At 30.8% G+C, this 72,089-nt stretch overlaps 1 protein-coding gene across 12 annotated transcripts; it reads right to left on the bottom strand.

The window, feature by feature from the left end:
• Positions 1-24,940: 24,940 nt before the first annotated feature.
• LOC142332346 (xylosyl- and glucuronyltransferase LARGE2s-like) lies at positions 24,941-66,004 on the bottom strand. Of its 12 annotated transcripts, none has more exons than XM_075378739.1 (10): positions 65,911-66,004; positions 65,007-65,143; positions 60,893-61,051; positions 54,426-54,645; positions 49,445-49,675; positions 47,553-47,673; positions 46,907-46,952; positions 41,033-41,157; positions 36,539-36,694; positions 24,941-25,148 (listed from the first exon to the last, which is right to left on the bottom strand). In XM_075378739.1, exons 8-10 carry the CDS (start codon positions 41,132-41,134, stop codon positions 25,032-25,034), a joined length of 375 nt encoding a protein of 124 aa, XP_075234854.1. In that variant the 5' UTR covers positions 41,135-41,157; positions 46,907-46,952; positions 47,553-47,673; positions 49,445-49,675; positions 54,426-54,645; positions 60,893-61,051; positions 65,007-65,143; positions 65,911-66,004; the 3' UTR covers positions 24,941-25,031. The 12 variants fall into 12 exon arrangements, with proteins under 12 accessions (XP_075234854.1, XP_075234856.1, XP_075234857.1 ...); XM_075378741.1 differs by having other exon boundaries at positions 49,445-49,625; XM_075378742.1 differs by having other exon boundaries at positions 49,445-49,607.
• Positions 66,005-72,089: the final 6,085 nt, after the last annotated feature.

The raw sequence follows: 72,089 nt of genomic DNA, 5'->3' as shown, positions 1-72,089 counted from the left end.
GAAGATGATGCATACAGAAGAAAATAGGATTGAAATGTCTTTTTATTTTTTATTGAATCAACTGTAGATTTAAAATAACTAATGTTTTGAATGTTATAATTATAAATAAAGATGTAGATTATGTACTTGAAATAATCGGCTGAGTTTTCTGTCTTGTTTAATTGTAACTGTGTTATTTGAGGATAATAAAGATTTATTTTACTTTTTGACTGGCTTACTCTTCTAACTTTAATTATATTCTGTGATTAACATGTTTTATATGATATACATATTAAATAAATTATTAAATATATTCAACTAAATCAGACATAAAGAAATTTTTTTTGAAATATCACGACTCCACCACCACCTAGGAGGTCCATGTTTTGCAAAAATATGTCGTTTCACGTAGCAAATATATATTCTGAATATGAGCCAAATTTGACCATAAATAAATTTTTTTTTTAATACCACAATCCCACGACATCGCAAAAATATCTCGTTTCATGTAAGAAATATATATTCTAAATATGATCCAAATCGGACCATAAATAATTTTTTTTGAAATATCACGACTCAACCACAACCTAGGAGGTCCATTTTAGCAAAAATATCTCGTTTCATGTAACTAATATATATTCTGAATATGAACCAAAGAGGACCAAAAATAAATTTTTTTTAGGATATCATGTACCCTACCACCATCTAGGAAATCCACGTTTTGCAAAAATATCTGATTTCACATAAATCATATCTGTTGGACTGACATAGGCGCCGCCTATGTCAGTCCCAACTGTGAATTTCATGAGTTTGAGGCATTTGTGAGTAGACTCAACGATGTCATTGCCAAAACGCCCAGGAAGATCATCCTGATGGGTTACTTGAATTGTAAGGCTGTTGTCGCCAGTAGTCCTTACAAAAACTGCACGGCAAGGTTCTTTCAGACCCCATGACAGTGAATTGTCTTTACTGCTTAAATGACCACACACCTACCTGTGTGGCGAGGGGACATATCTCAATTCTGGATTTAACCATAATGGACAGATGATGGGAGCGCTCCAAGTGTAACTGGACAGTCCTGCAGGACAAAACGGCAAGTAATCACTTGGCCACACTGTTAGAAATCGAAGACCCATTGTTTTGTGTGATAGCCATTCAGAAACCTTTAAGACTGACATGAAGGCAAGTTGCAACTGTTGTTGAAAATGTTGCCAGACAGAGCAGAGATGGTAGAAATTTGATGCTTTTACTCAGTATATTTGTGGACCGTGCAAATAGTGCATATGCAAAGTGATCTTCAGAGTTTATGATGCCAAAAATAGCGATTGCAGGAGGAGATGCATATGAAGAGGCTGCGCAAAAAGATATTTAGCTTCATGACACTTAATAAATTATGAAATCAAGCAGTCTAAAAAAATAAATGGAGAAAATTCTGCAGAGAGCTCAATTCAGATCCATGAGGGCGAGCCTATCAAATCGCTATGAAGCGATTTAGTAGACGGCTCCCCATCCTCATGGAGGAGATAGCGAGACTCCCACTGATTAGATTGTTTACTTGCAAAGATAACGGTGCTACTGAATACATCAAGTGTGACAGAAAGCACTTCACACAAGATGAGGTGACGGCAGCCATCTTCAAACTGAAGGACAAAAAAAGTCCCAGGAGTGACATAGTTGGGCCTTGTTACTCCCTCCTGGAGATTAGAGGCAGGCAAAATAAAGATCAAAGATCTGAACAGGGGGGCCGAACTGCCGTGCCAGATTTACTGCCAGTTGGCAGGTTGGCTGCCTTAGAGTAAAAGGACAAAATAAAAAAGAACAAATATATATACCCTGGGCTTAGCTTTACTTAATTGTATGTCTGGCCCAGGGGAGTAGGGTGAAAAAAAAAATGTAAATAAGTGAAGTTTGTATATATTAGAAGAGTTGCATACAGTGTACAGTAGCATGTGAATGAGATGTATTTTGTATGAATGTAAGGTGTGTGGATGCACATGATATTGAGGTAATGTTTTAATGGCAATTCCAACACCACATCACATGAGGGAGTGGTTTTTAGTGGGTACCACTGCAGTAGGCGGTGAACTCCACACACCCAGTATGTATGGGCTGCTGAGCATTTGGTTAGGCAAATTTCCCAATTCCAACGGGAATAAAGTGTGGGATGAATTCAACTAGTGTGGATGTATTCCGAGTATGTTGAGCACCCATGACTTTCTATGTAGAAAAACTTTAATACAAAATTAATGTTATGTTTTTATATTAAATAGTTTTCAAAATATAAATAATCCAAATCAGATGATTTTTTTGGGACACGCTTATATTATATTAATATACTTACTTGTATAATTATAAGAATGTATTCTTTTAAGAATTAAAGGTATTTCAAAGATTAAATCATTCCAGTACTGGACAGCAAAGTTTACAGGTACATTTTTTAATGTAATTCAAAATTTCAAAACAGAAAACAATCTGGAATAACAAATTATTAAAAGAATATATTTTAATGTAGTTATAGAATTCTATACCAACCAAAGATGCAGGATAATCTATAATTGGAAATTATTATGATAAGTTTAATCTATCGGATTTTCAAAGATTAAAATATATGAGTAATTATTTATTATTATAAATTAATGGTAATTCATTAAAAATAAACTGTTCTCCTTTAGCAAAGGATGAACTAATGGACAAAACAAGTGAAGAAAGCCATATTCCATTGCAAGTGATAAATTCGTTGAAAAATTAAATACGCCATTTGTGATAAACCCATTTCATGATTACTGAACTAAGTGAAAAAACCATTATTCTCAAAATACACAAAAATACATGTTTATTATTTATGTTACTGAAAAGAAATTATATTTATAAATAAGATATTAATTTAAAAAAATGAAGAATATAATTCTGTAATATATATTCAATGCTTTATACAGACTAAGATGTAGATCAGATAATCAGGATTGTACAACAATAAAAAAGTCAGTTAAATCATTATCATTTATTGACACTAAAATTATATATACAAAACATTAAATTCATGACTAGCTCCATTACTTATATAATAAAATATAATAAATAATTTGTTAAATTAAAATAATTAATTATGGTAATTAATAATTAATTCAATGAACCATAATTAATTTTAAATAATATAATCACTGAAGGAACAATTAACTTCATTAATTATGAATTGCACACTATCTAAATTTTAGGGCACAAATAATTTGTGAACAGTACAGTACATAAGCGTGCATTAAAATATACAATTCATTTTATATTATATAATATCACCACTAATTAACAATAACAATTAAACAATAACAATGTTATTATGTTATTTAACAATAACATTAACAATAACAATTAAAAAATAGTTTATTACTTTAATTTTTTCTGATAAACTTTAAAAAAGCATCTGCTACTAAAATGCAAAAATTTCTGCTCTTCTTATTTCATCTGCATTTACTTCTTTTATAATTTATTTAAAACAAAATTTTTGTATATTATCAATACAATTAAATATCTTTATGATTAAAATATATTATTTATTTATAGATAATAATATTTATTTATATATATAATTTATTCTACGCATTATGTAACGAATAGACATTAAATAGTGATATTTAAAGTTTTCTGACATACATTTTTTACTACCTTATTAACATAATATAAAAGAAAAATTACAACTTTTAAAATTAAGATTATTTACTTCTTAACAACCGACAAATGACAGTTAATCTACATTAATCACATTAATAGACACATTTCATTACCAACATGTTATTCTCTCAATTAAATTAAAAAAATCAAAATAAATTATTTTTTTATAAAATACATCTATAATACCATCAACTTTTTTAAAACAATAGTAAGATCTCTCTCAACTATTCATCTGGAAGTTTGTGGGTTTGAATCCTAGTTAGACTTAGCATATTTGCAAAACAGAATATTTCACCCTCATATTGTAACTATAGGATATAAGTTCTTTTTTTTTTATACATAAATATAAAAGTAGTTTCTTTGTAACACATTAATTTAACTGTATTCCAGTAATAAATTGTCAACCAATTGTTAATAAACATACCTACTTTTTGAAACAAGATTCAACAACTGGCAAGAATCTAGAATTATTTAATCAATCCCTTACCTTTATAATTTAATTTATATATGTCATCATAAAAAAAATATATATATATATATATAAATAATAAAAAAAAAAACTAGCCAATCCTTCCCTCCTAATGTTAAAGAAACGTAAACAAAACATGTCAAACAAGAAACGAAAAAAATGTATCAATTTTAAATACTGACTGAAAATAAATCCTCTACGAATCATGAGACCTTGCTGTTGGTGAGGGGGCTTGAGTGCTCAGGGATACATAGTAGCTGGACCGAAGGTGCAACCATATCGGAGAGGTATCTGTTGAGAGCCAGACTAAGGAATGATTCCTGAAAGAGGGCAGCAGCTCTTTCAGTAGTTGTTAGGGGCGTGAGTCAGAATGACTTAAACGGCCATATCAACATCACTCAGTCCTCTGAGTACTGCGCAGCTGAAAGCAATGGAAAACCACAGCCGCTTTTTTTTCCAAGAAAATGTGGCTCTCTGCATTTTCATATAGCAATGGAGGCGCCTTCCTTGGTAAAATATTCCGGAGGTAAATTAGTCCCCCGTTCGGATCTCCGGGTGGGGACTACTAAGGAAGGGGTCACCAGAAAATTAAAAAATAACATTCTACGAGTCGGAGCGTGAAATGTGAGAAGTTTAAAAAAGGTTGGTAGGCTAGAAAATTTAAAAAGGGAAATGGATAGGATAAATGTGGATGTAGTAGGAATTAGTGAGGTTCGGTGGGAAGAGGAAGGCGACTTTTGGTCAGGTGATATTAGAATAATTAACTCAGCTTTAAATAATGGGCAGGCAGGAGTAGGTTTCATAATGAACGAGAAGATAGGGAAGAGAGTAGAGGATTTCAAAACGCATAGCGATAATATCATTGTAATAAGGATAAAATCAAAACCTAAACCGACAACGATTGTTAACGTCTATATGCCTACAAGCGCCCATGATGATGATGAGGTAGAGTGTGTATACGAAGAGATTGATGAAGCAATTAAACACGTAAAAGGAGATGAAAATTTAATAGTAGTTGGAGATTGGAAAAGGCAAGGAAGGAAATATAGTGGGTGAATACGGGCTGGGCAAAAGGAATGAAAGAGGGGACAGACTTATAGAGCTTTGCACGAAGTATAATTTAGTAATTGCCAACACCCAATTTAAAAATCACAATAGAAGAATATACACTTGGAAAAAGCCAGGCGATACTGCAAGGTATCAGATAGATTATATCATGGTTAAGCAAAGATTTAGAAATCAACTCGTTGACTGCAAAATTTACCCTAGAGCAGACATTGATAGCGACCATAATTTGGTGATAATGAAATGTAGATTGGGGTTTAAAAACCCGAAGAAAAGGTGTCAGATGAATCGGTGGAATTTAGAGAAGCTTGAGGAAGAGGAGGTAAAGAAGATTTTTGAGGAGGACATCGCAAGAGGTCTGAGTAAAAAAGATAAGGTAAAAAAAGTAGAAGAAGAATGGGAGAATGTTAAAAAGGAAATTCTTAAATCAGCAGAAGCAAACTTAGGCGGAATAAAGAGAACTGGTAGAAAACCTTGGGTTTCAGACGATATATTGCAGCTTATGGATGAACGTAGAAAATATAAGAATACTAGTGATGAAGAAAGTAAAAGGAACTATCGGCAATTAAGAAATGCTATAAACAGGAAGTGCAAACTGGCGAAAGAAGAGTGGATTAAAGAAAAGTGTTCAGAAGTGGAAAGAGAAATGAACATTGGTAAAATAGACGGAGCATACAGGAAAGTTAAGGAAAATTTAGGGGTACATAAATTAAAATCTAATAATGTGTTAAACAAAGATGGTACACCAATATGTAATACGAAAGGTAAAGTCGATAGATGGGTGGAATATATTGAAGAGTTATACGGAGGAAATGAATTAGAAAATAGTGTTATAGAGGAAGAAGAGGAAGTTGACGAGGATGAAATGGGAGAAACAATACTGAGATCTGAATTTAAGAGAGCATTAAAAGATTTAAATGGCAGAAAGGCTCCTGGAATAGACGGAATACCTGTAGAATTACTGCGCAGTGCAGGTGAGGAAGCGATTGATAGATTATACAAACTGGAGTGTAATATTTATGAAAAAGAGGAATTTCCGTCAGACTTCAAAAAAAGTGTTATAGTCATGATACCAAAGAAAGCAGGGGCAGATAAATGTGAAGAATACAGAGCAATTAGTTTAACTAGTCATGCATCAAAAATCTTAACTAGAATTCTATACAAAAGAATTGAGAGGAGAGTAGAAGAAGTGTTAGGAGAAGACCGATTTGGTTTCAGGAAAAGTATAGGGACAAGGGAAGCAATTTTAGGCCTCAGATTAATAGTAGAAGGAAGATTAAAGAAAACAAACCAACATACTTGGCGTTTATAGACCTAGAAAAGGCATTCGATAACGTAGACTGGAATAAAATGTTCAGCATTTTAAAAAAATTAGGGTTCAAATACAGAGATAGAAGAACAATTGCTAACATGTACAGGAACCAAACAACAACAGTAACAATTGAAGAACATAAGAAAGAAGCCGTAATAAGAAAGGGAGTCCGACAAGGATGTTCCCTATCTCCGTTACTTTTTAATCTTTACATGGAACTGGCAGTTAATGATGTTAAAGAACAATTTAGATTCAGAGTAACAGTACAAGGTGAAAAGATAAAGATGCTACGATTTGCTGATGATATAGTAATTCTAGCCGAGAGTAAGAAGGATTTAGAAGAAACAATGAACGGCATGGATGAAGTCCTACGCAAGAACTATCGCATGAAAATAAAGAAGAACAAATCAAAAGTAATGAAATGTAGTAGAAATAACAAAGATGGACCACTGAATGTGAAAATAGGAGGAGAAAAGATTATGGAGGTAGAAGAATTTTGTTATTTGGGAAGTAGAATTACTAAAGATGGACGAAGCAGGAGCGATATAAAATGCTGAATAGCACAAGCGAAAGGAGCCTTCAGTAAGAAATATAATTTGTTTACCTCAAAAATTAATTTAAATGTCAGGAAAAGATTTTTGAGAGTGTATGTTTGGAGTGTCCCTTTTTATGAAAGTGAAACTTGGACGATCGGAGTATCTGAGAAGAAAAGATTAGAAGCTTTTGAAATGTGGTGCTATAGGAGAATGTTAAAAATCAGATGGGTGGATAAAGTGACAAATGAAGAGGTATTGCGGCAAATAGATGAAGAAAGAAGCATTTGGAAAAATATAGTTAAAAGAAGAGACAGACTTATAGGCCACATACTAAGGCATCCTGGAATAGTCGCTTTAATATTGGAAGGACAGGTAGAAGGAAAAAATTGTGTAGGCAGGCCACGTTTGGAATATTTAAAGCAAATTGTTAGGGATGTAGGATGTAGAGGGTATACTGAAATGAAACGACTAGCACTAGATAGGGAATCTTGGAGAGCTGCATCAAACCAGTCAAATGACTGAGACAAAAAAAAAATATTTAAATAATATGAATTTTCAGTGCAACTATATTTTTTATATTTAAAATTTATCTTATAGTGCCATCATCCGTATATTTTACTACTATATTCAAATCTGAATAAAAGATTTATTTATTATTTATAACCAGGAAAGTAAAAATTGTCGCACTAAAAAGTAAAAATAATACTTTATATATTTCTTTAAATTTTATTTTATTACTTATTTCTGAATTAATACATGTACATTATTGCATGTACAATGTTGTTTATTAGATTTGAAAATGTACCGTGTCCTCCTGGAATTCAAAATATAGAAATAAATTAAAAACTTTATTAGTTCAAATAGATAAATCCTTTAAAAAAACAAATTATAAATTGAATTATCATTTTAATTTATTTAAAAAATTTTTAGAACAATTGTGAATTACATTTTTTTTTTTAAATTTTAAGTATTTTGTTGTACACTAAGTGTTAAATTATATTAAAATTAATAACATTTGTATATCTCAATTAAATCAGATACTTTTAGAGAACTTTTATCCATCACTTCAGTAGAATGTTGAATTCTGAGTTACACTGATGTTGAGTAGCAGCAAGATGAGTGTATCTTGTTGGCAACAATTATTGGTGTAGATAGTTGAAGACTATTTGCTTTGTATTAGTATTGTGTTAATATGTGTTTATATAATATTAGGTAATTATATACAGTTACGGACTCATCTCCGATTTTGATGAAATTTGTAATATACTTTATTCACTATAAAAAATTATTCATCAGAAATGCCTTTCATCTGAATTAGGTACCTGATAAGTTACACAGTACCTTCATCAAAAATTTTGTAATTAAGAATTGCATAAGTGTAATATATATTATTTTTCAACTAAATAATTTGGTTTCAATAAAATTAAATTAAGAATGAGATTAGATTTATTTAAAACTAAATTAAATTAGGTTAAGCTTAAGGTATTGCTTTTAAATATGCCGCGTACAATTATTTAAAATTGTAAGTGAAATTTAATTAGTTTTAGATAAGGCTATGTTAGATTGGTTTATAAGTAATATTTATAAATTTGAAAGAAACTTGCCATCATTTATCTGAGTAAGTCACAATTCAAGACTTGCTCACTATTTACTGACACATATATGTAGTGTAAAATAATGAAATTTGGGTGCAGATACTGTGGAACTCATGAGGAACATTACTCAAGTGAAAGGTGTTTCCAACAAATAATTTCAGTTGTATTGAATAACTTACGTACTAAATAAGATATATTCCAGATTTCATCAAAATTTGTTTAGAAACAATAGTTGGTCACCCTGTTGCAGTTTTATAATAATTCAATTTTTAGTTTATGAAAAAGGTCAAGCAAGGTTTGACCTTGGTCAAGGTCGTGGTTTTTGTGTGGCTAAACATTTCATTACCTCTTCTAACAAAAAAAACATAATTATAGCATTGAAAAATTCAACTGAAGTTTTTATGCGAATATGTTAGCCTGTTTTTGCTAGAATATTGTCAGACTAGTTAGACTGATTTGGATGAAATTTGGCATGAATGATATCTGTGTATAGAACATTATTCTATCAAATGTTGGTCATAACAATCGATCAAGGGGCTTGAGGAGATTTGAATCTTATCAGTGGTTCTGTACCTTAAAATTTTACTCAAACAGTAAGTAAATTTTTTCACTTAATTTAATAACTTTTTTGGTAAGTAAAGTACTTTCTAATGATGTTCATTCTTCCTCAAATCTCCATACATATTGGTGTAAAAAATTCCTTTTTTTTATCATTTGTGGTCTCAGTCACAATCTTGTACTAATTAGATGATTCCATTATATTAGTATGTCCCTCTGATTATGTACTTAAATAATTTCATTCAGGGAAGGAGGATATATATACCTAATGTTTTCCTTATTTTAATCAATTGTTATTGTTCTGTTTGATATTTTCTGCCTGATTAACCAATTTTTATGAAATTTTGTACGATCCAAAGATGGGGTCAATTGATCAAGAAGGTGGAGGTGATATGATCACATGGTTCCCAACTCAACATTTTAATTTTTTATCTCTTAGTAAGTTTATATACTTTTAGTTCATTTTAGGGAATATCAGACCCTAAATTAAAAGGGTGAAGGAAAAACTTTTTTTCACTTTTAAAGAATCTTAACTGAGTTTATAATTTTATTTTTTTAACAAGATTGAAATAGGTCTTGGAAAATGCTGCCAGTGTGAAAAAAAATCTATTTACAAGATATCAAATATATATATAAAACCAAGAGTTTAATAAAGTTAAGAAAAGTGTAAAAATATGCTACTCATTTTCAAATAAGGGTCTCCGTCTATTTCTTTTAATCCTACAAGAATATATATTACTTTTAACACTAAAATTTTCTAACTAGTTTTCTTGAATTTACATGTGAAAATACTTTTAAAAGCAGAATTATATTAGCCAATTTCAAAGTTGAGAGTTCTAAGGTTCAAATCCTAATAAAGGCAGTTATTTTTATACAGATTTGAATACCAGATCATGGATACCGGTGTTCTTTGGTGGTTGGGTTTCAATTAATCATACATCTCAGGAATGATCGATCTGCGACTGTACAAGACTACACTTCATTTACACATTCATACATATCATCCTCTGAAGTAATTCCTTACAGTGGTTCCAGAGGCTAAACAGAAAAAGAAAGGAGGCTATAAATTATTCATAATAAGCAATCGATAATGGAAAAACTTAAATACCAGTAAATCTTTTTAGAAGCTACTTCATATATTTATTTTTCTACATCGCCAAACTCAAGAAATAAGAAATTCATAAAAACAGTAATTGGGCAAACAAACATATATCCTAGCTTTGATCTGATTTTCAGCCTCATCAGACAAAATTTTAAGGTGCTTTTTTTTTAGCTTTGTTGAATAACACTTCCGAATCAGGCACTCATTAAAGTAAATAATTACTCAAATAAATAAATAAATTTTAAACTGCAAAACAATGAGGTTGCACGGAATCCATACTTAAAATATAAATTTCTAAAACTTTATTTTCAAGATTGAAATCCAGTTATATCTCTAGTATTAATATAAACAGTATGGGAACATGTTTTTAAAAAGGGGAATGTCAAATTAAAAATTAAAAAAAAAATGTTTTAAAATAGTTTTTTAAATTTATAATACTTTTATCTGTTTTTAAATTAGTGGCTGTTAAAATGTTACACGAGGTAGCTTTAGAGCAAGTAGTTCAAATAAGATCCACATTGATTTACTAAAAATTTTTTTTTTGACAAAAAAAATTACTTCGATATAAAATGTCATTTGATCAAGAGTCACCAATTGAACCCAAAATCTTTTATTAAGTTTTGATTTCTTTTTTCTTAATTATACTTTAAATACTGCATATTTTTAGGATAAAAATATTTGACTAACTAGGTAAAATCAAAAACAAATTTTTACTCAACATTTTGATCTTTTTTGCAAATTTTATTCTAAATGTTAAATAATTAAATCATTAACATTTAAGAACTTTACAGGGTATTTGAAATAAAAATCTGTCAAGGAAAAGCCAGGAGCATTACACAATACTGCAGGTTTTTTTTTGTTGCAGCAGTAACAACCTTCATATAATGTACAAATGTATATCAAAGTTTTCCCAGGACTTTCATAGCCTAGTCTACTCATGAAAATAATAGAAAAGTTCATATAAACATATGTCCTAAAATGCTTTGTATGCGAGTTACTGTAAGTGAAAAATTTCGCTCAAATTTCAGCTACCTGGGTGAAATGAGGTTGTACTGAAATTTTTAGGACTTAAATAAGGAGCATTGAGAAAATAGTCACAAACCGTAAGAAAATAGTTATTAAGGTTATTATAAAATCTTAAGGTTTTTGACCTGGAAACCCCAATAAAATAGGTCCCAGAACCAATTCTTCAGCAGTTTTTGAAAAGTCTTGGGTTAAAACCAATAAATTGGTGGGGAAAACCCTGTTTTTTATGTTTGACATACAATAACTTTTTTTAATGAACATAAAACTTTAAAAAATCTTATAGAGAATTTAACTTTGAACAAAATGATGTTAACGTAAGTTGAATAATACTAAGAAAAGTTAGAAAAATTCGGATTCAATTCAGAAACAGTAGACCAGACCAAGGTACCAGTTTATAATAAATGTTCAAAAATGAACCCACCATTTTCAACACATTTCTTGGCACACTTATGTACTGATTTTGTTGCTCTTTATTAGTTCTTCAGAACTGTCCTTCAGTTGCTCAGCAGCGTCCAAAATGACAATTAATTCCTTATGAGAATGTATTTTTGTTTTGCATACAATATTTTTCATTCATCCCTTGATGGAAAAATCTAAAGGAGTTAGATCAGGTGATCTTGGTGGCCAGGAAAATGAACTTCCACCACCAATCCATTTCTGGAAAATGATGATTTAAGAGAGTGGAATCGGGACAAGAGGAATGGGGAGTCATGCCATCGTACTGGAAGTATACTTTGCGTTTGGTGCTAGAGGAACATCTTCAGGCAACAGCAGCAATTCTTCTTGAAAGAAAGTGCAAGTAGACCTCAGCATTTAAGCGGCTAGGCAATACGAATGGTCCAAACAGCTGATTGTGAAGAAGGCCGCCGTACATTGACGCTAAGTCTGTGGTGAACAATGATTGCCTTCCACTGTTTTATGAGAGTTTACTTCTGCCCAAGTATGCCCATTGCATAAGTTTTTGACACCATTTTGAGTGAAATTAGCCTTGTCGGTAAACAAAACATACTTGTAGAGTTGTTGATTTGCATTCCACCAGTTGTAGAACTCGAAGCAAAGCAGACTGTCCCCTGGGTGTATATGTTGAACTGGATGTTAATGATGAGGATAAAACATGTTTTGTTTTAGTGTCCTACAAACAATCGAATGTGAAATGCTGATCAACTTAGAAAGATGTCGTGCTGGACTGGTACAAATACTAAGTAGTGAACCTTTCTCCAGAAGATAGCAAAAAGACATGCCGATTTGGTTTTTTGGAATCTGGAATCCTGCTATTCGGAAAACTTATTTCATATTCTACTGCTGCAGCTGTAGCATTACCATTACAGACAGCCAAAATGAATACCACATCAGTGTATTTCTCTGTTGTAAATAAGTACAGTTTTTTCAAGTTAAAAACCATAAGAAATCACTAATTATGTCCCTTAATTAACGTCCTAAAAATTTCAATAAGATCTCATTTCACCTGGGTAGCTGAAATCCGAGTGAAATTTTGCACAAGCCGTAACTTGCAAACAATCCGTTTTAGGACATATGTTTGTATGAATTTTTTCCATTATTTTCACATGCAGAATAGGTTACAAAATTCCCGGGAGAGCTTAATGATACATCCTATTTATTTATAGTGTTTGCATAAAAAACATTAAAAAGTTTTGTAAATATAAAGTTTTTGGTGCTTAAAAGAGTTTTTGAAAGGAATTCAGGACTAGGTAAAGTTTGAATATCATTCTCATTCATCCTCTGAAGTATTATCTAAACGGTAGTTACCGGAGGCTAAACAGGAAAAAGAAAAGAAAAGAAAGGTAAAGTTCGAAGGTTATTTAGAGGTTAGATTCCACTTTATGGAAAAATGTTTCTGACAAGACTTATGTATCATTGTCTCTAGAATCCAAATTCGAGGTGCAAATGTGTCCCATTTAAAAAAATTAACTTCTAATCTAGTTAGCCCTCCTCTGGTCAAAATCATAATTTTTTTAACCGTTTAAAAACGGTTAAAACACACTTAAAAATAGTTAAAAGAAATAAAGTGAAAATGGTGGTAGCTTCTATGTAGGAAGATGCCAGCTGCTTTAGAATTTAAGATGTAAAATTTTATGAGACATATGATAACTTAGTCAAGCGTGTTTCATTTAAATATACCTATTAAAGATAAGCCAGTGATAGAAGGGTTACATTTAAAATGGGCATCATGTCTTTATTTTGTCAATTTAAATAAATTGATATATTGATATTAATACGATTGTTAGTTGCATTTCATACTTTATTGTATATATTTTTACATGTACTTTTTTTATCATGATCCTGTAGTGAAATATAATTTTTATTATAAATTCTTACATAAAAATCCAACAGAATATTAAAGTGCAGGAAAGTTTAAAACCTTAAAAGTTATTATTTGAAAAAAGTTTGTTAAATCTATCTATAAAGGTATAGTTGTTAGTATTTTAATATTATATCCAACTTAATATATGTAATAAGATGATGTGCTATGATACAGACAACAGAAAGTACAAACATAAAATTCCATCATTGCGTGATCAAAATTAATCTTCATTTATTTTAGTATTTTGAATGCAGTATTTGTGAACATTACCCCTCATGTTATAACCTCCATTTTTGAGTTAACTTTGCCACAGAGTGGTCTTGTAAATGATTTCAGGTAACTGTTCAATTATTTATTCTGCTTTTGCAATGGTAACTTGCAGAAAAGTAATGGTAACTACAAGATTTTTCAATCAACATGTATACTGTTCTTATGTTCTTATTAAAATTTTAGTATGATCTCTAATTATACAAAACCAAAATTGATTCAGACTGAAACTTGAACCAATCTTGAATATTAAATGTAATCATTTAGAATCCTAGATCTTCTGTACAGCATGCTACAGGTTTAAATCTGTCAACAAGTTTATTTCCAGTATAACTAAAGGAATTAAATTTCCATTTGTATAAAATCGGGTAACACAGTCATGAAAATTAGACATAAACCAGTCTTGAAAACTGTATGACATTAAATCTGATGCAAAATGACCTAGAGATGTTGGTCAATCTGTATTAATGGTATAAAGTACATTTTCATCTCTAAACAGGTAGAATTGACATTGCTTAACTGTTGAAAATTCACATGAATTCATCAGTAGCTTTTGTCTAACCTGTGCAAACTGTTTGATGTTGATGAATGATTCTGTTGTTGATGATTGGCCCTTAAACATTTGAAGATTACGATGAAATAATGCGCTAGTGATTCCTGGTAGTTAAAACAACTGCATTAGATTAATAATATGTTAGTGGCATATTAATAATAATAATCCGTATTCATATCTCAGTTGCGTGTGTGAACATAAATGGTGTGCATAATTTGTTTAAAGAACTCTTATTCTTTAAATAACTCAAATTATTCTAAAATTTTTTCCTAGAAATGTTTTCTTAAAATATGTTGATACACTACAGAACAAGCTGCATTCTTCAAATAGCAGTTATCCAAGAGATTAAAACACAGGAAATTCTACACCAGATAACATTGAGCTTCTGAAATTATTTGCAGCACCATATGAAACTTGTAGAAGACCATTTGTATTGGACAATTTTTAGATAAGAACTGTAATTTTTGTTGTATATTTTTCTACTATATTTGTGAATTGTTAATAATAAAGTTTCATTAGTAAAGAATGTTACCTCTTGTTTTCATTTTTAAAGCTAGCAAATATTTTATGCCCATATTTTCTTTTATTGATAGAGATCGTGTGGCAAATTGTAAGAGACCATATATATACAATACGGTGCTGCAGCTTGTAACCATAACTTTTTAGTAGAACGATCAGTTGTTGGACTATTACGTCTTGCTATCAGACTAATGAGATGTGAAAATATGAGTTATCTGGTAAGTTATTAAGCAGTACTATAATATTAGGAAAATTATTATCCTTAAAAGGTACAGCGGTGTTGTAGATGTTTTAGTCCTCAATATATTTTATATAAACAATTGATGTACATTTGAATACTCTCTTTAAATTAAATCATTCCATGAGAAACTGTTACGTAACACTTCATTCACTACAATTCCTCTACATTCATTCCTCCTTCCTCTACAATTCAATCTAGTGACAATGTTATTTTAAACTGTGTGAAGTATATTATCTTTCTGATCATTTCTTCTTTGTTTTCTCTTTTTAAGATTTGAGGTGCAGATGACTGTATACTTAACAGTAATTAATTATAACAATACATTTCAACATTCGACAAATGAGTCGGCTTTAACTGCTGTTGTAGCAATCAAGTTTTGGATAGAATTATATTCTATTTTAATTGAATATATTTTGCTTAAATGATTTCATCGTATAAGTAGATGGTTATTGAGCTAGCTAACTATAATAATAATATTATTATAATGTAAGTATTTTCAAACCCAAAAACATTCATTATAAAATAAATTTATTTTCCTATGAATTACAAAATGTTTCCCTCTTAAAATTAACTCCACACCTTGTTGTCTTCAAGTTGGTTACCCCGTAAAATAAATGTAAGTTTATTGTTACGCATTTAACTTCCCTCCTCTATATTTTTAAATTGCAGTGGTTCAGAAAGACAGAAAAATTATCTGATAAGAAAATAACAATGAACCTAATATTAACATAGGTTTCAAGTGAGCTGTTAAAAGATTGTGAGCTGTATAAACTGAGTTGTAGAAGTGAGCTGTATAAAGATTTTGATACACTTTAATTAATACTTTTTTTAATACATAGAAATTTATTAAATTCAAATACATTAAGATATAACAAACAACTGAGATCTTTCAAAAATCAAAAAAAAATGTTCTAATTATGTAACGCATTTAATAAAAGAAGGACAAACTCTAATGAAGACGGAAGAATCAACAAAATAATTTATAAATGTGTTAAAGGGGAAGAATTACGATTTTAGAAAATCTATAAATTTGTAAATTTAAAAGTAATAAAACAATCATAAATGAACATATCAATAATCAAGCAGACGTCCTTTTCAAGAACCTCAATTTATTCAAAGCAGGAAATAGATAAATAAAATTAAAAGATAAGAATAACCATTAATAACGAATAAGAAGAAGGCCAGATAAGGCATGACATCAAATAAACGTTAACTAACGACGTTGACTAAACGCTATATAAAGATTAAAGAAATATGAAGTATCAGTATAAGTTTTCACAGTGGTGTGATTCTGAGACGCGTCAACAATAGATAAAGGAATGAAGATAAGAAAAGTAAGCAGTTGTAAACGTAGAAAAAATTAATATCATTTATCAGTTGTAATTGTTAACATAAAACAAAATCTTATAAGGAAAACTTTTTATAAGATTTTATAAGGAAAACTTCTCTTTTATTTATAAGAAAGATTTTATTGTAAAAATGACAATGGAAGTCCAATTTTCTTGTAAATTGAATATTGTGTCGAGTTACATGAAACTGTTCTGCTGTTAGTGGTTTGATAGATGACGATATAATACAAATCTTTGTATTATCTCAAGGATAAGTTAATTTAGTGTATAGATACTAGCCGGCGTGCCAAGCCAGAATCTGAACCCCTGGGGTCTAGGCAAAGCCCAGAGTCGCATCAGGGGGCACCACGGGCCCTACCTCAGGGATACAGAGCTTGTGTTGCTCGCCATTCCCGTGTTGCCATGCACACCGTCGCCCTAGACACTTGAGTGTACTCTAATTGCTATAAAAAAAGTTGATAATTTTTTCTTTCTTTTGGCACAAACTGCACAGCTGTAACTAACAGTTTTTTTGTAATAAATTTTTTTAATCACGGAAAGACTTTATGGATACCAGAGAAATCAAGAATCACTAGACTCATCATTAAATCAACACTTGAAACAATCACATGCAGGATCGCTTGCAATACTCGTAGGAGTTCATCTAAGGTATTGCCAGTAAAGGAAGGTAGGTCATTAAATCGGCTTGTCATAAATGTATCACATGCTTTAGAATCAAACCAAAAAGCTACAGAATCAGTCATGGGTAACTTACTGTTACCTATGGCCTGTTCTGGAGCTCAGGGATTTGTACGATATGTTTTTCTTGGAAAAAATTCAAGAAACTACTACTATCTCTGCAACTAGTCATGAAAGCATAAAATGGAATTTCATTCCACCTAGATCATCCCATTTTGGTGGCCTTTGGGAGGCTGGGATAATCATTCAAGAACCATATTGTCTGTACTGCTGGCAAAGCTTCCTTAATATATAAGAAATTAAATATAACATTTTATGTAGGGTAGAAGCTTGGTTTAAATTCCCAACCTCTCATCCCAATCTCATCCGATCCTATCATCTCATCCGATCAGTCTTTTCACTCTTGGGGAATTTTTAATTGGTCAACAGCTGTTCCTGATGCTGCCTGGTATCAACCTAATAGCCTTATGAGATGGCTTAAGATGACTTAAGCGGATTACTCAACATTTCTGGGATAGATGGCAAAAAGATAAGTTGCTTCCACTTCACCTTGGATTGAAGTTCAGTGATGCAATCATAACATTCAAGTTGATATTCTTGTACTACATTAAGAAGATAATACATGCATGATGATAATTTAACACCATTGAAGTGGAAATAAGGGCATATTACTGAAACAATGTCAGAGTGGTTATAAAATAAAAACTCAAAACCAAATCCTTAGATCTGTAAACAAAGTTTGCCCACCCCCAATCACTGACAATAATGAATAGAGAGAGATATTCATGTATATTTATGTTATTTTATCTTTCATTTAACAAGAAGATAGGGAGGAGAGTGGAGTATTTCAAGACGCATAGCGATAGAGTCATTGTAATAAGGATAAAATCAAAACCGAAACCGACAACAATTGTTAACGTCTATATGCCTACAAGCGCCCATGATGATGATGAGGTAGAGTGTGTATACGAAGAGATTGATGAAGCAATTAAACACGTAAAAGGAGATGAAAATTTAATAATAGTTGGAGATTGGAATGCAAGCATTGGAAAAGGCAAGGAAGGAAATATAGTGGGTGAATACGGGCTGGGCAAAAGGAATGAAAGAGGGGACCGACTTATAGAGTTTTGCAAAAAGTATTATTTAGTAATTGCCAACACCCAATTTAAAAATCATAATAGAAGAATATACACTTGGAAAAAGCCAGGCGATACTGCAAGGTATCAGATAGATTATATCATGGTTAAGCAAAGATTTAGAAATCAACTCGTTGACTGCAAAATTTACCCTAGAGCAGACATTGATAGCGACCATAATTTGGTGATAATGAAATGTAGATTGGGGTTTAAAAACCTGAAGAAAAGGTGTTAGATGAATCGGTGGAATTTAGAGAAGCTTGAGGAAGAGGAGGTAACGAAGATTTTTGAGGAGGACATCGCAAGAGGTCTGAGTAAAAAAGATAAGGTAGAAAATGTAGAAGAAGAATGGGAGAATGTTAAAAAGGAAATTCTTAAATCAGCAGAAGCAAACTTAGGCGGAATAAAGAGAACTGGTAGAAAACCTTGGGTTTCAGACGATATATTGCAGCTTATGGATGAACGTAGAAAATATAAGAATGCTAGTGATGAAGAAAGTAAAAGGAACTATCGGCAATTAAGAAATGCTATAAACAGTAAGTGCAAACTGGCGAAAGAAGAGTGGATTAAAGAAAAGTGTTCAGAAGTGGAAAGAGAAATGAACATTGGTAAAATAGACGGAGCATACAGGAAAGTTAAGGAAAATGTTGGGGTACATAAATTAAAATCTAATAATGTGTTAAACAAAGATGGTACACCAATATGTAATACGAAAGGTAAAGTCGATAGATGGGTGGAATATATTGAAGAGTTATACGGAGGAAATGAATTAGAAAATAGTGTTATAGAGGAAGAAGAGGAAGTTGACGAGGATGAAATGGGAGAAACAATACTGAGATCTGAATTTAAGAGAGCATTAAAAGATTTAAATGGCAGAAAGGCTCCTGGAATAGACGGAATACCTGTAGAATTACTGCGCAGTGCAGGTGAGGAAGCGATGATAGATTATACAAACTGGTGTGTAATATTTATGAAAAAGGGGAATTTCCATCAGACTTCAAAAAAAGTGTTATAGTCATACCAAAGAAAGCAGGGGCAGATAAATGTGAAGAATACAGAACAATTAGTTTAACTAGTCATGCATGAAAAATCTTAACTAGAATTCTATACAGAAGAATTGAGAGGAAAGTGGAAGAAGTGTTAGGAGAAGACCAATTTGGTTTCAGGAAAAGTATAGGGACAAGGGAAGCAATTTTAGGCTTCAGATTAATAGTAGGAGGAAGATTAAAGAAAAAAAAACCAACATACTTGGCGTTTATAGACCTAGAAAAGGCATTCGATAACGTAGACTGGAATAAAATGTTCAGCATTTAAAAAAAATTAGGGTTCAAATACAGAGATAAAAGAACAGTTGCTAACATGTACAGGAACCAAACAGCAACAGTAACAATTAAAGAACATAAGAAAGAAGCCGTAATAAGAAAGGGAGTCTGACAAGGATGTTCCCTATCTCCGTTACTTTTTAATCTTTACATGGAACTAGCAGTTAATGATGCATATCATTAGCACAAGCTAAACGAATATTTCTTCAGTAAGAAATATAATTTGTTTACATCAAAAATTAATTTAAATGTCAGGAAAAGATTTTTGAAAGTGTATGTTTGGAGTGTCGCTTTATATGGAAGTGAAACTTGGACGATCGGAGTATCTGAGAAGAAAAGATTAGAAGCTTTTGAAATGTGGTGCTATAGGAGAGTGTTAAAAATCAGATGGGTGGATAAAGTGACAAATGAAGAGGTATTGCGGCAAATAGATGAAGAAAGAAGCGTTTGGAAAAATATAGTTAAAAGAAGAGACAGACTTATAGGCCACATACTAAGGCATCCTGGAATAGTCGCTTTAATATTGGAAGGACAGGTAGAAGGAAAAAATTGTGTAGGCAGGCCACGTTTGGAATATGTAAAACAAATTGTTAGGGATGTAGGATGTAGAGGGTATACTGAAATGAAACGACTAGCACTAGATAGGGAATCTTGGAGAGCTGCATTAAACCAGTCAAATGACTGAAGACAAAAAAAAACCTATATTTTTAATTTAAGTCTCCATATAAATGTTATGATAAAGCAGAGATCTCTGTAAAAGTATTTAATAATGAGGGGAAAAGTAAAGCAGCCAGTGAAAAAAATTAAATTTTTTAAACCATTAGGATAATGATAATTGACAACTACAGCAGTTTATTTGTATGGGAAATTTTTTGTATTCTGATAGGTATTAAGTTATGTATCTTTTATGCAATTTTTTGTTCTTTCATAAAGTATATTAATTAAAAATTTTTCTTTGTTAGGAATTTTGTGTATGGATTCGCCAATGGTTTATAAAAACCATTGATTTTCTGTTAAATGAATGACAGTCTTTTTTCATTTTTTTATATACTCTTTTGCTAATGACAAAAATATTTTACTAGCAATAAAATTAAACCTATACCTGTTTGGTTACACTACTTTTTTTTTTATTGGTTCTGAACTTGTATATCTTAATACATATTTGTACCTACGAACTTTATTTAACTCTTCATTTAATAATCGTACTAATTTTAAAATATTAGTATAACTTATTTCATAAACATTTTATTTTAAAAGAGGAACAAGATAATTTTTTTTAATATCCTTAAAGATTTTTTATTGAAGGTGCATAATAACAAGTAATTATTATTTCACAACATGCTTAATATTATTTTATCATGGAAGGTAATATTGAAATTTATTTGTTCTCATTGTTTTTACTTACAGCTTACAAAGCTGTAAGTAAAAACAAATTCTATAAAACAACTACTGCTTTCTATGAATGAATTTGGAGAGATTGTAGTTCTCAAAAACATACATCATCCATTACTAAATAACTAAAATGCTAATTCACAATACTGTTAATAATTTTGGATTGCTGGTTCAGTAAAATAATAATAAAAAAAATGTAAACAAAGAAGTACATGTTATCCTTAACAGGAAGATTTTATTTTTTTGCTTAATATTACAGTGTGAAAAATGTGACCGCTTTAATTTATGATTTTATTTTGGAGATGAATATACAAAGGAAATAACAGGAATTATTTGTCGCCAATAGTGTTTACATGTAAAGGACTAATTAAAAAATCAGAATATAGGTTGTTGCATATTCATTAAAAATTGATTCTAAATACCTCATCCCTTGAAAAAAAAACTGTAGCAAAAACAATAGAATCAGTGTTAATTATTGTAAGTGCTAATTGTGTAAGTTTATGGAATGGAGTTTTTATAATCTCATATAGAAACATTTTAATGTTGCAAGTTAAATGCTATTTAATTTGATTTCCATACCCTCAGTTTATCAGTTGTACAATCATCACCAACTTTATCATTGAGCTTCTACTATATCTTTCAATAGATTGATTCGAAGATAATATGCCTTACATAAATGGATTGATTGATGGTTATATTAATAATTTTTGGTTTTCTCAACATACTTGATTCTTGACTACCAAATCTATCATCATTATCAACTTTTATTTTCATCTAAGAAGCTCCTCTACGTCATGGTAATTTCCGGGCTTTTGAACCATTTTGAAGATGAGACACATCATTTTAACAAAACCATTCTTATTACTGCTAGGAACAAAAAATTCAATTATTATATGTTATATTTAGAGCTCAGAATTTATTATTAAAATGCAAATTTTATCTATGTAAACATGGATAAAATTTTCATTTTTACATTTTAATTCCCAAAGATGAGAAGTTATCTTTGTAGGTATTAGGCTTTTCAATTTTTTGGTAAACGCTAGATTTTTCCTGCTAAATTTAATATTCTATATAGAGTATTCTCTGGTTATGAAATTTAATACAGGAAGAAAAGTTGTAATTTTTATCTTTGGTAAGAAGAAACTTGGTATGATACTCTTAACAAAATCGTTCATGCCTATGTTTCTATTTCTTGTGGTTGCTTTTTGTGTGGTTACAGGAAGTAATGTTCTTAATTGCCTTAAGCAATGCTTCCTTTAAAATTCTTTGCTCCTTTTTTCTAAAGACTGCCAGGGGAAAATTTCATTTGCTACTCTTTTGCACACTTTTTTCATAAACTAAAAATATTTTAAATTATCTCCTTTGTCAGACCATATAGTTCTTTACTTTCACCACGTTCCTTAATATTTTGTTATTAAAAAATATATATATACATATATAGTGTGTGTGTGTGTGTGTGTGTGTGTGTGTGTGTGTATTAGTTGTGAACATATAAAGTGCTTACTAGGTAATGGGAAAACAACAGATTTTGAATCAGGTATACTAATTATAAAAATCTGATTTACAATTATATCACTATAAAAATTCCTCTAGAACTCACTTTATCAGTCTCAATATTGCTGAAGTACTCATAAAAATAATGTGTTTGTTTTTAATATCACAAAATGCTTCTTGAGTTTCATAATACAATGAAAACGAGAAGCGCCAAGCACTACTCACTCATCTGTTTCTCTGTTCCTTTAGTGATGATCTAATACAAATTAAGGATTGTGTGGTATTTAATTCTTCTTATATCTATATTTCACCTTGTAATTGATAATTTATTTTTTAAACCAGAATGAATGTGCAAATATTTTATTGTTGTTCCAGAGCCTTTGTCACCAAAACATCATGTTGTACATCATGGATTCAGAGAAGAATGTGAAGAATCTTCAGATGAAGATATTTGTCAGCAACAGGAGGCAGTGGAAAGAAGCATAGCTGAACTTCAACAGGAGGTTTGCTGTTTCTAATTAATTCTTGGCTGTTACCATAATGTTGAAATGTATTTTTTCCTCTTGAAAATTTGTTATTAATTGTAAAGCTATGCTAATTAGTAGATGCTTGTAAACTTAAATTAAAAGATGCTTAGCGGTTTACTCAAAGGAAACAGATTAATCTTAAAGTTAAGTTATTAGTAGAAGTGATAGATGTTTTACTGTATATACTGACTCATTAGCATTTAACAAATTAACAAATTGAGAAATTTTACACTTAATACGCAGAATATTAAGTGCAATTAAGACCTTGAGAATAGAGTGAGTGAGAGAGAGAGAGAGAGAGAGAGAGAGAGAGAGAGAGTGAAAGTGTCTGTAGATGGGTTTTGATCCCCTCTCATGAAGTTAGTGGGGGATTAAGTGATTTTGTTATAAAGTAAAATATTCTATTTGTTTGAATTTAGTATGATTATTCTTATTATTCCAATATATAAATCAAGTTAATACATTTATCTATTTCTTTCTGTAATTGCTGTACTAAAAATGCATAACAAATTAAGTCAGTAGAAATTGTCAGATGTTATGATTTGTACATTCAATAAAATGATTTTTTAAGAACAACCTAATTTTATTATCTATTATTCTACACAATATTGAATTATGTGTCTTACCCTTGGACCTGTTTACATTATACGGCATTTAAAAGAAAGCTTTGTTTTTTTAGTATCTACAGTAATTGCAATCATTAATTGCATGTTTATAAATTTGGAAATCTAATAATAACATTGTCACATAATTATATAATTTCTTTGCCATAAAAAACACCAACATTTTACGTACTTATGTACCTATTGTAATCATACTGTAGGTTGAGCACATCTCTACCAGTGATATTTATTCGACACCGATTGATTAAATTAAATATCAATAAACATGAAAGATAAAAAGCAAAACTATCTTTATTACTATGTATTCATTGTATAATTTCACTGAGCCAGATGTTAAAGCACCTGCTGCTGATGCTAATTAATTACCATTGTTAATCAACTTTAAGAAGTTAAACAACTTACAAAGATGTGTAATTTACCTCTGCCTTTTCAGTACTCATTTTTCTTTCTAGAAACAAAAAATTAAATTTGGTTTAAAACTTAATATTAGGGAAAAGACTTGAAAAATGTAATTTAATTATGAAAAATTCACACATGTAATGATTCACAAGAGAAAAACAGAAACTGCTACTTAAATCTGAAATAAAGCATTAAGGAACATCAAAAAATGCTTTATAACTTTTTGTCATTAGGATAATATGTACAAGAAATTATGACAATTAGAGGTGTGAAATATTAATATTGTTCTTTTCAGGCCTGGACAGGTCTTACCTGTTGTAAGAGTTACGAACAGTAAATTGATAGAAATGGTAACTCTAAAAATGAGTTTTACCATATTAGGTAATATTATTGAAAATAAATTTAAATCTTATGGTAACGTTTAACAAAAATATCTTTTTATTTATTACAGATATCTTGTCAGCAGGTAGTAATATCACAGGCTAGTAAGGCGTTGAATTTATCTAGTTCAACAATTGAATTTTCTGGTTCTGCTGAAGTCGAGAGAGAATGTCTGCTGTTAGTTGCAAGTATGATTATTTTTTTATTAATTTATCAATACTCTTTCAGTCAATAAGATTAATATCTTATCTTATGTGATTAATTTGGTTAAAGCCATTAATATGTATTTTTCTTGTCTAATTTTTTTTCTAAAATAAAAATTAAAATGTTAGTATTATTTTTAAAAAAACAAACATAATTTTTGTAAATGTTATAATAATACCAGAAAATTCTACAAAAATTAATTTAAGTTAATAAATAAAAACAGATTTTTAGAAAACACTTTATTAAAAATGTTATGAGATTACATTTATTTGGATAATTTATTTTATCTGATGTATTTTCATTATGTAATTAATTTTACTTATAATGAGCTTGAAGAGAATAAGGAACCGACTCCTTGTTTATCAAATTGTCTTCAGTTTCCAGCAAGGTAATTTTTTCACTTAACAGCTCATCATTCTTACTAATAACCAACTGCAAAATAATAAAAATAAAAGGTGATTTAACAAAAAAATTAATTTAAAGACACATCAAATTATCAGTTACCATATTTGTTCACAGATTACAACTTAAATGACCCAACTGAACATTAACAAACAATAATATGGTTTTGGTCCTTATAATATGTGAAATGCAATATTTGACTTGTATTTTTTAGTATTTATTCTATGCAACACATTTACTTTAACTTAATTGTCCATTGTAAAATTTTAAAGTTACATTTTTAATTTAACCTTAGAGGTATTAATTTTTAGGCCTTGATCTAAAACTTAATAATATTGGGGTGAATAATTAAACTTGAAAAATAATTCATGTACTTCTGTTTAATTCACTTATTTAATTCATACATAATGATTGACTGTTCACAAAAGAAAAACAGAAATAGCTGTTTTATCTGAAAAAAAAATTAACTTGCACTCACTTTACCACAAACTATTGTATGACTATTAACAATATATTCATAATAAATATATTCATTATTTTTTAATACGACGGTGAATCAAATATAAAGCAGAATTTTTGTTTTATAATTGGATAATAAAAATATACGCACAATATTATTTTTCTACATAATTTCCTCTTTTGAAAACACATTTTTCCCAGCACAAAGGTAACATTTGAGTCCACTATCATAAAATGAAGGAGAGCATTATGTCAACTAATTGCTCACAAACACTTCAACAGCACCATTCTCTTCAAATTTCTGTCCTCCAAGTGCTACTTTTAGTGGTCCAAACAAATGATAATCGCTGGACGATAAGTCCAGACTGTATGGAGAATGCTCCAATGTAGTCCATATAAATAAAGATGCAATTTTTTCTTGACCTCTGTAGCGTTTCTTCCCACTATACAATGAGCTGCAGAACACTTTACATAATACACATATACTACACCAAGAACACTACATAAATTACAACATATACACTTACACAATTACACAACAACAACCTATACTTATATTTCTTACATCTACACTCGGTGGTATTGCGACATATTACGAAACGCAACCGTAACCCAAGGTGGGAACAAATCGTGCCGATGGGTGAATGGCTCTATGTAGTGAGTCTCGAACGATGTCCTCTGGGCACCAGGGCGAACCTAGTTGTATTTAGCTCTAGCGTACTGGAACGCATGCGCTCTGCTGGAGTGGTCCATTTTTCGCCGGTACTCGTGGGACCAAAATTTCAGTTCCAATAACAAACACAATGATGGTTGGTGGTCCATCTGAAAAAACCACCAAATCTAGTCTTGTGAAGAGACCTCGGTCAGCTTTGTCTGATGAGGATAAAAGTCCTACCAAAGAGAACCGCAAATTATTAGAATTGAATTCTAAAAATTAGATTATTATTATTATTATTATTATTAGATTTGTTGTTCTAAGAAATAGTCAGGAAGGTGGCTCCCTTCAAAAGGTTTCACCTTTCTTAATAAACAAAACCATAACAGGTGCAAGTGGCTCCCCGAAGAATATCAGGAAATTACGTGACGGATCGATTGTGATTGAAACATTCAATGATGAACAGAATCGATCTATCTTACATCTCCGTAATATGGGTGGTATAAATATAAGTGCAGAAAGCCACAAAACATTAAATACGAGCCTGGGTGTAATTTTTTGTCGAGACCTCTTAGATATAGATATCTCTGAAATAGTTGATGAGCTTTGCCACCAAGATGTTGTTGAAGTGAAACGTATAATGAAACGACAGAACGGAACAGAAGAACTGACACCGTCTCTTATACTAACATTCAATCTCCCTGTTCCACCAGAGAAGATTAAAGTGGGTTACCTCTCGGTTCGGGTACGACCATTCATACCCAACCCACGGCAATGTTTCAGATGTCAAGGTTTTGGTCACACTACAACATCTTGCATGAAAACTGAGATCTGTGCTCGATGTGCTAAAGGTCACAATGACACTAACTGCGAAGAAAGTGAAAAATGTGCAAACTGGAGTGGTCCACATACTCCCGAGATTGCCCAACTCCCGAGCCCGGTTGGGCTCCCGAGATTGCCCAACTTTTAAAGAAGAAAAGGCAATTCTCAAAATCTGTACGGAGCAAAAACTATCTTTCCCGGCTGCACGCAGAGAATATAAAAAGATAAACAATTCTTCACGGAACCTGGTTAAACCAGATGTATCTTTTGCCACCGTTACATCTAAACAAATTCCTACAAATGTTAATAATCAGCAGTGCAGATCCTGCAATGAGCTTAAAAAACTTGTTCAGATGCTTTCTGAACAAGTAGCTTCACTTACAGCCACTATCTCAGAGCTGACAAAAATGAATAAAAAGTCCTCCATCGCAGTTAGTGAATCCAACAGTGTGATACATACAAAAGTCCCTGTTCCCAAAGTCGTACCGGCACGAGTAGCGACTATCACAGCTGGCAGTAAGCCACCTAATAAGGTCCCCGTAAAGGGAACCCACATAACCACCCCCTCTGGGTTGTAAACTGCAGCATCCCATTCAAATAAATCTCCTCCACTATCACCTCATATACTTGAGGATATGGTTGAAGAACCACCCGACCCTAGGGCATCAGAGTTCTTTAAAATAAAAACCAGATCACGTACAGCTAATTTTTATATAATTTCCAAAATTTAATTATTTAATTTTTTTTATTTATTTTTTTTACGCTTATGAACATTATTCTGTGGAATGTTAGAGGTATTCGGTCCCGCATTGAAGATATTAGAGTACTGGCGCATGCACATGATCCACTAATCATGTGTTTTCAAGAAACTCACCTTCTACAACATGACCCAATTACACTCAGAGGATAATTCTGTGAGAGATACGATTGCCTAATAGACAGTAGGGAGAGTGATGGATTGGCTATCTTCATGAAGAATGGGGTGTCGGCTACAAGAATTCAACTAACCACTGTCATTCCTGCTATTGCAGTAAAGCTCTCTATCCCCTTCAAATTGCATATCTGTATCTCTCACTGAACACTGTGTTCAGTGCTCTAGATGTCTCAAGTCTCCTCACGCAAATACCATCTCCATTGTTAATAGTAGGAGATTTCAATGCCCATCATATTTCCTGGGGCTCAATCTTCTGCTCCACTTGAGGAAATACGATAAACAGAGTGAGACAAGACTTGGACCTTTGTCTACTGAATAATGGATCACACACATTCATGTCCTTATCATCTGGTACTGTATCTAACATTGATCTCTCCATATGCTCACCGAATTTACTCCCTCATTTTAATTGGTCTGTTTGTGATGACTTTCACGGTAGTGATCACAGACCAATTATTATTGGTTTCGATGTAGACTGCGAGATTAAAAGAAGGCCACGAGATGGATTGTTGAAATGGCGGATTGGAATGGATACCATAAAGCATTCCAATCGCAGTATGACGATGATGCGAACATCCTTGACCAATATTCCTCTTTTACGTCCATGATACTTGAGAATGCCAACAGATGTATTCCACAAACATCGGGTAATCCTAGACGTCCTTTCGTTCCATGGTGGAACGATGATTGCAAATATGCTATTAGGAATCGACGGCAGGCACTACGCAAATTTAATCATAGGCCTACAGCTGAACATCTAAATTTATACCGTAGGGCTAGAGCAGTGTGCCGTCGGGTATTCTTGAATTCTAAGAGGAATTCATGGACGAAATACGTGAGCACTATCTCACGCACTACTCCCACGTCTACTGTGTGGAAAAAAATTCGTGCAATTTTCGGATCACCGAAACAATCTATTCTCGAACTTATTGATGAAGGAGAACTCCTTTCATCACCTTCAGCAGTGGCAAATAGTCTAGCAAAATCTTTCCGCTCGGTGTCTCTCACCTCATCATATAATAACGATTTTCAAAGGTACAAGATACAGATAGAAGTATTATCGTTAAACATTGGTGATTTGGTTGGTGAATTAAACACCCCATTCGTATTTAAGGAATTGTTACATGCACTTAAAAACTCACAGGACACTTCCCCTGGACCGGACAACATTCGCCTTTCCATGCTTTCACACCTTCCTAATTCGGCACTACAACAACTTTTGAATATTTTCAACGGTTTATTCTCCAAACAAGTCTTCCCACCCGGCTGGTCAGAAGCATTTATTATACCAGTACTAAAACCTGATAAAGACCAAACCAATCCCTCAAGCTACCGCCCTATTTCATTAACAAGCATTTTGTGTAAAATAATGGAGAGAATGGTAAACTGCAGGCTTACATGGTACTTGGAGAAACATGGCTTTCTATCTCCAGAATAGTTTGGTTTCCGACAAGGACGATCTTCCATTGACCATCTAGTGTCACTACAAACAGCCATACAAAACGCTTTCCTCAATCGCCAGCATCTCGTTGCTATCTTCTTCGATATAAAAAAGGCATATGACACGGCCTGGCGATGTGGTATTCTTAACACTCTCAAAGAATGGGGAATCAAGGGCAATATGCTTGCTTTTATCCGGGGATTCTTAAATCACCGAACGGCTCATGTTCGTGTTGACGATTCGCTCTCAGGTAGTGTCATCTTGGAGAATGGAGTGCCTCAAGGTAGTGTATTAAGTGCCACCTTATTTTCTGCAGCCATAAACAGTATTACCCAAATGTGTGCAGGCTCCTATCTCATGTTCTCTATTTGCTGATGATTTTGCTATTTACATTGCAAGCCGTTCAACACCCACAGCAGAGAGACTACTGCAGAACATTATATCTCACCTTGAAGCTTGATCCAGGATTACTGGTTTCACTTTTTCATCCGAAAAAACAAAATGTGTAGTCTTTTCTCGGTTACGAAACCCTTCTATGCCACAAGTTTTCCTGAATGGAGAGATTATTACTATCTCTACTTACGTCAAGTTTTTAGGTTTATATTTTGATAGCCGTCTTACTTGGGTCAAACATATAAAAGAATTAAAAACAAAATGTTCCAAACTTCTAGATATGATGCGAGTCCTTACTAACACCAACTGGGGAGCCGATAGGTCATGTATGATACGTTTTTACTATTCCTTTGTTCGCTCCCATTTAGATTATGGTTGTGTCACCTACTCTTCAGCTCGTCAAACCGTGCTTAAAATGCTGGATAGTGTACATCGTGCTTTCCTTCGGCTTGCCACAGGCGCGTTTAGATCAAGTCCTGTCGCAAGGTTACTTGTAGACTGTGATGAACCATCACTTTGGGAAAGACGAGACCAGCTTTTATTATCTTATTTTGCTCGTCTCAGAGGACAGCCAAATCACCCGGTTCTTGACTCAAGTGTTTAGAAATCCTAATCTAGGAAAGGATGAGGACCATCCACGTCGTACTGCACCTGTAGGTGACCGTACCCGGCATCTGCTGCAGCATATAAATGTTGACACACCGTCATTCTTTCCTACGTATCCTTGCTCATATCCTCCGTGGAGAATAAACCTTATAAATTTTACTTTTGACCTTATGACATACAATAAACAATCAACACTACCTATTATCTTCCAGCAAATCTTTCAGTGTATTCTCTCCAAGATGAAACCAGATGCGGTTGTATACACTGATGGATCGAAACAAAATGATACCGTAGGTTGTGCATTTGTTGTCAATGAAAGAACTTATATGTTTGGTCTACCCGGTATTACGAGTGTGTTTACCGCTGAACTATACGCTATAAATAAGGCTCTAAACATCATTAACCCTAAATATAGAAAAATTCTTATTTGCAGTGACTCGTGTAGTGCTCTTTCCAAGCCTTAAAAAACTTTTATTCCAAACATCCTATCGTCATTGAAATTTACAACTCAATCTCTGAGTTGAATAATCGTAACACAGAAGTATGTTTTTGCTTTGTCCCTAGCCATGCCCTACATGGCTAGGGACAAAGGTAATGAACATGCATGTTCCAGGTAATGAACATGCAGATTCCGCTGCCAAAGATGCATGCAATCAACCTCCTTTAACCACCCGAGTTGCTACTTCTGATTTTACTAATTATGTAAAACAATCTTTAAGATCAAGGTGGCAAGGTGACTGGATGGCTACTGTAGATAATAAACTATGGAAGATTAAAGATTCTGTGTTGCCATGTGACTCCTCATATTCAAAATTTCGGCGTGAAGAAGTAGTCCTCTGTCGGTTGCGGATAGGACACACGAGTACCTGATGACAAGAGGATAAGCACCCCTATCCGCATGATGCAACTGCCGCATGACTGTGCGCCACATACTCGTGGACTGCATATGTTATGCGGCGTTGCGTTGTAAATTTATTATTTTAGTGCTTTTGTTACCCGAGAATGGGCCTTTACACCCATCTCGGACTTTGTTAAATTGTTTCTGCTTTTCTTTTTTGTTTTTTTTTATTATTAGTTTGATTGTTTTAAGTTTTACTTTTACCTACTAGTTTTAATTATTTTTATTTATTTTTTTTTTTTTCATTAAAAAAAATCTGGGCGATGATAACGTGAAGACGTTTTTCACCCTCAAAAAAAAAAAATTAATACTAGTATTGGCTCATATACGAAAAGATGCAGTAGAAAAATCACTAACTTCAGGCAGAAATCACCGACATTTTAAACAAACAGTAATATAATCCATTTTTAGAAAGTAAATATTAATACAATAATAAAAGCGTGTTTAAATACTAAAAGAAAGAGTTTCGACACTTATTTCGAGTTCCAAAACTCTCCTCGATACCCTATCCTGTATCTTTCAATTGAACTCTCGATAATCCGAACTTTTCGTTATCTGAACAGACACGAATTTTTATTAGTTCGGATCATCTACGGGCTTTTGTATACTGCACAGTCAAAAAATTACTGGGAAGCCTGTTGCTCAAGTTGAATTTTTTTCAATTTGAGTTTTCAAATTGAGATGTTCCACTTTCACTAATGTTACATTTCTCTGTGCTTTGAACTACATGACTGCCATGAATCCACGATGAAGAGACATAATTCTTCTGTAGTAACGAGAAGTGTTTTTAAAGTACGATCTGTCTTAAATTTACCACTTATATATGTGATGTAAACAGACGGTGCTTGCATACCTCAATTACTTTAAACAATAGCCAGATATTAGCAACAATTTATTATTTTTGTTATTAGTTTTATATATATATATAATGAGTACTACAATTCAGATCCTGCCAAGTATTAAGTATGAGGTATAATATGATTTTTGACGGCAAAAAACAATTCTGCAGCAGAAATTCACAGGCAAATTTATGGCATATAAGGATAATGGATGGCATATCAGTCTTTTTTGCTTGATATGAAAATAATGGAGATTATTTTTTTGAGCCAAATGGTGACAAGTAACAAGATTTGGGTCTCTCACACAACTACAAAATTCAAACAGCGTTTTATGAAATGATGACAAAAATCTCCATAAAAACAGAAATTCAAAACAACCACTTCAAGACAAAAATCATGTAGGAATCAACTTCTGGGATAAGATAGGGGTTTTGTTGGTTGGTTTTTTTGCCAAGAGAAGAGACTATAAATGCTTCATTTTGTATTGATACTAAAAATACTCCAGCTTGAATGTAAAACAGAAGGAGACATGCTCAATATTGCTTCATGACAATGCTCATCCACATGTTGCCAAGGAAACTCAAGTCTGAATGAACAATTTGGTTGGAATCAATTGGAACCACCCAGCTTATCCTGACTCGACACTGAGTGATTGTCACTTGTTTCTCTATCTCAAGTGATCCCTTGCTGGTCAAAGTTGCTGATAAGAAAAATGCTCTACAATAGAGGTTATTTTCACTGGCACCACCATTCTTTGAAAACGCAATGAAAAAACTGATTACAAGATATAAAATGTGCCTTAATAATGGTGAAGATTATGCAGAAAACTGGAAAAGGTATGTTTTCCATGTAATAATAAAACTATCCTCTTTGAAGTTTTTAGTATTTTTTAATAACAAAACTTTCCAGATATCAGACGTAACTAAATAATTTTAAATAAAATGTATGTACTTATTATTTTAAGTAGCTGTAGGTGTGAAACCCATTTAAAGTTATCAATGATGAAGATACTAAAATTGTATCTAAAATATTGTACTAAAATTGTATTGTAACGTGTAAAAAAATTCAAAACCTGACCAAAATTTAAACCCAAAATCTTCCATGAAATATTTCAAGAAACTTTTATCAATTTTTATCAAGAAACTTTAAAAATAAATAAAAACCCAAAAAGGGGCAAGTTTTGTCCTTTTTGTGTGATGTGTGTGGTTAATTGAAACCCAACCACCAAAGAACACTATCTAGAGTCTAGAGTCTCATATCTAGAATCTAGTATTCAAATCTGTATAAAAGTAACTGTAGAGTTACTTTTATAGAGTAAGGTTCAAATTAACTACCCTAAAAAGTAAAAAGTGATGTTTTCAGTTCTGTAAATTTTGACTTTTTTAAATCAACACTTCATTAAGGGAAAATAGTTTTGCTTGATGTTCTTAGGAAACTAATTTATAAACAGTTGGCAAAAAAGTGACTTTCATCCACCCCTCTCTCTCTCATACACACACACACACACACACACACACACACACACACACACACACACACACACACACACACACACACACACACACACACACACACACACACACACACACACACACACACACACACACACACACACACACACACACACACACACACACACACACACACACACACACACACACACACACACACACACATCATACATGTATATTTAATTAAAAACATAGATACCACTAAGATTCTAAGGTTTAATTTAGATCATAAATTATGATAGCAAGCAAAGTTTATATAATAATAAACATTAAAAATGTTGCAATTATTATAGAAAAGAAAAAAATCAAGATTTGAAATCATAGAATTCCACTATAAAAGCTCCTAGTTGAAGATGACTTTGCAAGATGCATGGAAAAGAGTAACAAATAGTATATTTATAAGAAAATGAGGTTTAGAAAGTAAAAATGATAACAGCCCAATAACTGACAAAAAGGTTATCAAACACTGTGTGCAATATAATGATTTTGAATCATAAGCAATCAGAAAGCTGAAGAGAAGTAGAATGATACTTATGAAATTTTATGTGAAAAATAATGGACAAATCAACAAAGTAATGAAAGATTAATGAGAGGAATAGGGGAAGATCAGAATTAGGTTAAGGTGATAAGATGAAGTGGTTAAGGTAATAAGGGGAAAACATGGTGCTTCACATTCTACAAAAAATGTTCTGTGAAAACTCGTAGAAGAAAAATTGGAAGGAAGGAGAGGAAGAAGAAGGATTTTGGATGCTTACAAATAGTAAGAAGAAAAGAGACTCAAGATTGCAAACAATGAAATATATGAAGTTGAAACTTGTCAAAAGAGAGATTTACCACTAAAAATATGAAAAAAGGTAATAGCTCCATTATAGATGAAATTACTAAAATAATATGATATAAAAATAATAAAAATTTAATTTTGGAGGTTTCTTATTGCAGATGAGGATAAATCATTCAATGAACAAAGAAATAACTCATTAGATACTATACTAAAAGATTGATTAAAACATGAAATAAAAGTGAAATGAAAATTTTAAATATTCTAAAACAAAAGAATAATCAGAAAAATCAAAATAATAATATAACTGAGGAAAAATTTTACCATAAAAAATTATTGCAATATTACACAATCTAGAGATAAAAGGTAACTCCTATGAAGTTAATGATTAATGTGAGAAAATTCACTCTAAAAATCATAAGTACAGTTTCCAGCCACTAGTCAGGTTTAATTATAAAAAAGCTTCTATCTTTTCCTGTACAGCTAACATCACTGTTCCACAATCTCTTTTCTTCAGTCTTTTTCCTTCTTTTGTATAAACGCTTCCATTTCCTTCAACCAGTTTTCTTCCTGACACTTCAATCACTATAACAGAAATAGGTCTATATTTTCTGGTTTTGATTACCATCTCATACCATCTACATAATTCTCATAACATATTCCAATTTCTGTCCATATATTCAGAAATTTTTGTTCTATATTATCCATATCAGCAGTTTATCTTCAAAAAAAAAAAATGCTCTCATTATTCTCATTTCAATCTTTTCTATCAACTTCTTCAGTGCATGTCATGTCAATTTCCTTCAAAGTACTCCTCCCCTACTCACACACTTTACCCAGCAGTGTTTCCAGTTCACGAAGCAGTCCTAAATAGCTTCATTTGAAACAGCCTTTAAGGTCCTTTGACGTGCTTTCTTGGGGGTAAAGATCCTTTGCCAATCCATTGTGATGATTGAACTTTCGTCTCTATGTCGTAGCCATAAACCCAACTTTCGTCTCCCGTTATGATCCTTTGCATGAATGTTTCATCGTCATTGACTTGTTCAAGAAGTTGCCGACAAATGTCCACTCGATGTTCTTTCTGTTGTGTGGTCTTCAAACAAGGAACAAACTTTGCTGCAACTCTATGCATGTTAAATTTTTCAGTCGGAATGTCATGGCATGATCCAGTTAAGATGCTAATCTCTTGTGCAAGTTTTCTGACAGTCAATCGGCGATTTGCACACACCAGATCATTGATTTTCTGAACGTAGGTGTCATGTTGAAGTCAAAGGCCTTCCTGGTCAAGAGTCATCTTCAGTTGACTGATGACCACTTTAAATTGTGAAAACCATACCTAACATTGCGTACGACGCAGAGCATTATCTCCATAAACCTGTTTCAAAAGTTGAAATGTTTCTGTGAAAGTTTTCCCCAGTTTCATGCAAAACTTTATGTTGTACTGTCACTTCTGAAAATTACACAAAATCGCTACAAACACTTAGAAACTAAATAACAATAACATAAAAACTACATGAGATAACAATCCAAGAACAAGTGGTTACAGAGGAAGTTAGGCGGAACACAATGCTGCCAACTGTACGTCACTAAATTTCTCTGTCAGCACCAAATTAAAAATGTTCAGTTATTTTCCGAACAGACCTCGTAAATTGTCCATCATAACAATAAATAGCATAGGTGAGGGTTCTAGCCAAGCTGCCTTTTTTCTATCTTTACAAAACCAACAATTCTCTTAATTCTCTTTTACCTTTTCTAAAATCTCACTCTCTAATCCCTTTCTTTTTAATGCCTTCCATGCTTTTCTTTTGTCCAAGCTATCATGTCATATGCCTTTTCAGTATCCAGAAAGCCATCAGCAAATCCTTCCCGTATTCATAGCCCCTTTCTAATTCTATCATTATTAATATAAGGTCACCCAGTCACTCTATCAGAAACCAATATTGTTTCTTCTGAGTCTTCCTTCCACTCCTACCAGAATCCATCTCTCCATCATCATTTCAAACAATTTTATATACTAATTGAATGGTCAATTATTAAATAATAATTTTTAAAAAAATAAATAAATTTTATAAATGAAAACTTACCTTCTTTGTAGTTTCAAGATCCAGTAACTGGATTGATTTTTTCAGATATGTATAAAGATCAAACATAGGCAAAAAGTCAATATCAGTTAAGAACATGTATGGTGTATTTACCTGTTGCAATGAAACATTTCTTAAAAAATTAATTGGATAAAAACTCTGAAAAAAATACAGGAGAATAAATAATTAAGAATTTGCTTAAATATTTTGTTACTGCAATTTATTTTAAGAAGCAATATACTATATCATAATCTTGACAAAACACATGCGTGCGTATGTTGTTTTAGAATATTTGTGTTATGGAGAAAAAGGTTTTCCATAGAGTACCCCCCAAAAAAAAAATGTTCTGAATCATCCAAAATCATAGGTTTTATAAATTAATCAACCATTTTCAAGATAATTCTAATTTTTTGTGATCTCAAGATTACAAAGTACTTCTCATGATCATGTCTAAAAACTACTGGGAAGGTTTTACACCAAGAATGAAATCTGAAAAATCAAGATCATTACTCATGTTTGGAACTGATGTTAAAAATATACTGTTTCCTATTGGCAGGCAAACAACAAGTTCACTAAATATAACCCAATTTTTCAATGACTCTTTCTGTATTATTTCACACATTCATGATATGAATTTAATCCATTAAACTAAATAACCTTATTCACAAATGTAAACAAAAAAGAGAGATCATACAAATTTGTATAATCTTTCCTTGCAGAATCCCAGTAGGTTTGTACAACCAACACATTCTACATGTGGCCATTGAGAACTTAGTATATTTTCAGTTGCAAAACTATGGTATTATATTTTACTGATACTTCAAGCAATAATAACAAATTTCTGAAGTAATCAAGTCAGAAAATATTTTTATTCTTAAACAAATAATAAAATTAAAATAGCATTAGAAATGTAATGATTTCTTAACAGAATGTACTATTAGAAAATTGTTTAATAAAACTACGATTTTAATTTGTATAAGATGGAAATCCTGGATATGAGTAATACAAATATAAAAATGGAATATAAAAATTAAAAATGGAAATATGGAATAATTACTAATTTGTGGAAAAAATATTGACAGAAGTTTAGTAAAAAGAGTGATGATTGTAAATGCACATTTCAAATAAATCAATCAAAAAATAATTACAAAAATAGAAATGGTACAATTTGAAGACTGAGAAAAGAATAACAAAAAAAGAAGAATAACACAAATCTATTATGTATCTTAAAATAATTGTAATGCACTTCAAAAGAAATTAGTGCAGAAAATTGAAAAGTAAACATACTTTTTTAATGCAATGTTAAAATTATGTGAAAAAAATTATTTACAATTTATAAAAATGCAATAAAATCTTTAAAAATAAAAAAATTCACAAAAAATTTAACTACAGAAACTAAAAATGAATGGAGTAGAATGAACTACATATACTTAACAAAAGTAAAGAGCAATGAACATGAATCTGCTCTACTTCATCATTCAAAACAATTGAAATGGATACCTCCCTGTCATGTGGGTTTTAGATGTGGCATAAATGAGTTAATTATTCCAATCCACATTCATGTTTTTAATGTTTCAAACAAATTTACACAATTTTTCTGAATAAATAACAAGTATAATATTTTTTTTTTTTGTCGTCATTTGACTGGTTTGATGCAGCTCTCCAAGATTCCCTATCTAGTGCTAGTCGTTTCATTTCAGTATACCCTCTACATCCTACATCACTAACAATTTGTTTTACATATTCCAAACGTGGCCTGCCTACACAATTTTTCCCTTCTACCTGTCCTTCCAATATTAAAGCGACTATTCCAGGATGCCTTAGTATGTGGCCTATAAGTCTGTCTCTTCTTTTAACTATATTTTTCCAAATGCTTCTTTCTTCATCTATTTGCCGCAATACCTCTTCATTTGTCACTTTATCCACCCATCCGATTTTTAACATTCTCCTATAGCACCACATTTCAAAAGCTTCTAACCTTTTCTTCTCAGATACTCCGATCGTCCAAGTTTCACTTCCATATAAAGCGACACTCCAAACATATACTTTCAAAAATCTTTTCCTGACATTTAAATTAATTTTTGATGTAAACAAATTATATTTCTTACTGAAGGCTCGTTTCGCTTGTGCTATTCGGCATTTTATATCGCTCCTGCTTCGTCCATCTTTAGTAATTCTACTTCCCAAATAACAAAATTCTTCTACCTCCATAATCTTTTCTCCTCCTATTTTCACATTCAGTGGTCCATCTTTGTTATTTCTACTACATTTCATTACTTTTGATTTGTTCTTCTTTATTTTCATGCGATAGTTCTTGCGTAGGACTTCATCCATGCCGTTCATTGTTTCTTCTAAATCCTTTTTACTCTCGGCTAGAATTACTATATCATCAGCAAATCGTAGCATCTTTATCTTTTCACCTTGTACTGTTACTCTGAATCTAAATTGTTCTTTAACATCATTAACTGCCAGTTCCATGTAAAGATTAAAAAGTAACGGAGATAGGGAACATCCTTGTCGGACTCCCTTTCTTATTACGGCTTCTTTCTTATGTTCTTCAATTGTTACTGTTGTTGTTTGGTTCCTGTACATGTTAGCAATTGTTCTTCTATCTCTGTATTTGAACCCTAATTTTTTTAAAATGCTGAACATTTTATTCCAGTCTACGTTATCGAATGCCTTTTCTAGGTCTATAAACGCCAAGTATGTTGGTTTGTTTTTCTTTAATCTTCCTTCTACTATTAATCTGAGGCCTAAAATTGCTTCCCTTGTCCCTATACTTTTCCTGAAACCAAATTGGTCTTCTCCTAACACTTCTTCCACTCTCCTCTCAATTCTTCTGTATAGAATTCTAGTTAAGATTTTTCATGCATGACTAATTAAACTAATTGTTCTGTATTCTTCACATTTATCTGCCCCTGCTTTCTTTGGTATCATGACTATAACACTTTTTTTGAAGTCTGATGGAAATTCCCCTTTTTCATAAATATTACACACCAGTTTGTATAATCTATCAATCGCTTCCTCACCTGCACTGCGCAATAATTCTACAGGTATTCCGTCTATTCCAGGAGCCTTTCTGCCATTTAAATCTTTTAATGCTCTCTTAAATTCAGATCTCAGTATTGTTTCTCCCATTTCATCCTCCTCAATTCCCTCTTCTTCCTCTATAACACCATTTTCTAATTCATTTCCTCCGTATAACTCTTCAATATATGCCACTCATCTATCGACTTTACCTTTCGTATTATATATTGGTGTACCATCTTTATTTAATACATTCAACTTTCCTGTATGCTCCGTCTATTTTACCAATGTTCATTTTACTTTCTTCATCACTAGCATTCTTATATTTTCTACGTTCATTCATCAGCTGCAATATATCGTCTGAAACCCAAGGTTTTCTACCAGTTCTCTTTATTCCGCCTAAGTTTGCTTCTGCTGATTTAAGAATTTCCTTTTTAACATTCTCCCATTCTTCTTCTACATTTTCTACCTTATCTTTTTTACTCAGACCTCTTGCGATGTCCTCCTCAAAAATCTTCGTTACCTCCTCTTCCTCAAGCTTCTCTAAATTCCACCAATTCATCTAACACAATTTTTTTAAACCCCAATCTACATTTCATTATCACCAAATTATGGTCGCTATCAATGTCTGCTCTAGAGTAAGTTTTGCAGTCAACGAGTTGATTTCTAAATCTTTGCTTAACCATGATATAATCTATCTGATACCTTGCAGTATCGCCTGGCTTTTTCCAAGTGTATATTCTTCTATTATGATTTTTAAATTGGGTGTTGGCAATTACTAAATTATACTTCGTGCAAAACTCTTATAAGTCGGTCCTCTCTTTCATTCCTTTTGCCCAGCCCGTATTCACCCACTATATTTCCTTCCTTGCCTCTTCCAATGCTTGCATTCCAATCTCCAACTATTATTAAATTTTCATTTCCTTTTACGTGTTTAATTGCTTCATCAATCTCTTCGTATACACACTCTACCTCATCATAATCATGGGCGCTTGTAGGCATATAGACTTACAATCGTAGTCGGTTTAGGTTTTGATTTTATCCTTATTACAATGATTCTATCGCTATGCATTTTGAAATACTCTACTCTCTTCCCTATCTTCTTGTTCATTATGAAAGCTACTCCTGCCTGCCCATTATTTAAAGCTGAGTTAATTATTCTAAAATCACCTGAGCAAAAGTCGCCTTCCTCTTCCCACCGAACCTCACTAATTCCTACTACATCCACATTTATCCTATCCATTTCCCTTTTTAGATTTTCTAGCCTACCAACCTTTTTTAAACTTCTAACATTCCACGCTCCGACTCGTAGAATGTTATTTTTTAATTTTCTGGTGACCCCTTCCTTAGTAGTATAAGTTAGTAGTATAATATTACAAATACAAAAATTTGAATAAGTAATATGGCATCAATTTATAGTTAGAGTTAATAAATAAATACTAATTAAATTACGATAGACGAAAAACTTACACCTTCTTTATAAAGTACATGGTAACCAATATTACTCCAACCTTTTAATGCTTCAGAATTTAATGCATAACTAAGAAACTGTTGTGCTTCAGCATCAGACATATATAAAGTTAAACTGATAGGACCTGCAAAAAATTTAAAAAAAAGTTAATTTACTAATATCAAACCGAAAAAAAATCACATCAAAATTGTTGTATTATTCCTTGTGTAGGAGAGACTCTACAACATTTCAGAAACATCCCTTCTAAATAACATTAAACAAGTTGTTAAATCATGCCAACAAAATGTAAAACAAACTAACCTAACCTAACCTGAGAAAACAATAAACTGTAATCAGTTAGCCATCAGTAATCAGTGTAACATAGTGTAGCAGCCATCAGTGTAATCAGTTAAGCCATCCCTCCAATGTTTTACGCTAATGCCCAAAACAGAAGAGGGATGGCTGAAATATTGTGCACAGTTGTTCATAATTCATAAATAAAATGAGAGGCAAATGAAACAAATATGGTATAAAATTTATATTTTATTTGTTACAAAAACTTACATTTATTTTTCCAGTCACACTTTCATCAGTCGCTTAACTCAAAATCAAGAACAATTTAATTATGGGAATCATAAATTTTAGAATTGTCTTGCTTTGTGTTACACTTGAAAATTTAATGATTTTTGACACGAAATTGATAAATCTTTGTAAAATTAAGTTTTTAAGAACTGTCAGTATACAAATCGGATTGAACATTACTAAGTTCCCGATCAACTTCACTTATTTGAAATACACTGCTCATTTTGTGTTTTATAGCAATTCACTAATAAATATTGCCAGAAAAAAAAACACTAAGATGAAATAAATATAATATTACGACCCAAATGTCACAAACAACTAAAACCAATGATAAACACATAATATTCTCGTCTCGGCTAAGTACTATGTAACAGACCAATAAATTCAGTACTATAAAAAAAACTAAATAAATAAAATAAAGCATTCTTTTTCACTTTGAATTAAGTATGAGATCACAGCCAGCTCAAAACAATAACAAACTAACGATATTTACATATTATGCAACAAACACGATTAAAACTTCTCTAAAAATAAAAACACAAACAGTCATTAGGTTCAAAATAATAATTTTTTTTACCATCTGAATATTAATTGCAATATCACATGCGACTAAATAATAACAAACGTAGCCTGTATTAAGCAGACTGTCATGTCTACCATGACAACCAAATATGTGATCAATGCAACTTCATTTTAACATTGATGAAATTTCATCAAATTATCTTTCTCGCATGAAATGAGATTGACAAAAAATCACCAGTTAGTCTGTTAGAAGTTAGCAGATGTGCTTAAGGTTCATACACTACAATTCACATCCGACTAACAGTCCATGTTACAGTATAATTAGTATAAACATGAATAATGATCAATCGTTTATTATTTTCTTTGTCATTTATATTTTTGCTTACCTAATTTTAAAAGTACAAAATGATTATATTTAATGGCTGGTTTATAATTTACAAAATATATAACCTAATAAAAAAAATTAACATTCTATTTACCAAATCACATGGAATTTGGTATAATATGAATATAATCAATCTAGCACAAAGCAAAGAATATTTTATGCTCTCTTCATTTAATAACTGTCACGGAAAACTAAAAGAAAATAAAATATCTAAAACACACTGACAACTTTTATAACCTACAATGTCAGCTTGACTATACACAATCTTTATGTTTTTCTAAATTTTATTTATTTTTTTATTTTTTGGCAACATGCCTCTATTTCTTTGTTCCTAAGACATGTGGTTAATTGAACCCCAACCACCAAAGTACACTGGTATCCACTGTCTAGTATGAATATTCAAATCCTAGTAAAAGTAACAAACTGTTACTGGAATTTGAAAAAAGATGACCCCAAAATTTGATTATGGGTAATACCACCAGACATTTTAGACAGTTGGGGATGAATTGCACTGACTGCTGTAGATTTTCTGAGACCCATACTAAACAATTATGGTGCTTCACAACTCCACAAACATGAGATATTGCTTCATAAGAAAATAGAATGCGCTGCAGGTAATTTTTATCAGCAGAAATGAAGTCTAACATGTCATTAGAAACAGAACTCTTTGTGGGTTATCATTGGATTTAATTTCATGGAGTAGCTGTAGCAAGAAGTTTCAATCACAAAAAACATTGTGATCCGTGCTTTTAAGAATATTTAGTTGACAACTAACATTACAAACTAATACTACATTTTGGACTTTGATAGAAAGAAAGTCAAATTTTTTCTGTGTTTTGGCACTTGTTTTAGGCCTACCTACTGAGTGTCCTTTCTAATCACTTCCCACTCCAAAAATTGTTCGTACATTTTATGTATGCTTTTATCACTTGGATAATTTCTACACTAGATTGGCATGTAACTTCTTTGAAACAGTTACTAATGTTGTTTCTGCAAACTAATACACACTGTGCTTTCAATTTGGTGAATCCATGGTACTAAAACCCAACCTCATAACAGCTTGATGTGAGCAACAATCTAATGCAGCTGCTACCTGATGGAGAATGTATATACTAAAATGTTATTGTTCTCACTTCAAAATTACACATAAAACACTATTTAGTGCTGCAAAATAAAAGCTATATTTGTTAAATATAAATATATTTATTCTTGAAACCCTGGAGTTTTTTTTCAGACACCCAGTGTAAAATGTAGCTACTTAATCCTGTTTACTGATGAATTTTTTCCCATCATAAACTACTTTTAAAATGAATATCATGGAAGAGATATTCATGGGGCAATATTAATATATAGTCTGTCATTATCACTTCAGGCATAAAAACATTTTAGTTATATATATCTGTTACTAAAAAAATAAAAACAGTAACCTATATTCATTACACAAGCCATTTATCTGGCAAGGTCCATTCCATGTAATACCATAGATAAGCCTTTAACATAATCATGCTATGTTTCCTTTTAAGCACACTATATTTGAAAAGCATTACATCTTAACAGTTCATAATTAATGGTCATTTTTTTATACTTTTATTCTTGAATCTGACAATAACTAACAGAGTTTTAATTATATCTATAAACGACCATATTTTACAAAGTATCAGACTTGAATAACACACCAGTATGTCTTAATAATTCTGACATACTCATTAATAAATTTAATTTGTTTTGATAAGTGATCATTACTTTTATTTATTATTATTTCCAACAATACAACCAGGTTAATGAATTAGGTACACAGTACAACCCCGCTTAACCGGACCCCATTCAACCAGACTTCTGGATTATCCGGACCAATATCAGAAAAGGCATTTTTTAATTTTTTAAATAAAATATGTACTGTAATACAGTATTAAGTAAATTATTATTTTTTTTAATAAATTAAATAAAGAAACACAGTAGTAGGCCAAATGTATAATGTATCCATTTTTTTATTGGCAGTTAGTTTGTATCACAGTTTTTACATACTGCAGTACTTATTATATTACATACAGTACATAAATATTCGGTACCACAAACATTTACTTTTTCTGAGAATAGAGTTGTTGTGCAATATTTTTGTATAGTAGTTATAATGACTCATGCGCTAAAAATGTTTGTTTACAGTCATAACCATCCTGCCATCACTTTATCACTCATTCTAAGAATAGGGTGACGTAATGTTAACGACCGGATGTATAGGCCTATACAATCTGTTGTGCTTTATTTTAGTTAACTTTTATTCATAAAAGCAGTAGAGTACCAGTAATCATTGAATGTTGTAATCATAAAGTGTAGTTTGCTATAGTAGTGATCGTAACTGAAATGTTGTGTTCTACGCAGTGTAATTTTGTGGAGTGGCAACTAAAAGAAAGAGGGTAGTTATTTCTATGGAAGAAAAACTAAATACGCTAGTTTGATAAATAAGGGGGAATCTGTAAAAAAAAAAATTTCTGTTGAACTAGGTGTAGGAAACCAAACTGTTTCAAACTAGAAAAAACACAAAAAAGAGATTGAAGATTTCTGTTCAGAAATGGTGGCTAAAGATAGTTTAGGTAACAGGGCGACTATCAGAATGGCAGGAAATAATCAGCTAGATGAAGCTTTATTTATGTGGTTTATCCAAGAGAGGGAACATGGGATTCTTATGTCAGGTGTCATTTTACAATCTAATGCTTTAATTTTAAATGTCAAATTAGGTGGTGATCCGTCATTCATAACAAGTTCAGGTTGGTTAGATAGGTGGAAGGCTCACCATGGAATACAGTAGCTCAGTGTATCAGGGGAGAGTTTAACAGAGGATCATGCTGCTAGCGAAAATTATATAATGACATTTTCAAATTTATAAAAGAAGAGAATTCATCACCTCAGATTTTCAATGCTAATGAGATGGGATTATTTTTTTAAATGCAACCTAAAAAAAATCTAGTTTCAAAATTGGATTCTGCTGCTAAGGAGCATAAAGTTTGTAAGCAAAAGGTGACAATTCTTTTATGCAGTAACTAATGCGTCAGGCAAGCTGAAGTTACAACCTCTTGTCATAGAAAAATCGCCTAAACCTTGAGCATTGAAGAATACTGGTAATTTGAATGCGCTTCCATCTATATACAGGTCACAAAAATCAGCATGGATGTCTTGCGAAATATTTAAAGAATGGTTTTCTTCATTCTTTGTTCCTAAAGTGAGAAGAAGAAGAGCTACCACAAAAATCTGTTGTATTTATCAACAATACTAAATGTCATCCAGATGTAGATAACTTGAGAGATGGTGACATCTTTGTAAGATTTTTACCCACACAAACGACAGCACTCATCCACCCTTAGACCAAGGTATAATAGAACCCTTCAAACGACATTACGGCATTACAGAAAAAAATTACTTATAAAACTTATTGAAAGAAATAGTGAGAAAGCTGGAGTAAATTTTTTAGAGTTACTTAAACAAATTAATATTCAAATAGTAATTTATGAGTGTGCTTCAGCATGGAACGAAATTAACGCTTCTACTTTGAAAAAGTGTTGGAACAAAATCTGGCAAGAAATGAAATCTAAATCCAACACAGAGATGACTGCTCAAATAAACAACAGTTCCTTAAAGCAACTTATTCATAATTTAAAAGATTTATGTACTGTCGAAGATGAAGACATATTGAATGGATAGACTACGAAAATAATGTAGATCACCAACATCTAAGCGATGATGATATCATGTTAGCATGTTCTTCAAATCCACATCCCGATACTGAAAACACAGAAGTCAGTTCAGATGATGAATTTCTCAAGGAAGAAACGCAAGTGATCTCTCACGGAGAAACTATAGAAATGCTTGGAAAGCTGGTGTATTTTAAAAATCAAAATGAAACTTCTGCCCATCAACTGCTTACCCTAAAGTATTTACAAGATCGAACAGCAAAAAACCGAGCATCATTAAAGCAAAAAAACATAAAGGATTTTTTTAAAAGTAAATAAACACTGACGTAGCTGTAATTAAAGTTTGAATTTGTATTTCACAAATTCCACCCCAATCACTATAAATTATTTTTTAATATGTACAAAGTTGATTTTAAGTTTCAACATCTAACATTACTACTGCAGTGATTTCAGTAAGCTGTAATGTATGTATATTATACATTTCCGGATTATCTGGACTTTTGTTCATCCAGACAATGTCCAGTCCCATCTAGTCCTGTTAAACAGGGTTATACTCTATTTACACTGACTGGAACTTGTTCCTAAAATATCAGACACAAATTATGTGAAGCGCAAGACAAGTTTAAAAATGAGGTATTTAAAAAAATTCTTTGTATCTATAGTTTAAGCAAAATGTAAAGTTTTAAAATGAAAAAAAGAGTTGAGGATTTTTCTCTTACCTTACTTAATTCACGTTCCTTTAAAGTAGTTCTAGTATTATTACATCTGTAACACAAATAAATATTTAAATGAATAAAGGTGGAGTTGAGTAAAATTTTAACCGAAATACAAACTAAACTTAAAGAAGAGTTACTTATAATTTTCTAAAAGGATTACTTACTGTGATAGAAGAACACCAGGAAAAGAAATCTCCAATGCAAAATAAGTAAAAAGACATAAGATAGTTTATCTTCACTGCTTTTCAACTACAAATTCTAACAATTAAATAATGAGACAGATATCAAGGAATAGAATAATGAGACAATATATTATTATACAGTTGTTAGAATTGTGATAGTCAATGAGAATTATTTGTTCCAATTTTTCTTTCTGCTAAACAGAATGCTAGATTCCTTATAAAATTCTGTGCATTTAAAAAGATGCCATTTTTCTAAAATTAATCACATAGTAAAACATCAAAATAAAAATATTAATAAGTTTTTTTAAGAACAGATAATGAATTCTTATTTTAATTTTTAATTCATATTATGAAACTTATATTTTCTTCACAGCATAGAAAGAAAAAAATAATCTAAATTATACTTCACTATTCTTAATCAATAAAAATAAATAAATAAAGTTAATAATATATATAACAATACTTACCCAAAAAGCTCTCTTCGTAATAAATTTCTGTCATATTCTAAAAATGTAAGATATAAATTTCTAAAGAATTCAACATGTTTGTTTTTAACTTTCAATTTTTTGGTGAGTTCCAATGTGTAACCTAAAAATAAGAAAAAAAATTATAATTAATTGATAATCAATAAAAGAAATAAATTTTGAACAGAAAAATTATGAACTATTATAATAACGGGCATTTCAAAAAGGATGCAACCACTTTGTTAGACGATGTGAATTTATTACAAAAATATTAACTTTAATAAAATACTTACACAACAATATTCAAATTACCTTTAATAACTTTACAATAGATGTTCAAAATGATTTATACTAATTTATTCAAATGTTATAAAAACATTAAGCGTTTTATGACAAAGAAAATGACACCTTATTTATTCAACCCCATTCATAAATAACAAAATTAAGAAAAATTCTTAAAGTGTGTCACTCTAGATTAAAATATCAGTTTTCATTTCTTCCTGAACAAAATTAAATAAATCAACATGATCTCAATTTAGTCTCAATTTTATTAACGTTATAAGCTAGCAAATACAAATACTTATTAAACTAATGTTTTTATAAAAATATGTATTTAGTTTTAAGACAACACTTTTTATAAAAGACCATATGTTATAAGGTGTTACTATCATTAGTTTACTAACAATGACAATTAATAAAACCTACACAATTAATTTCACTATACTGAAAAAAATTCACCGATTCCTGTTCAAACTAATGCTTTAAACTAATCTTCATTAAAATGAAATTTATTACATTTAAATCTGTCCCAGTCTAGTGGTTATGATGCATGAAAAGTATCTGAGGTCTAAAAATTACCAATTAAAGTTGCTGTTTCTGAGCAGGAAATAACTAAATTTCAATGGGCATGGTATGGTGATATGTAACAGAACATTTGATTCAGGAAAAATAACAAATGTAGTCTATAATAAACGCAGCAAATAATATTGGAGTTAATACGTACCATAATCAGACAGATTATGGATATTATTACCTTTAATGTTTGATTTAATTACTTTTAATGTTTGATATTATTACCTTTATTTGATATTATTACCTTTTTAATATCAAATATAATTAAATTATATAAAAAAAGAAGAAAAACAATAAATTCATTTCTGAGAGAAACATTCAATTCAAAACAAAGTTAATAAAATATTACTGAAAGATGTATATGAAGTTAAAAGTATATGTATGTACAAATACATACAGACAGAAGATCAGAAGTTGCAGAACTTTAGTCAAACAATTAGTAAAATCGCAAAGGATGAACAAAGTAAAGGAGATATCAAAAGCAAACTAGTACAACTATAGAAATTTTTTATGTATAATAGAAACGTTCTTTTTTTTTTAAGAATTAATAATTCTTAAAAATATTTTATGTTGCAGTGAAAACAAAACAAAACACATGTAAGCGAGGAAAAATAAAAATTTGAAGCTTTTGAAATGTATCTGAGAGGAATATTGAAAATTATCTACACTGATAGAATATGAAATTATTACATTTTAAAATGAACTAGAAATAAGAATAGTTTATGGTAAAACTTTTAAAAATAATTACAAAGTTAGTGAACCATATATTATAAGTTCCATAATTAGTTAATATAGTTTTGGAAAGAAATTCATACAGTTAAAACTGTAAATTATTAAGACTAATATTGAAAAATATAGAATAGATAACTGAAAATGTAGAATGTCAGATGTATACTGATGGTAAGAGATTGAGACATGAGAGAAATTTATGGATATGAGCATCAAACCAGTTCAAAATAAATAAAAAAATATGAAATATATGTATATGCTATAGAAAGGGATTTTCATCCTATATATATATAAAATGAAAATTTGCACATTACCGTAAGATCAGTTACTTCAGTATAACATAATTCACTGTGTCACTTAATTGTACATTTCATTGGCAAGGTAAATCAATAACTAAATAAGGATGCTGTTTAATAATTGCATTGAATATATCTTGATCGGCAAGACTAGTTGTATAATGGGTCATTAAATCTTTTTCTGCAATAAGACACCAACCTAATTCACATAATTTATTTAAATCAAGTAAAATTACACCAGTATTGTACCTAAAACAAACATAAAATTTCAGTAAAAGATAATTTAACAAAAAAGAAGAGATTTATCAAAAGATGAAGTAAGTTCAGATATTACAGGGACAGTTCAGTTCAGATCTTTTAAAGGTGGTAGAATGTTGCTAAATAGAAGAGAACAATAACAAACAGAATCATATAAATTTATTTTGGGGAAAAAATTAACTGAGAGCAAATGAAATCTGTATATGTGTTGATTTTTTCCAAAGAAAGGTTTTCACTAAAAAAAACTACAGTATAAATTAATTCATTTAAAAAATAAAATATGTCTAATTTTAAATAAACTACAAAATATATTTTTCCTAAAGAGAACATAAATATTTTTTTATCTTTACATGAGGTATTAAAATATTACAGAGCAAATAACAACCAATTACATAAAATTGTGGATATATTCAGTGTTTCTTAAGTTTTCAAAAATAGTGATTTATATACAAATTTTATAAGGTAATGAAGTTAGGATTTACTTTAATAAAACTGATTTCTGGATTACTTTTGTTTCTTTTTTTTAACTAATACAAGAAATACTACAGAATAAGTTTTTTTTTTCCAGTCCAGCAAAAATTGACATAATGAAGAACAAGCAATACATAATCTTAATATAATATCTTCCTGTTAGAATTTAATGAAGCTCCTTCTAAGTCCTGGTAGCAATCACTTGCATCCTGGGCAGAATAAATCTTATATATTCATCTCAGATACCTCCGTTTAAGTTTCTCAGTTTCATATCACATGAACTGAAAAATACTTATAAACAACGGTGACCGAAATATCATTCTCAATAATAAATTATTTTACTGGCTATCTGTCAAATGAAAACCTGAATATTTCAACCTAATTAAATAAATAGCTTTAAAAATTGCACTTCCATAAAATAATAACAAGATTTATATTTTCTTTTTCTTTATTTCCCCTAAGCAAGAAAAAAATATCAAAAACAATAATGAGGATCATTGAGAAAGAAAAGAACATTTTTAAGTAACTCTTAACATGGGTGACCTCCCACCAAAAACTCCAGCTGTTAGCTCCCATAACTTAGCTCAATTTCAGCTGAGTTTTGTGATTATAAATAAATTATTAATGTTGTTTTTCTAATTTATAAAAGTAGGAAAAATTAAAAACCAACAAAATATGAAATCTGAGTTTGTAAATGCAAGAAAAAAATTAGCCTTTAAAGTCTATAATCAAATAAGATTAGTCTATTATCAAATAGGCACAGAGTCAAGTTTTTAAATAAATAGCCTGAGATAAAAAACTGCATTATGTGCAATAAAGAATGATCAACTGTTTATGATAAAGATTCTGCCAACCACCTGTTTAACTGATAAACTACAGCAAAAAAAAAATATATATATTCTGACTATTGATGCATTCCATAGTTCATTTCCTCACATTTCAATACCTTTTCTACATTATGTAGGTGCACAGCTTGAATTCAAACAAAATCTGTGTTAAATAGGTTCATGAATTACTGTTTTAGGAAAAGGGAATGGAAGTAGCACTAATAAATCTTGATTAATATAAGCAAGAAAGTGAGAAATATTTTGCTAGATGATTACTATTAATGAAACCTCCATTATACAATTAATTCCAGTAAACACAAATCAATTTAGTCCCATTATTTAGGAACGTCTACAAAATCAAGTAAACTATAATCATTCGGAAGCATCTTCTAAGACTGCCATTTGGAAGTGATTATGAAATCAAAATGTTGTCACAAAGTGTGTCTAGCAGTTTTTATTTTATATAATGAAGGAAGAAGAAAAACTAGAAATATGATATATTTAATTTAAATGGTGACCATCTAGGAAATTTAAAAAAAAAATTGTTTAAATGCCAAAGAAATATTTTTCAAATCATATTTTAAATTTGTTATAATTAAAAATTAGTTACTTTCTGAATGACTTGCATGTATTACTTTCCTGGCATCATAGCTACAGAACTATGCTGTAAGGAAAGAACTACACTGTAAGAAGGAGTCTCTGGGTCAGAGACTCCAAAAAAAAGTGAGGGATGATGTTCATACAGATGTATGTTGACATGTTTGAAGCTTAATAAAGTTTAACTGCATAAACCATTTTGATGAAATTTTGTAGACTCATGTATATGGGACAATTTATTGGTAAAATTTTGCAACTCCAGAAGGTGGGAGGGAGGTTTGGGGGGTCAATTTTTTCAAAATTTGGCAAACATTACCCCTACTTTATATTAAGTGCAGTACACATGTGCACTCTTACTTTTTTTTTTTTTTTTTTTAACCTCCGGGGCCGCAGTTAAGCATTACTGTACAGAGGATGAGAGATGAATGATTTGTAGCGTGTGTGAAAAATGCCATGCCTGACCGGGATTCGAACCCGGGACCTCCGGGTGAAAGGCCGAGACGCTACCACTCGCGCCACGGAGGCCGGTAAGGTAACTCTTACCTTACCATTTTTAAAAAGATTTTTCCCCAAAATTTCCCCTCCCTCAAAAAAACAAAAAAAGTTAATTTTTTTTTATTCTATATTTTTTAACTAAAATTTTTGTTACATGTCCCTAGGCATAATAGTAATGCAAGGGACCCAAAAACGAATACTTTGGGGCAAAATTGGGAATGGGGGAGTTGATCAAAAGTTAAAAAATAGTTTTTTTTATTTATTTAAATTGTTAATTTTATTAAATAAACTCTTAATAATATTACTACAATAAAATTTCCTCATAATTCACTCTCCCACTCACAAAAAAGAAATCTTAGATTTCTTATAAAATCTTAGATTTTTTTATTAGTTGTATATTTTCCAGCGGAATTTTTTTAGTTTCTTCCATTTAACATAGTAAACGTAAAAAAATCAAAAGGTTTTCTAGGAAGGTGATTTTGGTAATGGGAGAGCAGAAAATAAAACATACTGATTTTTTAAGTTATTTTAATTTTTTTTGGTTTATTTAAACACAATATAAAATAATTCTATAATGAAACTTCATCATAAATTACTCCAATCCCCAAAAAATAAATCTTAAGTAATTTTTTATGTATCATTATCTTTCCACTGTATAAAAATAAATAACCAATACTAGGAAAGTATTACAACTTTGTTGTCAGATTTTTTCTTCCAATATTAACACGAATACTTAAGCAATTATAAAGAATAAACATGATTTATATAAACAATTAAAAAAATATAAAGTTAATTTACTTTAGCAGTCTAACACTTCTCTTGAGACTATTAAAATTGTTATTAATATAAGAGGGGCATTGAAAATCCAAACAACCTTACTTTTTAGTAAATTAAAAATTCTAACTTTCTATGCAATTATAGAATATGCAATGTTGATGAATAAAAAAAATTTCTATTAAAAAAAACTGGATTGCTTATTTCCAAAAATTACTATAATCATTTGCATCAAACCAGATTTTCTTATTACATAAAATAATACTTTTTCTTACATTTAAGGAATAAAGCTTCAGTTTCTATTTTCAATAAATTACCAAACAATCTAAAATATATTCTGCCAATTTTCTTAAAACTGAACTAAACGATCTCATTTTACAGAAGCAATATTATCTATTAAAGCCCCTTAAAATAATATCTACGAACTAGTTAAATCTTTTTGCATACTTCATTTAATGTGTACTTATATAATAAAACATTTACATTAATTATTTAGTAATTAAACCTTTAAATCTGCTAATTTAATATCCACTGATTTTACTTATTTATTATATTTACAGACAAAAATATACTTAAATCAATATTATTTCATGAAACAGTAATTTTTATATTGGGTGGACCAGAATCGCTATCCACTGTAAACATTAAGATACTCTTGTTTGTGATCTCATCAATTTTAAATTACCACCTTTTGTTTTCATCAGATAGTTATTGACACAAACACCAGAGTGCACTGCTATTCAATCAAATATATATTGTATACAGCTGTTATTATGCTCATTGGACATTGTTGATTCTAACCTGTTGTTAAGATTAGAATAAAAACTTAAAATCTTGTTAAGGTGATGGCAGTTAAAACCATTAGTTTTCTTACTGACCACTAGGGTGTTCTGCTTCTATGTTCAGTTTGCTTTCTCCACTCATTACAGCAACATGCGACGTCAATTTATTCGTATATAGCAATTCTTTAACATGTTCAATTATTATAATCGTGTTGTGTTTTATATTCAAATCAAATTGAATCTTGTCTATAAGTGAACATTTGTAATTTATCTACATATTTCAACAGCTATCATCAGACAACATAATATATTTGTTCAAGTTAATAAACATGGTTACAGTTTGCTTACAATTCAACAATTATTTACTACATCAAACACCATTAACAATTGCAATCCTCGAATGATTCAAGGATGGTTGTCAACCACTTATGAAGAAATTTACTAATGAAAAAAGAATTTTGCTTTTGTCATTCAGCTACTTGTCATTCATCTCATCCTCTGAAGTTAAAAATCATAGAATATCTCAAAAGCATATTTTTACTACACCGCTATTAAAAAAATGTTTTCTAAACAGAACATTACAATATTATGTATGAAAAGTTATTAAAATGATACCATGATAAATGAGTTTATATGTAGAAATATGTTGAGGAAAAAATATCAATGCAGAACACAGAGGGACAACCCATTAAACAGTGTTAAATGACAGTTGCCCTAAAAATATTTAATATAGCAAACAAATCTTGTATAAAATAGATAAAGAAACAAAAAATAAATAATACAGTAAAACTTTACCTTAACACACATTCAACTCTTCTCACAGCTAAAAATAATATGTCTAAACTAGCTATTACGGTTAATACTGAAAGTGAATGAAAATTCTATGGAAAGATGTATCACAATATCAATCATGTACCCATATGATACTTCTATCACAATATCAATCATGTACCCATATGATACTTCCATAATGATTAGGCTCTCATGCATTCTTTAATATTAGCCAGCTTATTATCTAAAACGGTTAAATAAAAAAATTAGCAAATAAAAAAATAATTTTTTTTAACAATATAAAATCAGAAACTTAGCAAATACCTGGTGCTTAAAAAAAAAAATCTATTATAATCTCTGATAGAAATGCATCTTTTATATTTTGCTCCTTAACTAAAACTTACTGAAGTTCGATCAAAGCACAACAAACTTTTAAAAAAAATGAAAAAACTGTGTTAAAGACACTTTTAAAGAAAACAAAAGCTTTTAAGTTTAAAGGAAATTAGAATCTAAAAAGAAGTCTACAAGAATCTTTCCTCTTGAATAAAACCCAGCACAAACAAACAAAAAGTTTACTTAAAAAATATCAAGAAACTAAACCAAAGAAAAAATTACAACTTGAAATATGTGGTAGAACTTATAATACAGTTATAACAAGATAATATATAAACTAATCATATAAACTAAGGTATCTTAAGTAAAAAGAAGCACTTGGAGGACATAAGAGCATATGTAAGAGCATAGAAATGATCGAACCATTACATTATGGGTGGGATAGTTAGAAAGAGGGGTAGAATGGTGGGCCCCATCTCAAAAACTGTTTTTTACTTTTGAACTTTCATTATTAAAAATGTTAAATTTTATGTAAATGAAAAATTAATTTAATTGAATGCAATTTTATCAAAAATCTTCAAAATCAATTTTTCTACTTATACTGTATTTAATAACACAGAAAATTTCAGTAAACTAAACAATTTTTAGATACAAGAAAAACTTTTAATTAAATCAACATCACTATTGCTTAAAAATAACATCATTCAAATCTGTATTATTTTGCTGCTCTTCAAGTCAAAATTTATGCAGGGCGATCAAAAATTTGTTTCTGTTTCCATAAAAAAGGCACTTTACATAGCAGAGCTGCCCATGATTTGCAATTATAATGCAGAGGAAGTTGAGGAGGATGAAATGGGAGAAACAATACTGAGATCTGAATTTAAGAGAGCATTAAAAGATTTAAATGGCAGAAAGGCTCCTGGAATAGACGGAATACCTGTAGAATTACTGCGCAGTGCAGGCGAGGAAGCGATTGATAGATTATACAAACTGGTGTGTAATATTTATGAAAATGGGGAATTTCCATCAGACTTCAAAAAAAGTGTTATAGTTATGATACCAAAGAAAGCAGGGGCAGATAAATGTGAAGAATACAGAACAATTAGTTTAACTAGTCATGCATCAAAAAATCTTAACTAGAATTTTATACAGAAGAATTGAGAGGAGAGTGGAAGAAGTGTTAGGAGAAGACCAATTTGGTTTCAGGAAAAGTATAGTAGTTTACTAGCCTTAACAATAGCTCTGTTATTGATTTTTTTTTGCTATTTATTGCATAAAGCTTTGTGTATACCAGTATTTGTGTATTATGTTATTTAGTTAATTTATAAACAGTTGGCTTTCTAATAAATAATTAAATTATTTTATATGACTAAACCATTATATCTTCATTTAAAGCAAACATTGAACTGTAGATATTGTAAGGATTTGTATATGTGTTGTGTGCTGTGGATGTAGATGCGTGTTTTATGTTCGTGATTTTGCTTAGTGAGGATACTCATGTGAAGTAGCTGCTTTTATATTGGTCTAGAAATGATGTCTGGAGTGGATACCTTGTGTATAAAATGTTTGTTTAATTCAGTTTTGTATATTTCACTTCAACATTTTAATATCTTATAGTTAAGATATAAATTAATATGAATAAATTAACATTTGTTCTTAGTATTCAATTTTTATTAATGTCAAATGCAGTGCGCTAAAATCCTTAAAAATAAAACGTACTTATTAATTCATAAATTGATGTAAATGAATAAATCAGGTTATAAATATATAAAGTAAGTAAATATATTAAATATATAAATAATTAAAGTATTATAATATAAAGTAAATAATTTATGTACATTAATAATAATTTATACCTTTAAATAATAAAATTAATGAAATAGCTTGGTAAACAACCTCAAACAGTGACATAAACATAACCTCTGCTAACAACACAAGTGAGCAGTGTTATATTGAAAAAACTTGAGATGTGATGCGATCCTTGCTTTACAAAAAATGCAATGATAAAGAAAAGGACTAACATATATATATTAGGTAATTTAATATTTTTGTAGAAAATTACATAAAATTGGGAGAAAGTGGCCTATTATATTAACAGACAACATAATAATTTCCATTACTTTTGGTTTAATTTACTCTTTATTATTTTAGTTTCATTAATTTTTGATAAAATGCTACATTATTTTGTAATGGTTTGTAAATTTTTTTTGTGTAACTGCATTGTTTTTGTATGTTAAAATAGGAAGCCGAAGTACCAAAATGTGAAGTCATCCATGTTGCGATTGTTTGTGCAGGATATAATTCTAGTAGATCTGTTGTTACATTTATTAAGTCTATATTATTTTATAGAAAGAATCCACTTCATTTTCATTTAATCGCTGATTCTGTTGCTCAAGTGATATTGCAGACATTAGTGGAGTGTACCGCAAGGTTGGACAATATTTTGTGTAAATTATAGTTAGTATATATTCATTATTATTTGTTTGTATCCCTGCAATTTCTTTTAACGATGGACCTTGAAATCATCCCAAAATATGACTTGTAACTGTTTAAGTCTGATGTGATGGTATCGTAACTAGTGCCTTAAATGGTCTTTTTTGAACTTTTTTATTAAAATATTTGTAACTTACTATTTTTATTGATTAGTTCACGGATTGCTCTTTTTTATAAATTATTAATGACTGCTTTTAAATTTTGTTGGCAGAGTGGTATTATTTCATCTTTCGGAAGGTTTGATTCCGAGGTTTGGCATTCTTCTCATGTTACAGAATTTATTTCTTAACGTAAATGAAAGTAAATGGTATTTAAGTAAATAAGGTAAGTTATATTTGGTGAAGGCTTGTAATTACTGAAGAGGGAATAAATATTTTTGAAGTTATTTTTCCAGAATACCATTTTAGAGCTAATTATCCAGCTCTTTTATTAGTAGCATTATTGACGAAGAACTTTGTAATGAGGTCCAAAATAATCTTGAAGAATGATGTTCATGCAATTTGAGAGCAAGCCATTAGTAGTCTTTAAATTTTTTTAAAGTACAATTTAATTGTATATTTATTAATTTAAATTCATTAAATATTGTTTTTTAAAGTGATAGGCTTTCTGAAATTATTAATTATTTTCTAGTAATATTTTTTATAGATATACATAAAAGAATTTTGTCATGTTTTACTTTTTTTTGTTAATTTCTGTAATTAATTATGAGGGTTGTTCAAAAGGTTCTCAGCCGCATAAGAAACCATAAAATTTTTCAGAACTTTTTATTTATTTTCAACTTGAAATTTAATATACTTAGACTAACAACTTTCTAACTTTTTATAATATCCTCAGTATAATGTGAATTGTTCAACTCCACAAAAAAACCTGTTCTCAGGTTTGACCTTATCATTTGAAATGAATCTTCATCTGGTGAGCCAGGTTTCAGCAGAGGAAGTAATTTAAAAACATCACAGTTATTTCTTTTAAGTAATGAGTAGGACATTTGTCTGAGATACTTTTGAATCAGATTTGAATCGTTGTACTAGTACAATTAATTTTATTTAAAATTGAATATCTATATTGCAATGTATTCTAGTATGCATAAAAGTTGCCACTTTGGATTTGTACTATGTAAATTGTAATATTGATATTGAGGTAATAGCCTAATCTTAAAATCATTGGAAATCTAAATTTATTGTGATATTTAAACCTGTTTGTTTCAGTTGAGATGAGCTTTTATTTAGCTGATAATGTTGTACCAGATGTTTCATGGATACCTAAAAACATTATTCTGGTGTATATGGTTTAATGAAATTAACGTTATCAAAGGTATTACTGCAGTCGTTACCAAAAGTTATTGTATTAGATACAGATGTTACATTTGCAACTGACATAGCCGAGTTATGGAAATTATTCTCTAAATTACAACACAAACAGGTAAATAGGTAAATATTTTTACTGGTTATCTCTTATTATAAGTTATTTATTATTCCTGTATGGTATTGTCACTGCTTTTCATTCAGAAGGTTCTAGGTTTGAATTCCAATTGGGATTGGTATTTTTCATACTCAACAAAACTTATCTATCTTAAAGTGACTATAATTGGACTTAAGCTTGTTGTTGCTTTGAAAATAAATAAATAAGTTGTGATTATAGGTCTTTGAAATCAAACTCTTAAACGTTAATAGTTTTGGTTAAAAATTATAGAAATTTTTCCTTTGGTAGGAATTTTTTTTCTTTATTTGCAAGTTTTTAATTATAAAATGCAGTCTGTAAGGAAATTAAAAGAACTATATTATGAAAATGATGTGTACGTTTATGTGTGGTAATGATTTTTATAGAATAGAGGCAAAAGCAAAAATAAATACACAGTACTAAGCTAAATCTCATACAGTTATATAAAAAAATGGGGAATTCAAAGTTAAAAATGTTGAAAAGGCCATTCTTTTGATATCAAAACAGGACATTTACTGATGTTTATGTTGAGTTCAATATGTGAAGTTTGAAGTATTTATTTTTTTTGTGTAATTCTCAAAAATTATAAAGCAATCTGATGGAGAAGTATGAAATAATTAATAAATTAAACATGAAAATAATTATGTAATGAAGTGAAGTATGAAATAATTCCAATAAATTAAAATAATATGATAAGAAATATCAACTTTTGATAAAACCAGATTTTTCTGCATTCTTGGCCTTTATCCAGCTCATGAGTTGACAGATGAATCATATGTTATCATTTTAACACTTGCACTACTAGTTAACTAAATAGTAAACTACGAGGGCGTTAACGTCAATCCAGAACTTTTGTTCGACTAGAGTATAGATTGAAATTCCTGCGCATTCTGTTGGTTGTACACATAAGGTACAAGTGTCAGCTATTACCGTATGGCGCGCTACCATGAAACAACAACAACAGTCAATTTTAAAGAACATGGCGTTCAATGTAGTGAATAGATATGTGGAACAGGCGTTGAATGAAATTTCTCATGAAAGAAAACATAAAACCTGGTGAGATTTATCCGCAACTCTCTGCACAGTACAGTGATGAGGCTCTTAGTCGCAGTAAAACACGTGAGTGGTGCAAATGTTTTAAACAAGGTCATACACCACTGAGCGATAATCCAGATCGAGGTGGTTCGAAGCCTAGTAGTCATTCCCATGAACATTCAGCGAATGAAAGAACTGATCCTTGATAATCGACAGGTAACTTGTCAGCAAATTGCAGAAGCAATAAAAACATCTGTGGGAACTGTAAACAAAATCATTCACGATCATCTGAAGTTTAGTGCACACTGGGTACCAAGACAGCTTACTACCTTCAACCGGCAAAGAAGACTGCAAATCTGCAAAGAATTAAAGCAATGTTTTGACAAAGAAGGCCAGTTTTTTCTCGCTCTGAGATGAACTGACCTGTGATGAAGTGCGGGTCTATCATTTCAACCCGGAATCAAACATGCATCAGAGCAAAGGAAGCATGCATCCAAAAAATTTTCAATAATTGCCTCTGCAGGCAAAGTTATGGCCTTAGTTTTTTTGGGATAAAAATGGCATCATTCACGTCAATTTCCTACCTCGTGGAGCTAATATTAATATTGAATACTACTGCAAAGTTCTTCAAGATGTGCACAATGCTCTCATCAAAAAACAACCTGGTGCGATCACTAAAGGCATTCTGTTTCTGCAGGAGAATGCACGTCTGCATACAGCCCACCACATAACATGATCTTGGCTAGGAGTTATTGGCACACCCCCACCGTACAGTTCAGACCTCGCTCCCAGCAATTTTCACCTGTTTGGGTCCTTGAAATTTTTCCTAGGAGACTAGCATTTCAACAGTAACAATGAGGTGTGAAGCAGTCAGTCCTATCTTGATTGCGACCTAACAACAAATCTTTCTACCTGCGGGTACCCAGGTACTAGTGAAATGCTGGGATAACTGTATAAATGTAGCAGGGGATTACATCGAGAAATAAAAGTATTCTTTTACTATCATAAGTGTGTTCTATATTTATTAAAAATTATAATCACGAATTATCAAGGAAAGGAAGTAAGTGATACAGAATGTCTGCATTTGAGCTCTCTGGAATGAGAGAATATAATATCACTGTTTTTTATTATAATTATAATTAATACAAAATTATCTGATTTAATTTATGCATACAAAATATAATTTTACTTACTTTATGTACACAAAATACTTATATCTTTATGATCACACATGATCATAAAAAATTGAAGGATTAAAAAAAATTATTTTTTCCTTTTCATTGTTGCTGGATTTACTTTCCAATTGGAAGAGCGGTAACACAATTGATTAACTTCTATAGTTTTCTGTAACACTTTAATCCACCATATAAACATTCAAAACTGATATATCTACAGAATGTTTCAAAAACAACAAAAAACAAATTTTTATAATGTACACTTTAATTTTTCACAACTCAAATCTTAAATTTGTTTTTATTTCACAATAAATTATATAAGTCTTTTCTTTAATCTCAATCAAATTGTTCCCAATTTCATCTAATTTTCAACCACACTTGAAATTTTATCTACTGTTGCTTCAAAAATCATGTTCAGAATTAGTTTTCAGTTTGCCATTATATGAGTATTGTCTTGAAACACTAAACTCATTAGCAAAAATCCGGTTGGTATGAAGTCCAGAAATATTCGACTGACATAAATCTTTTTAAATCAAAGATTGAACAAAAAATTCTTGCAATACAGTATGACAGATATTGTCAGCTTCCTGAAAACACTACTCTTTCATTTTTCTCCTTCAGTTTAATAAATGATTGGATTAAGTAACCATCACCATTTACAGTTTTATTAAAAATAAATAAATTACCTATTTCACACAGCAGCAGAGAATTTCACAATAAGTACCAGTGATGATGAGGTGAAGGAAGCTGTCGCCACTTTGATCTGAGAAAGACCACCAGAATTTTTCAGTGACAGAATGCAAAAACGTGTCACACACTGGGAAAAGTGTATCAGTGTAAATGGGGATTATATTTAAAAATAAATACTGCATTTTGTAACTAAAGTATTGTACTTTTATTCATTTTTTATCTCATTCCAATATCTCTTTTCATTCCCATGCTATGCATATATGTATAAAATTTATCAACCAAACCTCGCATAGCCAGTCTTGTAAAATTTATGTAATGAACGTGATACTGGTGATATATTGGAAATTGCAGATATGGAAATTTGAGATAAAACTAAGACTTTTACACAATTGAAGGCTTTATAATGAAATTAGGGTCAAATTAAAAAAAACTCACTCTCTTTCTTGGGAAAAATTATATAGCTAATGCATGAAGAATAAATAATTAAATGAAATGTTTAATTTTAACACTAGACACATGTTAAGTTGAAAATTATGGTGCTATTAAACAGAATATTTATAGTTTTAACTAATTATTTCTGCAGGAACTTAATGCAGGATACACTATGATATGTTAACTATAAAAAGTCTTTCAAATAAAAAAATATTTTTTTTAATAGTAAAAGAATTCTGAATTGTACAAGCTGCATCAAGATTTAGTAGATGTAACATACAAATAGTATAAAAGTAGATGTAACATCATCTAGTATGCAAATTGTATACTTATTTACTCAAATTTACTACTCACAATAAGAAGTAAATTTTATAAAAATAAATATAAAATATGTTCAAAAAGTAATATATCAACCAACATGAATATTGCTCAAGCTTTCTTGGGCAAGTTTTGGGGAGAAATATGAATTCCAGTCCTGAGTCAAATAACACATTTTTGGTTTCAGTATTTTCAATCTAGTTAATTATTTACTATACCCACTCTGTCTTTAAGCACTTTGATTTTGAAAAAACGGTTTACAAACAATAAAGAACAAGTCACGAGAACTATCAGGTAACCTGCTTATCAAAGGTTGGAAGGTCGATACTCAAAAATCATGTTGCAGTTATGGCTTTTTTATGTTCACATGATCAGGCTTTCTTGTGCTGTAAATGTGAGTTTACATTATCACAGTTTACTGTTTTATCAGAAGATAGTGAATCCTTATATAGGTTTTTGTATGACCACAGTGTTTTATCAAAATCTAAGAAATGTCTGGATTGCAGAAGTCAAATGACATTAAAAGAAGAAAGGGAATTGTTTGTGTCACAAAAGAATTATTACTGTTGATTCTTGTCAGAAAAGTTATAAAAGTGTGATAAAACAATCTCACAAAATAAAAATATTTGTTTTTCCATCAAAATTTAACTAAAACAAAGGTTTGTCGATTTGAAGTGTTTTGGATTACAGTAATACCACCAAGTCAAGATTTCTTGTGTAACAAGATTCATATAGCTAATCCAACATGTGTTGACACCAACACAAGTTTGTGTGCATGTTGTTTTAAAGGAATATTCAGTGATTGTGGCTGGATCTTTGAAGATAATGTATGTCGCAATAAAAACTGTTTCTTTGTTTCAACTTGCAGAAGTGAAACTTTATTATTAATAATCAAACAGTATATTTTTCCCTGGACTATTAACATTAGTGGCTGTTGGAGGTCGACAATTGTTTGCAATCTGAAATTTACAACTACCTAACAGCAGAGGAGCAGAATATGTCCGAACACGTGAACGTGGTTCAGGGGAAATTTCACGGAAATTTTTACCAGTCATTAAAAATAGAAACCACAATGTAAATATCAACTGATGTATTCACATCAATTTTACAATTATTAACTAGAATAATTGATCTTTTAACAAGTTTTGAGAAGAAACAGTCATCCTACTAACTATTAGGCATAATGAGAACAAAGGTAGCAATGTCATTCCTGGTGAGCAATGACTCATAAACTCAAATCGCGACAGGCAGGGATGATACATTTCTGAAAAGATGCATTGTGGTCACCAGTGTTTGCAAGCGTGAGTGTCTCGTCTCCTCTCTACTGCACTATTCATTTAGTTGCTTTTGGGTAGGCAATAGTGCTTCTTTGTTTTCATTAGTTGGCCACCTGCAAGCGTATTGTTTTCTTTTAATAGTAAAGTAGTTACGTAACTTTTAATAGTGTTAATTGATATACACAATATACAGTATAGTAAGTATAAAATATCATAATTGTACATTAATTAACTATATTGACATTTAAAAGTAAGAAAGATGTAAATTGTGCACTTTGTGACTGACACAGTAGATGCGATAAACTTAGAAATCATTTAGTAAATAACACCCAAATGAAAAATCAAGAACTAAAGATCAAGCTAGTATTTCTATATTTTTTGAATAAATTGAATGTCTGCAACCCATGTATTTTTATTACTTCTCTTTTTATAACTGATCACATACAATAAATTGGTCGGTAAAATGTAACAAAGTTTTGGAGAAATTTCTGACCAAAAAAATTGTGTTTGGGGAAAATTTCAGGGGTCTGAACATTTTCTGCTCCCCTGCTTAACAGTTAACCACTTTGTTAATTCAGACACCGGGGCTCAAATGCAAGTGATAGAAAGAATATGGCATGAAGTTCATGTAAATGTATCTAACCAAAAGCACCATTTATTTATTTGGCGATCTGATCAAATTCATGTTCCATAGACTCAATCTGAACTACAGATTGCAAATCCATGTCCTGTTTAAAACAATTGGCAGCTCAGTTCTGACCAACAGTAGCAGACAAACAAAAGCCTCCAACAGACAGATAATTCAGAATCTTCTGAGAATACTTTTAAGATTAATTATATTTTTGAGTTTCTGACTTAAAACAAACATTCTTTTGTTCTTCATACTAAGTTTAAATTAATATACCTTAATAACAAAGAGTTTAGAGGCAGGAGGGAAACTGTAAACATTTACCTCAATCTAATGATAACATATTAAAATAAATTAATAATTGGTAGTTTGCATTCAAGAAGACATATGCTTACATTTCACAAACCAATGCCTCTCTTTGAAATTATACTAGTGGAAAACCATAACTCATCCACCAAACATTCCTGTCCTTTCTTTCCCCCTCTGAGTTTCACTATTTGGTTTGTTAAAATAAGAACATCTCAGAGGAATATGTTCGCTGGCAATATAGTGAAAGAAACATTACAATATTATTAAAGTAAAAAAAACTTCTACACAGAGGAATCATTAAAATGATTTATGCCCAGGGAAGTAAAAAAAGCACGCAGATTTTTATTTTTACCTGAACTGTAATAAATATATCAATATATATACCAAAAAATTTATCTGATACATTATAAATGTTATAAATTTAAAATAGACTTTTTGAGAAAGATATTACTTTTACACAAATATATTTATTACTTACCATGTTGCTCAAAAAAATGTGTAATAGTATAAAACAACAGAGCCAACAATGACTCCAAATATAAAGCTGGTCAGCCGATGCCGAAGGAGTAAAATAGAAATACCATGACGATTTCTTCGTCGAGATATTTTGAAAATCTAAAACAAAGCAGAAAAAGGAAAAATTTGCATACCTTCTGTCAAGTAATACTAATTTTACTTGTTAGAAAGTTGTAAAACTATTCACCCTGTCGCCAAGTACAGGTGAAAGGTTACAGGATTATTACTTGCTTAATCCTGTAAGCAATCCAATTCCACTTAAAGTAACTTTTTAGATAAACCCTTTTAAAAATTGTAATAGTTTTACTACCATATATTCCAATAATATTGTTGATGGAGATATCCTCCTTTTGTTCCTTGCATCATTATATATCCTGCTTAAAATTGAATCCCACACTTCCAGAATCACTCATTTGAAAATTTTCGAATGAAAAACCATTACTTCAAATTCAAGAAATTATTGTGTGCATAATAGGAACTTTAGCAAAGGTAACTACATAATAATTTTAACAAATCGTAATACAAACAATTATACGGGCTTCACACTCCATAAATCTCAAAGCCAAACACAAGTTACAGTTTACAGATCAGTTTATTAGCGATTCCTTCGCATAATTTAATTTACACTTTGTTAGTCGATCTAACAACGAAATGATGTAATTCTTAAAAAAATATAAAAACATTACTACAACGCAAGACGCAATTTAAGTTTACGTACCCAATAAAACTCTCTAATGATAAATTATCGAATAATTTATAAAAAAAAAAAAATAATAATAAAATAAAATTGTAAGCAATTTTTTAAAGTATATTAGGTAAAGTAATTTTTACCTTAAAATTGTTAACAAAATATCTTTACAACTAACCTTTTAAAACCTTACATTCTCAGACAGATCCAATAGTTTTCAATACGCATAAATACTGTGCTAAAATCAAAACAAGCCAATGCTCACACGATCTCATGAAATTTTGTGGATGAAAAAGTCCCTTAAAACCCTAGCTATAAGGATATATAGCTTAGGATATATATAGATCTATCATCCCAAAATAACTGGGATGTATTTTGATAGATTACTACATAAAAATAAAATAACTGTTAAGAAAGGACTTAACAACTTCTATAAATGTTTAAAATCTCAAAATCGGTAATTTTAAACATTTATAGACTTTGTTAAGTAAAGGTGTAAAATCGTATGTGTTCTCTTTATTAACGTAATTACCGAATAATTAAATGTTGTAATTAGTTAAGCAAACTTTACTTTTATTGCGCCCTCCAGCCATAAATAAAGTTTATTTATTAATTTTTTTTGTATTTTGTCAAATTGAATTTCTCATTTTTAATATTAAATTTCTTTGTACCCTTGCTTACTATGTACAACTTTTTAGAATTCTAAGCTTGCAAAAGTTTTGTATTTCAATCATATCTTCATAAACTGTTAATTAAATAGAGTATATTAACAAATGCTTTTGAATAGAACTTCAATTGGACTTCAGTCCAATAATAACTTCAGTTATTATTGCTGGTTTCATATTTCTTGTAATTCCGAATCATAGATACAGAGATAAATTCAAGTACTAGATAAACAATGTTTAGGGGTAGCTCCAAGATGATATTTTCTGACTAGAAGTGGTGACTAAACCAAAACACTAGCCTGGGTTTAATAGAAATCTTATTAACACAATTTGTAAAGAATTGCACATAGTTTACACCTAAGTCAAATACTACCTCCTCACAACATATAATTTCATGAGAGATATACTGACACATAATTACCACAATTTTTTAAGAAAAGATTATAACTTTACTCTTGTCTAGACTTAATGGCTTATGATTTGTAATAAACCATCTATGTATCTTACCAGTATCTTTCTGCAGCACAACAAAATAATGGTCACAGTTTACTTTTATAAGAAGTTTCAGACCATTAGCAAACAGTAAGATATTAGACTGACTATCTTTTCCAATGATATTAAATAAAAGTGCAAGAACTTGAACCTTGTGAAACCCCAGAAGTAGCCAAATAACATTTAGAAACTTCCTCAACCACCTTGCCATAGATTAGTTAGGTCAGTCTATGGAACCATATTAACATACAATCAGTGATTCTGTTCATGACCAACTTACTCAACAGTATGCTGTGCTGCAGTATGTCAAACACTTTCCTAAAATCAAAATATATAACATCAACCTAACCTCTATTCTCAATTTTGGAGGCCACAAATGAGATCATTTCATTCAGGTCTGTAACTGTAGCTCTTCAGACCATGAAACTACAGCACGAATCAATAAAATTGCATAAAGTCTCATAAAAGTTTATGTAAACAACTTTTTCAAAGACTCAATTGAGCTCTGACATAGGTTTATAATTTCTTATATCATGTAAATCATCATTTTTGAAAACTAATGATACCAGTGCACTCTTCCAGATCTTTGAAAAGAACTTCAGCATCCATAAAAAATAGTATTTCCTGTAATAGGAATTTGATGAACCATATAAATGAACTAATAAAATTAACATAGTAAGTATTCTTCTATGTTTACAGTAACAATATTCAACATTTAAGTCAGACTGACTTTCATTATCGGAGAGTCAATCTAACTACATACATAACTTAATTTTTTCAAAGGTCAAAATAAATAACATTACCTGTTATTTATTTTGATCCCTAGTTAATCTGATCACCTAGTGTCTTTGTTTTATATAATAGCAGATTCATCCCAACATTTTAAACTTATCTGCAAGTGATTCACAGTGTTACAAGATTAAATTCTCTAGATATTTTATAATAAATTTTATGCATTTATAAGTCATTTAACAAAGTTTTTGTATTGCAACATAAAAAAATGTGTTTTTTGACAATAGTACAGGCAATTTGTCATCAAAATAGGCTATATTTGAAAATCCTTACCTACCGATTGATCTTTTGTCCATGCGTTAGGGGTGATGGAAGCTTAACTCCAGATTTTTAACATCCCCTCTCCCATACATTTTTGAAAAACTCAAAAAGTTTTTGAATGCGTTTTTCTCTGAATCTATGCATTTTAGAGAAAATTTTTTCAAACAAAAAATGTAGAGGACATTATGTAAAAAACCTTGTAAACGACTAGACCGGTTACGAATTCACAACATTTGGACGTGCCCAATTCACAACATTTTCACACTTTCACAAGCTACAGCTCCAAAACGGTAAGTCGTACAAGAAAATTGTTTAAATAAAAGTTGTCTGTTTTTTTGAGATTAACAACTTTTCCAAATGCAATACAGACAAAAACAATTTTTTTAAACTTGTAAAAACCACATTTTTTACAACTTCAGCGCCACCTAGTATTTCAATTTCAAATCATACGGCATAACTTCAAAGACATTAATTGTAGAGGAGAATGTCCTCTACATTTTTTGTTTGAAAAACTTTTCTCTAAAATGCATAGATTCAGAGAAAACGCATTTTAAAAACTTTTTGAGTTTTTCAAAAATCTATGGGAGGGGGATGTTAAAAATCTGGAGTTAAGCTTCCCTCATCACCCTAACATATGGAAAAAACATCAATTGGTAAGTAAGCATTTTCAAATAAAAATACAAATTGACTGTACTACAATTTGTTTTGTTTTACTCAGATATTACGAAAACTACTGGAGATATGATTCTGGAATCTGTTTTATTCAAATTGTCAGGTTAAAAATCATAAAGACTATCAAGTTTACCCCTTAATTTGGGTTTCTAGAGTTTCAGTATAGTTTTATTTCACTCTCTGCCCAGAAATTAGGGTGCTAAATTTTTTGCTAGCCATAACTGACTAATGGTACATTTCTGGACCCATGTTTATATGAATTTTTTTCACTAGTAGAATGAGCTCAGAAAGTGCCATTAACACTATGTGAATCACTGTATATTGCTTGGATTGTTTTACATTATTCTATGTAAAACAATTTATGGGAAAATTTTTATCTATGTTGTAAATTAAACTCCAGATCTTAGTACAGAATGTTATATTAACCACTAAAGTAATAGGACAGCCATTGCTTTCCTATTATAAGGTACTGTAAAACTTATTAACTACAATTTATCAATAATTATATATATATTATTTTACTGAAATTCTTTCTAAGATTCATATTATTCCTCTGTACTGTTAATTATATTTAAATTCTATTAAATATATCACCTAGTACAAAATATTGAGATAAGGCACATTTAAGTATTTTCATGAATAATTAATGTAAGATATGTCTTATCTCAATATTCTGTACTAGGTGGTTATTTTATTTAAATTTAAGTATATACATCCCGCTGGATTGGTCTAGTGGTGAACGCATTTTCACAAATCGGCTGATTTCAAAGTCAAGAGTTTCAATGTTCAAATCCTAGAAAAGGCAGATTTGAATACTAGAACGTGGATACCAGTGTTCTTTGGTGGTTGGGTTTCAATTAATCACACATCTCAGAAATGGTCAACCTGAGACTGTCCAAGACTACACTTCACTTACACTCATACATACCATCCTCTAAAGTAATACCTGATGTATTACAATATTAGGTAGATTTATGACAATATATAATAGGTTGAATAATGATAATAAAACAAATGAAAATACTAGATTTTAACGATTAAATTATTCCAGTATGGATAGAAAAATTACATGGATGTTTATAATACATTTAACCAATATGCATATAACCAAATGTACATAACACAATTTAAACCAATATTTGTTTCGGTTCCGCCTGGCAGCTAATGAGTTGTGTGTCTGCAGGAAGGTCCAGTCGAACGAACACATGATGTTTGACTGCCAAGCTCTTGGGAGGGAGGGGGGCAGAACTCGGGCCAACCTGGAACTTAGAGGTCAAAGGGAAAATTGGCCACTCATAAGCAGTGAGTCAGTGTCGCAAGAGCTGCACTGTCAGACCATGTGGGCATTCCTTGATGCCGTTGCTTTGTTCAACCAGCACCAGTAGTTTATCGAAGAGAAAAACTCCTACCTTGCTGCTGTGGGAAGCTACCTGAGAATTACAGCTGGCCACCAGTCAACTGATCCAAGCGCTTTAAAATGGTGGACAGGTACTTGCTGGCATTCAGAAAACAAGGCGTGGCAGCGCATTACTGTCTTGATGATAAAAATTTATTTTCATATATATTTTTAGTAGTTGACAGGGTGTGCCTACCCATTTTAGTTATATATGACAAGTGAGCAGTTGGGTTACACAAGCAACTGGTGTAATAGACTGTGCTTATATCGTTCACGCAATTAGGTTAGCTCAGGGGGCTATCAGGAACTAGGTCACTTTAACTGTTTTAAGATACAGTAGCCCTTCGACGCACAGACATTCAGTCTCATGATTTAGGGCAATCGAATGGGGTGGTGGCGAGAGAAATGCCAGTAAATTCAAGCCCTCTGATAAGTCTACTGGTGAAATTGGTGAGCCATCCTTTTGGAATAGATGAAACAAATGATCTGCACTTAACTAGCTCGTTTTAAAGCGCAATGTAATCACCCAACTTTTGATGCGGCGTTCTCTAACCCACATATGAATCAATACCAGAAACAGCAAAGATCTATTGCTTTGCTAGGCATAAGGCTCTAAGGAGCTAGGCTAGGCACTAAGGAGTTCAGCACCTTTTCTTAGCTCTAAATAATTACTTCCAGTTCTTACTGTTGTTCCATGTTATTACCTCTCTTGGCGGCCTTCTATTGTTAATTACTGCTTTTGTTTTTGACAGTATAAAAATAATAATAACACAAATCTGGTTATGTTACAAGAAGAATTTTATAATATTATAAATAGTTTGAATCCTAATGCTATAGTTTATACAGACGCTCTAAAAATGTTAATTCTGTTGGTTGTGATTTTGTGGTTGGCAACAGAACATATATTTTTGCCCTTCCCAGCATTGACAATATATTTTTTTGCGAAGCTGTATGCTGTTAATAAGGCCTAAAAATATAATAGCACAACATTTCAACACATACTTGTCTGCTCAGTTTCCATGAGTGCCTTACAAATGATTAGTGACATGAACTCCAGACTCTGTATTGTATATGAGATTCAGAGTCTTATTTCTCAAATGACTCAGTGTAATACAACTGTGAGCTTCTGCTGGATTCCTAGCCATAATGTAATTTCAGGCAATGAGCATGCTGATAATGCAGCAAAAGAAGTTTGTTCCCAGCCAGAACCAGCCAAAAGTTTGTTCTTTCACCAGACGTATTGTCTCAAATGATCTTATCTGTTTTCTGAAGAGGTGGTTCATGATGAGGCAAAGTGACATCAACAATAAACTTCGTCCAGTTAAGAACACTGTGTTCCACCGTTTTTTCATGTTTTTTTTTCAAAACATGAATAAAACACAACTCCTCATGCAGAAATAATTGTCAAGAGGAGGTTGTTTTGTGCCATGTGCAAATAGGCCACACCAAGATCACTCACGGATATCTGATGACACAACAGATGCACCCAACAGCGAGCACGTTTGTGCTCGCTGTGACTGCCAAGTAACTGTGCATCACATCCTTGTGGATTGTATCTGCTATGCAGCACTGCATCCCAAATTTAAACTAGGGGCTGACATGAGAAATAAGTTTAGGAACAATGAAACAATATTATCTAATCTTTTACGATTTCTAAGAGTCATCTGTTTATATTCAAATATTTGTGTATTCCAGAGTAACTTTCAGCTATTTATACCATTTGGCATATAAAAAATGATAATTTTATTGTTTTAATTTAGATTATTGATGTAATACTTCATTGTGGTTTTATTTCATTTTTTGGGTTTTTAGTTTTTAATTTAATTTTTAATATTTATTTATGTACTATATAAATATTGTATCTGAGCGTTGATAACAACATTTTGTTTAGTGCACAGGAAAAAATCAAGGATTCAGTTGTTTAAAGATACTCTAAAAAAAACTCTGAAAAGTTGTTTTTAATCATAGCAGTTTGCTACAAGATTTACATCAGCAAATACAAAAATTTTTAAAAACTTTCTTTCTAAAGAAACTAACTTTCCTAAAGAAATAAATAATGCATGTAATTCAGGTATTTGT

The sequence above is a fragment of the Lycorma delicatula genome, chromosome 11 (genome assembly GCF_047948215.1).
Source record: "Lycorma delicatula isolate Av1 chromosome 11, ASM4794821v1, whole genome shotgun sequence".
In the NCBI taxonomy this organism is placed as follows: domain Eukaryota; kingdom Metazoa; phylum Arthropoda; class Insecta; order Hemiptera; family Fulgoridae; genus Lycorma; species Lycorma delicatula.
The sequence above is the reverse complement of the archived record's forward strand: the minus strand, read 5'-3'. Positions and strand labels throughout refer to the sequence as shown.

What these genes read in the sequence shown, in the direction of transcription:
- LOC142332346 (XM_075378749.1), bottom strand. Translation starts at nt 41,134, where the DNA reads ATGTCTGATGCTGAAGCACAACAGTTTCTTAGTTATGCATTAAATTCT. An exon ending in ATGTACTTTATAAAGAAGGT is followed by an intron (nt 36,695 to 41,032) that starts GTAAGTTTTTCG and finishes TATTTTTTTCAG; the next exon opens with AGTTTTTATCCAATTAATTT. An exon ending in ATCTTGAAACTACAAAGAAG is followed by an intron (nt 25,149 to 36,538) that starts GTAAGTTTTCAT and finishes ATTATTTTGCAG; the next exon opens with TTGGTTATTAGTAAGAATGA.